The sequence below is a fragment of the Hylobates moloch genome, unplaced genomic scaffold, assembly GCF_009828535.3.
Source record: "Hylobates moloch isolate HMO894 unplaced genomic scaffold, HMol_V3 SCAFFOLD_5, whole genome shotgun sequence".
NCBI lineage: Eukaryota > Metazoa > Chordata > Mammalia > Primates > Hylobatidae > Hylobates > Hylobates moloch.
Window position 1 is genome coordinate 91888184 of NW_026652280.1, and position 70388 is coordinate 91958571.

General features: G+C 52.5%; 2 protein-coding genes across 2 annotated transcripts; both read left to right on the forward strand.

Moving 5' to 3' along the window:
• Positions 1-11138: 11138 nt before the first annotated feature.
• CTSD (cathepsin D) lies at positions 11139-22821 on the forward strand. The gene is made up of 9 exons (XM_032153849.2): positions 11139-11320; positions 13666-13825; positions 15494-15617; positions 16049-16167; positions 17568-17800; positions 20605-20727; positions 21439-21583; positions 21676-21774; positions 21912-22821. The coding sequence occupies exons 1-9, from the start codon at positions 11253-11255 to the stop codon at positions 22077-22079; spliced, it is 1239 nt and encodes a 412-aa protein (XP_032009740.1). The 5' UTR covers positions 11139-11252; the 3' UTR covers positions 22080-22821.
• Positions 22822-26122: 3301 nt separating this feature from the next.
• Positions 26123-47455, forward strand: IFITM10 (interferon induced transmembrane protein 10). Its single transcript, XM_058439711.1, has 4 exons — positions 26123-26410; positions 26523-26696; positions 27409-27861; positions 41018-47455. Exons 1-4 carry the CDS (start codon positions 26123-26125, stop codon positions 41165-41167), a joined length of 1065 nt encoding a protein of 354 aa, XP_058295694.1. The 3' UTR covers positions 41168-47455.
• Positions 47456-70388: the final 22933 nt, after the last annotated feature.

The window sequence follows — 70388 nt, forward strand, 5'->3', positions numbered from 1 at the left end:
GCTGCCTGGCTTTCAAACCCCTGTAGGGCAGGACCCTCCCCTTGGGGATGCCTTCCCTGAGCCCATCTATACTGGTCGAGGCCCTCCAAAGAAACAGAACCAGTGGGGTGCAACAGGTATATATGTGGAGAGAGAGGGATTTCTTGTTTAAAGTTGGCCTGTGTAATTATGGAGGCAGCAAGTCTGAAACCTCAGGGAAGGCTGGAGACCCAGGGAAGAGTCGATGCCGCAGTGTGAGTCTCAAGTCTGTCACTGGCAGAATTCCGTCCTCCTCAGGGATCTCAGTCTTTTTTCTCTTAAGGCCTTCAGCTGATTGGCTGAGGCCCACCATACCCTGGCACATCATTGGCTCTACTCAAAGTCTACAGATTTAAATGGGAATGGGAATCATCTCTGAAAAACACCTTCACAGAAACATCTAGACTGGTGTTTGCAAATATCTGGATACTGTGGCCCAGCCAAGTTGACACAGAAAATTTCACCACAGGAATTTGCATGGGTAGTCCATGTACATTCGCATCCCTTCCTGGGTGCCAGGCTTGTCTCCCCAGTTAGCCAGGGCAGGGAAGCTCCCTTCCTGGGCCTCCCTGCAGCCTGGCTGAGCCACACCTGCGCCAGATGCATCCCCTGGCTGGTGGGCCCCCATCACCCCTTTGACCTCACCTCATCACATCCTTTCCCACCTTCCTAGCCGTGGGGGCCTCTCGGTCCCTCCAGCTCATTCCATTCTCAGGCTGGCTCCTGTCCATCATTGAGGAAGGCCTTCGGTCATCGCTGTAGACATCCCAACCTCCTCACTGTCTCTGAGGCAGCCCGGCCCCAACTGTCCCCCTCAGAACACACCACAGTCTGGAACTACATCTCTTATTGGTTGAGCACTTGCTTTGGCTCCTATTTGCCCCATGAAGGCAGGTCTGCATCTGTCTTGTTTGCCCCCAGTGTGCAGCAGCCGCCGGCATCCCAGAGGTGCAGTGGATTTTGTTAAAATATGAAGGAAGAGTCCCCAACCAAGCTTGGGGGACAGTGAGCCACGTATTCAGTTATTCCAGGTGCGGAGCCCAGTGGGCTCTGTGGCCGCCTGCCATGGCGTGCCCATACCTGTGGGCTCCTGGGGTGTTCTGAGGCCTTCATGTGCCTGCCAGGCCCTCCCAGGGCAGCCATGATGGAGGAAGGCCATGGCTCAGGGCTCAATCCTTGGAGCTGAAGCCCCTAATCCAGAGGGTTTGTGGGTCACTGGGACCCTGGTCTCCTTTTCATCAATGCCCTGAGACTGCAGCCCTCAGAGACTGCTGAACCCTAAAGCTTTGGGGTTTTTTCCTATTACACATTTGTGATCCTGGAAGTTCAGGTGCCCGAACAGTGTATATGCAGAGGGTAGGGAGCAGGAGGTTAGCTTAAAATGTCATCCAGTTCACCCCCTACTGATGACTGGCATCTGACTCTCCTCCACAGCACCCAGGCCTGTCCAGCCCCGGGGGATGCCCAGAAACGCACACCCTGGCAGCCAGTGCAGAACTGGGCCCCACAGTAAGCTCAGGACTCGGGGGTGCTCATTCCTGGAGCCAGGTAGAGGCTGAGGCTCCTGGAAGAGGACACAGCAGAGGCCTCCAGCGACTGTGAGTCCTGCATGCCACTCCTCCTCCTTGTGCAGAGAGTCAGACTGAAGGTCAGGGGCAGCAGCCAGGGTGGATGAGCTGGATGACCCCATCCTGTGATCAGGGTGGAGGACTGGGGGGATCCTAAAGGCACAGTGCACCTTCAGCCAAGCTGGGTCCCTTCCCAGCAGGACACCCAGAGATGCCATGTCCTGGACCTGGAGGGAATCCAGACAGCTGTGCCTGGGCACCCCCTCCCCCTCCCCTACCTGTGCCCAGCACCCCTTCCCCTCCCCCACCTGTGCCTGGGCAACCCCTCCCCCTGCCCTAACTGTGCCAGCCATTCACAGCCCCCACCTTTCCCCCCACCAGCCCCAGTCCTGTCCAAAGTCAGCCGACAAAAAGCTAATTCCCTCCCTGGCCTCCTCAACTGCTCTTGCAGAACTAAAGCTGCCTGTGGCTGGAGCCCCAGGGTGCCACAGCCCGCTTTCTCTTGAGGGTCATGGTGGCCCCAGCTCTGAGAGTGCAGTGACTCAGCCCTAAGAGGAGGGAGGGGCAGGACTGGAGCAGGGGTGACTCAGCATCTCAGCTGCTCCCCCTCCTACCTCCTGGGGTTGGCGGGGGACTTGGGGAAGAAACCACTTCCCTGCTGCACACCCAGAGCCTGACCCCATCCAGGGAGTCTGACCTTCAGGCCGTCCCTTAAGCCGTAGGGCTGCAGAAGGACCCCTTGCCCCCTTCCTTCCCCCGCCAAGGAACAGAGGTTATACACATACACACGTGCGCGCGCACACACACACACACACACACACTGCCACCATGAGCAACATCTTGCATTTGCGCAGCACATTTGTTATAAGTGGTGATCACTGATGCAAGGATGCATTACTGTTAACTAACATTCATAGTTTACAGCAGGGTTCGCTCTTTGAGTTGTACATCCTATGGGTTTTAACAAATGCATAATGTCCTGTTCTACCATTACAGTATCATACATAGCAGTTTTGCTGCCCTAAAAATGTTCTGTGCTTCACCTATTCATCTGTCCTCCCCAACCCCTGGCAACCACTGATCCTTTCACTGTCTCCGTAGTTTTTCCTTTTCTGGAATGTCATAGAGATGGAATCAGGCAGTGTGTGGCCTTTACCGACTGGCTTCTTTCACTTAGGTTCCTCTATGGATTTTCATGGCTTGTAGCTTTTTTTTTTTTTTCTTTTTAACACTGGGTGTCTCTCTGTTGCCCAGGCTGCAGCGCAATGGTGCAATCTCAACTCATTGCAACTTCCATCTCCCAGGATGAAGCAATCCTCCCACCTCAGCCTCTCCAGTAGCTGAGACTTCAAGCTCCCTCCACCAGCCGGGCTGGTTTTTGTATTTTTTATAGAGATGGGGTTTCACCATGTTGCCCAGGCTGGTGTCAAATCCCTGGGCTCAAGCGATCTGCCCACCTCGACCTCCCAAAGTGCCGGGATTGCCTGCGTGAGCCCCATCCCCGGCCTGCTCATTTCCTTCTAGTGCTGAATAATATTCCGATGTCTGGATAGATCAGAGTTTGTCTGTCCACTCACCTCTAGAAGGACATCTTGGTTGCTTCCAGTTTTTAGTGACTTTGAATAAAACTGCTGTAAACATTCCTGTGCAGGTATTGGTGTGAACATAAGTTTTCAACTCATTTAGGTAAATATCGAGGCAGACAGTTGCTGGATGGTATGGTGAAAGTACATTAAGCCTTGTAACAAACTGCCAAACTGTCTCCCAAAGTGGCTGCACCATTTTGCATTTCCCCCAGCAATGCATGAGACTTCCTGTTGCTACACATCCACCCCAGCATTTGGCGTTGTCAGTGTTTTGGATTTTGGCCATTCTTATAGGTATGTGGTGGTGTCTCACTGTTGTTTTAACCTGCAATTCCCTAATGACGTATGATGTTGAGCATCTTTTCTTGTGCTTATTTGCCAGCTGCATTTTTTCTTTGGTGAGGCATCTGAGCAGAGATTTGCTCACTTTTTAAATTGGGTTATTTTCTTTTGTTAAGCTTTGAGAGTTCTTTGCCTATTTTGGATACAAGTCCTTTATCAAATATGTGTTTTGCAAATCTTTTCTCCCAGTGTGTGGCTTTTCTTTCCATTCTCTTTGGAGTTTTTCTGTGTGTGTTCTATTTAAATGATAAACGTTTGCTGATTCCAAGATCATGAAGATGGCCCTCTTTGCCTTTTTCTTCCCTAAAGGATTTACCATTTACATCACATACCTAACTGATCTAAAATTGAATGTTGTGTATGGTGTGAGGGAGGGATTGAGACCCTTCCATTCCATTGCCTGAAAAGATCAGCCTTTCCTCCACTGCATTGCCATGTCACCTTGACACTGTATACCTGAGACTCTTCCTTCCTGTCCACCCATCTATCTTTGTGTCAATATCATACTGTCTTGATGATTGAATATGATAGTCATTCTCTCTTAAACTTCACCACCACCACATCACTAAAACAGGTCTTGTCAAGGTCAAATTGTAAAATGTCGTGGTGAATGCTCATCTTCCACAAGCCCATCAGCAGAGCCACTTAACACAGCAGCCACTCCCTCCTTGAACCACTTTCTTCAGCCGGCTCTACGGGCCCCACCCTCTTGGCCTCTCCTGTCTCCAGATAGTTCCTCATCTCCTTTGCTGGTGCCTGCTCAATCCTCTAACGTCTTCTTCTTCTTCCTTTTTTTTTTTTTTTTCCTGAGATGGAGTCTTGCTCTGTTGCCCAGTGTGCAGTGGCACAATCTCAACTCACTGCAACCTCCATCTCCCAGGCTCAAGCAATTCCCCTGCCTCAGCATCCTGAGTAGGTGGGATTACAGGCATCTGCCACCACACCCAGCTAATTTTTGTATTTTTAGTAGAGACTGGGTTTCACCATGTTGGCCAGGCTGGGCATGAACTCCTGACCTCAAGTGATCTGCCCGCCTTGGCCTCCAAAAGTGCTGGGATTACAGGCATGAGCCACCACACCCAGCCTCAATCCTCCAACCTCTTAAAGTTGGGAGACCCCTGGGCTCAGTCCCTAGACCTCTTCTATTCTCTAGCTACACTCAGCCTGGTGCCATCCAATCTTACCATCACAACACATGGCGCTGATGACTATCTCATGTCTGTCTCAGCCCCGACCTCTCCCTGGACTCACAACTCAGATTACTGATGCCACGCAGCAGAATCATCTGGTTGCCCCACATGCTTTGTCTCAACCTGAAGCATCCAAAACTGAGCTCCTGGCCTTCCTCCCCAAGACTCTTACTCCTGCATCTGTTCCCATCTCAGCCAATAAAAGACCATCCTTCTAGGGTTTTGGGTAGGCCGTGGAATGTCAGTATTGGCCCCTCCATCACACACCATTGGTACAATCTGTAACCGCCCAAGGGGTTCACCTTGCCTGCTGCCCGGACAGAGACCATTCATCAAGACAGGGGAATTGCAACAGAGTAATTCACGCAGAGCCAGCTGTGCAGGAGACCGGAGTTTTATTATTACTCAAATTAGTCTCCCCAAGCATTCATGGAGCAGAGTTGTTGTTGTTTTTATTTATTTATTTATTTTTATTTTATTTTTTTTAATTATACTTTAAGTTTTAGGGTACATGTGCACAACGTGCAGGTTTGTTACATATGTTACATATGTATACATGTGCCATGTTGGTGTGCTGTGGAGCAGAGTTTTTAAGGACAACTTGGCGGTACGGGGAAGCCAGTGAGGCAGGAATGCTGATTGGTCAGGGATGAAATCACAGAGGGTAGAAGCTGTCTTCTTGTGGTGAGTCAGTTCCTGGGTGGGGGCCACAAGATCAGATGAGCCAGTTTATTGATCTGGGTGTTGCCAGCTGATCCATCAAGTGCAAGGTCTGCAAAATATCTTGAGCACTGACCTTAGGAGCAGTTGAGAGAGGGTCAGAATCTTGTAGCCTCCAGCTGCATGACTCCTAAACCATAATTTCTAATCGTTTGGTTAATGTTAGTCCTAAAAGGCCATCTAGTCCCCAGGCAAGAAGGAGATCTGCTTTGGGAAAGGGCTGTTAACATCTTTGTTAAACTATAAACTAAATTCCTCTCAAAGACAGTTCAGCCTACATCCAGGAATGAACAAGGATGGCTTGAGATTAGGAGCAAGATGGAGATGATTAAGTTAGAGCTCTTCCGCTATCTCAGCCATAATTTTGCAAAGGTGGTTTCGAATAACCCACCTGGAAATTCTCTGGCCCTACCTCAAAAGTGCATCCAGAGTCTCAGCCCTTCTCACTGCTCTCTCTGACCTCAGACTGCTTCCTCTCCTCCCCACCTCCAGGCCGGCTCCCTTTGCCTCATGGCCTCTGCTCTCCTGCTCTCGTGTCAGCGGCTCCTGATCAGGCCTTTGGTTTATCACCTCCTTCAAGTCTGATTAGAGGGCCTGGCAGGGTGGCTCATGCCTGTAATCCTAACACTTTGGGAGGCCAAGGTGGGCAGATCACCTGAGGTCAGGAGTTCAAGATCAGCCTGGCCAACAGGGCAAAACCCCATCTCTACTAAAAATACAAAAATTAGCCGGGCGTGGTGGTGGGAGCCTGTAATCCCAGCTACTCTGCATGCTGAGGCTGGAAAATCGATTGAACCTGGGAGGCGGAGGTTGCAGTGAGTGGAGATCACGCCACTGCACTCCAGCCTGGGCAAAGAATGAAATTTCATCTCAAAAAAAAAAGGTCTGATTAGAAGAGGCTTGTCTTCCCACAGGGCCCTCCCCTGCCCCTCCCCATGCCCTGCAGCAGCCTCCTCTTTGGTACGTCCCACTCCCCAAGCCCTGCGTGGGCAACCCCCCAGCTTCATTTTAATCTCTGCCCCTCCACACACCTCCCCACCTCCACCCCAGTCTATATATGAATGGCACGGGATGGGAATTTCTCTATTATTTTCTCGATTTCCTAGAGCAGCGCCTGCTCGTGGTAGGTGCCCGACACTCACATGTTGAGTGAATGAGCAGATGCTCAGGGCCCCCGAGGGACTGACCCATCCAGGCAGACCCTTCCCAGTTTGGGACTCAGCACTCCCCGTGGAGAGGCAGGGTTGGGCTGACAGCCTCCAGCCCTTGCTTGCCCCTGTTAGGTGTCAGCACACAGCGGGCACCCAGCAGGTCCGACTCCCTTCTCTGCCCCTTTCCTCTCAGGCACTTTGCCATCCTCTGATTCCATGACTCTCCAAACAGCTAGGAGGGAGCCGGAGAAGCCACGACCCCCGCCTGTGGCTGGCTTTCCAGAGAGAAGCTTGGGGCCCCTCCGTGGTGGGAAGCTCAATGGGCTGGGATGGCAGAGGCCGAGATGGAGCCTGGGCCTGGCCCCCACCTCCTGCCTCTTCTCTCCGGGTGGGCCAAGCACCCCACAGATGGAGCCCATGTCCCTGCACGCGGTCAGCGCAAGGGTGTGAAAGGTGAAAAAGGGCCCTGTTCCCTGCACTCTGCCAGAGGCGGGGCCTGGACACGCTCAGGCGCCCACTGGCCCAGGAGCCCTGAAGGCAGCCCTGTTGGGAAGAGGGTCTCCTGAATCGGCCTGGCAGGTGCAGGAGTCTGGGGAATCTGAGCCAGACGAGGAGGCCAGGGGTCGCTTCTGCACCCTCAGCTCCTAGCAGGGGCAGGCAAGGGCTCCAGAGACCATTAGCCCAACCTCGACTCTCCAGGGACAGAGGTGAGGCCCAGATTGGGAGGGTCTGCCCAGGTGAGCCAGAGGCAAGGGGATTAGAAGCCACTCCCTTGACCTTCACCCAATATACCTGCAGGGTCCCATCCTGCCTGGTGGGTCAGTCCCTCAGGGACCCTGAACACCCAGGCATTCATCCCACACATAATTACTGGGAACCTCCCACGCACCGGGCTCTGCTCCAGGAGCTGGGAAGCCAAGGGGCCCAGGCAGAATGCCCCCTCTGTAATAAACCGACTAACAGATGGTCTCTGCGGTGGGGTGAGGCCTCTTCACCTTTGGGGCCCCGAGACGGTCCTTGCTCAACAGTGCGCCATTGTTGAGCCATCCCCAGGGGATGGTCCAAGGCTCTTAGCCTGGCTAGCACCGGCCCACACACCCCACGGCTGGCCGCCATGTTGTGCCTCTGGCCCCACTGGCCATCCGCACTGCCCACTGGCTTGCAGCCTCGCCAGCTCACCGGGGCCTCTGGGCGGAGCGTTAGCCACACTCTGTGGGCATGCGTCCTCACAGGTGCGCATCTCAGTATCCTGGACACCAAATGCTTCATCCACCACTGGGCCTGGGGACTGAGCAGGGTGGCTCAGGGGACACTAGCTGGGACCATCTTTCACCCCTTGCTGGAGTCCAGTCCCCCTGGGGTCGGCTGACATCTCCAAGATCCCAGCCCACTGGAAAGCACGTGATAACCCCAGGTGCCAGGTCCAGGCTGGCCGTGGATCCCCAGCAGCTGGGTGGATTCTGAGGGCAAGGTGTGGACCCCCAGCAGCTGGGCGGATTCTGAGGGCAAGGTGTGGACCCCCAGCAGCTGGGTGGATTCTGAGGACAAGGGTGTCTGTCTGCTCAGGCTTCTGTGTTCAGGCTTAGAATCCCCTCAGATGAAGGGTTCTAAATGGGCGGGAAGGTGGGGCTGAGGAGGCAGCCACTCATTTGTGGCCATCAGGCAGACCAGCTTGGGGGAGGTTCCACAAGGGCCAAGGTCCTGATATATTTGGTTACAGAAAAGGTGGGAATTCCAATCCCGCCAGCCGAGAACCACAGAACCCCACTGCCTCTGTAAAGCGGGGTGAGGCCCGTCTATCTCGCAGGGAGCTGGGAGGAGAAAATGCACCCTGGGTGAGAGCCTGGGGAAGCATCCTTCATTTGGGTCCAGGCTCAGATGCCACCTTCTTGGAGGGGCCTTCCTGTGGAGGTCGCTGTTTAGCACATCCCCTGGCTCCATGTCCTGTGTGACTTGGACCTGTCTTAAATGATTTGTCCCAATATCCCTTTCCTACTTAGAGCAAGCGCACCTCCCACCTGGCTGCGTGCTCCAGAGCATCTGCGGAATGACCGGGCCCTCCCCTCCAACAGGCCTAATTCAGTCCCCCATGCCACGCAGGACCAGGGCACACGAGAATGGTGAAGTCCTAGGGCAAATGTCACCATGGCCTCTGCAGGCTCAGTGTCGGCAGACCCAGTTTCTGACCTGGTTCCACTGCTCAGCTTTGAGGTCGGGGCCTCCAGGGACAGTGCCACGTTGGAGACGGGCCTCCAGGGACTGTGCCACGTTAGAGATGGGGTTCCAGGGACCGTGCCACGTTGAAGACGGGGTTCCAGGGACGGTGCCACGTTAGAGATGGGGTTCCAGGGATGGTGCCACGTTGAAGACGGGGTTCCAGGGACGGTGCCACGTTAGAGATGGGGTTCCAGGGATGGTGCCACGTTGAAGACAGGGTTCCAGGGACGGTGCCACGTTAGAGATGGGGTTCCAGGGACCGTGCCATGTTGAAGACGGGGTTCCAGGGATGGTGCCATGTTAGAGATGGGGTTCCAGGGATGGTGCCACATTGGAGATGGGCAAGTCTGGGTCAAGGGAGGAGGGCCCAGGGTGGCCAGGGCAGGGCCCAGTGAGGTGCTGCTCTGAGGAGGTGGAGAGTGGGCGCTTGGGCAGGGAACACTTGAGAGTAAGGATGAGGTCCATCTGGGTACCCTGGGTATAGGGAGTGTTGATGAAAAAAAGCCAAACACTATAAAATATTTGAAGATATTTATTCTGAGCAAATGTGAGGACTATGACCTGTGAAACCGCCTCAGCAGGTCTTGAGAATATGTGAGCAAGGTGGGTGGGTAACAGCTTGGCTTTATACTTTTTTTTTTAATTTTCAGTTTTTTTCTGTAGAGACAGGGTCTCGCCATATTGCCCAGGCTGATCTCAAGCTCTTTGGCTCAAGCAATGCTCCCACCTTGGCCTCCGAGTATGCTGGGATTATAGGCAACAGTCACTATGCCCGGCCTGGTTTTACGGATTTTACAGAGACAGATGTTACAGGCCAAAAACATAAATCAACATATGTAAGACATACATCAGTTCAGCCTAGAAACAGGGTTGGCAGGGGCAGCTTCAAGGTCACAGAGGATTCAAAGATTTCCTGATTGGCAAGTGGTTGGAAGAGTTATGTTTTGCCTAAAGAGTTGAAGTGGGATTACTCAGGCCTGTAATCCCAGCACTTTGGAAGGCTGAGGCAGGCAGATCATCTGAGGTCAGGAGTTCGAGACCAGCCTGGCCAACATGGTGAAACACCATCTCTACTAAAAATACAAAACATATATACACATATATATGTGTATATATATATGTATACATATACACATATGTATATGTATATATATGTATACATATACACATATATGTATATGTATATATATGCGTGTATATATATACCTGTGTATATATACATTATATGTGTGTGTATATATACGTGTGTGTATATATATACGTATATATATACGTGTGTATATATATACGTGTGTATATATATAGATACGTGTGTGAATATATATAGATACGTGTCTATCTATCTATCTATCATCTATCTATCTATCTATCTATCTATCTATCTATCTATCTATATATATAAGCCAGGCGTGGTAGCACGCGCCTGTAACCCCAGCTACTCAGGAGGCTGAGGCAGGAGAATTGCTTGAACTCAGGAGACAGAGCTTGCAGTGAGCCGAGATCATGCCACTGCACTCCAGCCTGGGCCACACAGCGAGATTCTGTCTCAAAAAAAAAAAAAAAAAGAGTTGACGTGAGTGGATAAAAGGTGCCCGACCTCCTAAGGGAAGGAGCTTCTCTAGAAAACGCGAATTTCGCCCCCTCAAGAGACAGCTGTGCAAGGCCATATCGAAACATGTGAAAGGAATGTATTTTAGGGTGGAATACTTTGCCTGCCTTCGGGCCTGCTGTCTGCCACGTGAGGCTGTGCCAGTGTGAGGTTGGAATTCGGGATCTGGAGACTACAGAGCCATCGGTAAGGCCTGAGTCTCTAAGCACAGCGCCCAGAGGGAGAGGGCGGAGCAGGTCCGACCCCCTTTGCGGCAGGGCCTGAGCTGGTTTTCCAGGTTTCTCTGGAAGCCCTGTAGAGGAGCGGAGGGTCCATTAGGTGGGCTGAGGACTTTGAATTTAACCTTGGTTTGCAAGAGGCTTCCAGAGAGGATGTCTGGGAGCGTCTCGGAGGGGGACGAGGGGGCGCCGGGAGGAGCAGGTGCAGGAGCCCACGGCGCAGCGCCCCGCGCAGGCCTGGACGCGGGGACGGCCGCGGCGGCCGGGACAGGGGTCACCCCGCGGGGCCCTCCAGGGTGGGCCGCCCCACGACCCCGGGCCAGGCCGAAACGGGAATCCTCCAGACCCCAGAACTTGGGCCGGGCTGGCCCCGCTGGCGCGGGAGCCAGCGCGGGCGGCGGGAGCGGTGGGCGCGGCAGGCGCACCCCCCACCCCGGGCGCTGTGCGCGTGCGCCGAGGTCGCCCCGCCCAGGCCAGGCCCCGCTCCGCCCCGCCCCGCGCACGCCGGCCGCGCCCACGTGACCGGCCCGGGTGCAAACACGCGGGTCAGCTGATCCGGCCCAACTGCGCCGTCATCCCGGCTATAAGCGCGCGGCCTCGGCGACCCTCTCCGACCCCGCCTCCGCCGCCGCCATGCAGCCCTCCAGTCTTCTGCTGCTCGCCCTCTGCCTGCTGGCTGCACCCACCGCGGCGCTCGTCAGGTGAAGCCTCAGGGGCCGGGGCTCAGGGACGGGCAGGGGTCGCGGCGCCGAGGTCCCGGGGCCTGCGGTGACTTTCGCGCTCCCCTGCGGCCCCCACGAGCCCCTTGCGCCCCCCGCGCTGGAATGCACCTGTGCCGCCCTGCGCGGCCTCCTGCACGGACCACCCGCCTACGGGGCGCCGGGCTCCGGAGGTGCAGGGGACTCGGGGCAGAGGCCCCAGATGCCTCTCCCCCATGCCACCCTGGGTTGTACCTTGAGGACTGCAGACTGACCGCAGCCTCCCTGGAGACGGGGCGGGGCGGGGGGAGGTAGTGCTCATTCGGGGCAGGTGGAATTGGGGTCTGTACTGAGCGCCCCTGTTGCTGGAGACCTAGGTGCAGGCCCCAGAGCCCCCGAGTCTGGGCGAGTCCATTTCCTTAGGGACCCCTTTACCACCTGTGAACTGGGGGCTTTAAAAGTTTGCTCCGGCAGCTGTTATCACAGGCCCTGGGCTGGGAGGCCCCTCGAGACCCTAGGAGTTCCCATGTCCCTGAGAGAGCAGGAGGCATGGGGAGTGGGCCGGCTTACCCACCCCGGGCCTGGGGCTGTGCTGCAGTAAGGCCCACACGCTCCTCAGGCCGATCCCCTGTGCCAGGTGAGGCCACTGATTGGGCCTGGATGGGATGGGGCCCGGCCATGCCTGACCAGCTGGGCAGAGGAGGGCCATGCTGCAGTCTGCTTCCTTGACCCCCTCCCCAGCCCTTGCAAGGCAGCCTGCATTCCCAGGAGGGGTATGCTGACCCATCCTATTGGGCACCTGCCCCACCCTTGCTCTGGGCCTTTGTGGGAGACCTGGGATCTGCAATGGGTCCACTGCCCTTGGGCAGGTGGGTGAGGTCAGAAGGCTGCAGCGGCTGGAGCTGGCTGGGCCAGTAGGAGCAGTGGGCTGGGTAGGACTGAGCCTCACCAAAGGCTGTGGGGAACGGCCCGGGGGCGGGTAGCCCCAATTAAAGTCGTTGTTGGGGAGTAGCCACAAGCCTGAGCCTGCCTTGACCTTGCCAGCCTATCCACAGGCCTCCCCTCTCCAAGGAGGGTGGACACAGCAGAGGGGAAAGGATGCTGGGGCTTCTTGGAGGGAAGGGTAGCTGAATCCAAGCCCTCACCTGATTCCAGCTCTTGTGCGACTGATACTATTACACCTGCTTCCTGGGTCCCTGGAGGGCGTGTCCCTCCCCCAGGACAGAACCTGGGGCTCTTCCAACCCACCAGCTCTTAGGCAATAATTTCATCTTCCCGGACCACGCCCTTGGCAAGCCAGGAAAAGCCGGCTATGACCTTGAACTCTCAAGTCCCTGGGGCAGGGGAGAGGTTTTATCTAAGTGATTAAAAGCCCAGGGGAGCTTCCTTGGAACAGGGAGTCGGTTCACACCAAGGGGAAGGCCAGTGGCCCTGGGGGAGGGGCAGGGACCCCTCTCTCTGTTACTCGCTTCCTGGGTATAGAACTCAGGACCCCTGACCTCAGTCTGGAGCTCCCTCCTGCACCCTGGCCGGCGGTGTGCTGGGTGACAGGACTCTGGAGGGGTACCCTGAGTGCAGCTGTCCGGGGAGGCAGGGCGGTGGGTGGGGGAGCACAGAAGCCTCTAAGGCCCCAGGTGCAGTCCTGGACTTTGTGGAGCCGCATGGAGTGAGGAGAGGGGCGGATGCACAGGAACGGGTGTGGGATGAGGGCACCGGGCAGCCACAGGGTCCATGTGGAGGAGGACAGGTAGTCAAGGAGGGCTTCTGGAGGTGGTGTACAGGGCCCATCTGATGGCCAGAGGAGGCCACCCAGAAGGTCAGGCAGAGCTGCCAGTGCCAGCCTGGAGGTGGGGCCATCTTCATGTAGGTGTCTGGGGGTGGAGAGCAGGTATGGGGGCTGGGTACAGTGGGCTGCCTCAGAGCACTTTGGGCAGGAGTGACAGGTACCCGCCAGCACCCTGAGCAGACATGCTGGCCACCATCCTGGAAGAGACCAGCGCAGGTGCAGAGGGAGGATGGGAGACCCTTGGGGGCTTTGGAGCCTCTAGAATGGCTGAGGAGAGGAGGGGTGGGCACACTGGCCCCCAGTTTGGGTGTGTGGGGCTGAGGTGGGTGGCGGGTGACCACTTCTTAGGACTGTGGCCTGTGCAACCTGGAGGGGGCAATGGGTTGCCATTCACTAACTTGGGGGAGCTGGGCCAGCAGTTTCCAGGTGACGGGCAGGAATTTGGTTTTGGCTGTGGCGACTCTGAGATTCCCCAGGGGCCTCCAGGTGGATGTGCAGTGTTGGCGGCCTCGGCCGGCAGGCCGGAGGGCCTCCCTGATATGCCCCGACCCCTGGTTGACAGGATCCCGCTGCACAAGTTCACGTCCATCCGCCGGACCATGTCGGAGGTGGGGGGCTCTGTGGAGGACCTGATCGCCAAAGGCCCCAGCTCGAAGTACTCCCAGGCGCTGCCGGCCGTGACCGAGGGGCCGGTCCCCGAGGTGCTGAAAAACTACATGGACGTGAGTATGGATCTCAGCCCTGCTGCAAGCGGAGCCACTGTCAGGAGAGCTCCGTGGAGTGTGGGGAACACTCCGCCTCCTGTTCTCAGCAGCGCAGTTTGAGTGGCTCACCTGGCCACGGTGGCGCCCAGGCTCAGCCACACTCCTCTCTTCCCCATCCTGGAACCTCCTGCCACTGGCCCCCGTCGTTGCAGGGTCTTGGTCCTGCTCGGGCCTGGGAGGGTGATTGGGGGTGGCCTTGGGCCTTGGTGCTAGCTCACCTGTGGGGGCGGTCCTTGGGCCTGCCTGAGTGTGGCCGGCTGCCCTGGAGCCTTTTACCGCTGTCCTGCTGGGAGGCCTATGGTGACTCGTGGCCTCCCCAGCCCCTCCCCATCTTCTTCCTCTCGCAGCAGCCCCTCCTGTGCCCACTACTCCTTCAGGGGGAAGCAGCATCCAAGGTGGAGCACTCTGGAAGCCACCTAGCAAGCTGGGGCTTGGTCAGCCTCGTCCCAGCTCTGTGGGGTCAGTTCGAGGCCAGAGCCTGCTGTCCAGCCTCGGGGCTCTGGCCCACTGTGGGGGGGGCCTTGCCCTCTGTCCTGCTTGGCCCGAGTCCTGGCTGTGACAGGAAGCCCAAGACTCACAGGCATGTGACTGGGCCAGGGGGGAACTGGGGGGAACCAGGCGCTGTGTGCCTGGTCCCAACTGGTCAGTTCCTGATCGCCCTAGTGCGTGAGCAAGCAGATGCATGCGTGCACACACATGCACATGCACACATGGAGATTTGCTGAGTCTCCCCCTGCCAGTGGTCACTTCCGTGGGGCCATGAGTCAGCAGCTGCTGCTGCTCCGTGAAGCCAGGCAGTTGGAGAAACACTGGGCTGGGCTGGTGCCAGGAATCTGGTGGCTGACGGTGGCCCAGGCTCCAATCCTGGGGGAAGCGGGCACCCAGGCGACCCCAAACTCCAGGACCCTCTTACTCTCTGCCTCCTGAGAGGCTCAGTGGGCATGGGACCCCTTGTACTTGCCTGATCCCGGAGTCAGCACCCCCACCTGCCCCTGCTATCCCTGTGTACACACAGGGAAACTGAGGCCCTGGGCCATTAAGGCAGGGTTGCTGGGCAGGCAGTGACTCTAAGGCTTACCTTCTCCCCTTGACCAGCTGAACCCCTCTAAGCCCTCTAGGCTTGGAGTTCACCCTGGAGGGCAGGGCAGGCACTGAGACACCCAGAATCAGACCCTGACATGGCCCCAACCTGGGGAGGAAGTCACTTCCTTTTTCAGGCCCTGGACCGCGGGCCACCAGGGGAGCCTTCCAGGCTGGGCTTTCCTGCACCCGGGGCTCAGGCCGAGGGCCACGTCTGTCCCCACCCTGGCTTGACCTCTGGCCTTGTTTTTTGTGGGGAAGTCCTCAGTCTCACCACGTATTAAGCAGGGGTAGGTGTCAGAACCTAGGGGTCTGGATACCCCAAGCACCTGTGGGCATTAGGACCGAGGGCTGGGGACCTGGCCCATCTTCCTTGTAGGCTGAGCAAGTGGGAGTGGGTGGCTGTTGGCAGCTGTGGGCCCCATGATGCCCCTCCCTCCAGCATGGGCCTTCAGGGCTTGGCTCTGGGGACAGCCGGGCCTTCTGAGGCCCAGTGGGGAGATGGGGCCCCCTCTCCCATCTCTGAGGGACCCTGTCCCCTGCCAGGCCCAGTACTACGGGGAGATTGGCATTGGGACGCCCCCCCAGTGCTTCACGGTCGTCTTCGACACGGGCTCCTCCAACCTGTGGGTCCCCTCCGTCCACTGCAAACTGCTGGACATCGCTTGCTGTGAGTCACACACCCCGGCCCCGTCGCCCAGGTCCTGCCCTTTGGGGATGTCGCCGCAGGGCTGACTCAGGAATCACTTGGGCAACGCACTTCTCCTGCCTCTTGGCCCCATGAGCCAGGCCAGCCCTCCACCCTGCTCCAGCCACTGGCTTTCTGGGTGAACCACCAGCTGTGGTCTTGCTCTCAGCAGCGCTGGGGCTGGGGTGGCTGCAGAGGGAGCCAGCTGTGGCTGGGAGGGAGGCCCGGGGTCACAGCCCACAGTCCTGGGGCTCTGGCATGATGGTGGGCCTCAGATCCCCTCCAAATCCCACCCTGGGGAGGCAGCTTGGGGGATGGTGTGGGCTCCATGGTAGATTGCAGGGGGATGGGAGGGCCATGGCCATGGCGTGGGCTGCGGGATGACCGGCGGGCCCCCTTGTCGCCCGGGGCAGGGATCCACCACAAGTACAACAGCGACAAGTCCAGCACCTACGTGAAGAATGGCACCTCGTTTGACATCCACTATGGCTCGGGCAGCCTCTCCGGGTACCTGAGCCAGGACACCGTGTCGGTGAGTCCCTCTGGGGCCTTTCCCAGGACTCAAGGGTGCCAGGGTGTGGGGTTCACCCACCGTGGGTGTGTGGTTGAAAGGGGGGGCTCGGTGATCCCAGCCCAACCCCAGCCCTCAGGTGGCCGGGGCAGTCAGCAGGGTGAGGAGGGGCCTGGGAATGGGCCTGGTCGTGTGCAGGCTGGAGGGACAGCCTCAAACCCAGGGGGTACAGGGGCAGGGGTCCCCGGAGTCAGGCCACAATGAGTGGGAGGGAGGACAGGGCAGATTGATTGGGCTCTTTTTGGCACATTGGGTTTGAGGTGCCAGCAGGTGTTGAGGGCTGGACCTGGGGCTGCACAGGGTCCCTGCAGCAGGCCGAGGGCCTGGGGAGGCTTGGGGTTGGGAGGATGTGCCAGGAACCTGCTGTGGGGGCTGCTGGCGGAGAGTCACCTGCAGGAGCCTGGGAGGGCGAGGGAGGGGAAGTAGCAGTGGCTGTTGGGGGCCCCGCCTGCACTCCACCATCCTCAGGGCCCTGTGCAGAGCAACTCCCTGCCCAAGGAGAGAGTGAGCTGGCCCTTGTCACCCTGCCTGGGCCTCAGTGAGTTCTCACCTCAGAGCTGTCTGCTGGGGGTGGGCCAGGCCGCAAGTGGTTCAGGAGTTATAGGACAGTGACACAGCCCCCAGCTCTGGAGCGGGCCAGGAGGGCAGCAGGGCCGCCCTGCAGGCCCAGGGACCCAGGAAGAGGCCCCTTCCTCCAGCTGGAGCTGCTCCTAACAGTCCCTGCTGGGCTGGAGTCCAGGTCTGCACACGGGGCTCCTCAGAGCCCTCCTGTCTGGGCCCTGCTCAGCCTCAACAGGAAATTGCCCCGTCTGCCCTCTTCCACCCCCTCTGCCCCGTGTCAGCCTCAAGCTGTCGTTCTGTTCCCACATCCTGCTCTGGCCGTGTTCTCTCTCTGCAGCCTCATCCAGGGCTGGGGGAGGGGACAGGCAGAGAAGGGGAAGGGGGCAGCATGGCTGTGAGTTTGGGATGGGGTCGGCAGGTTCCCCGTCTCTGGGGCTCTGGCCCAGGCTGTCTCTTGTTCCCAGCACTGAGGGCAGGAGCAGGACCTGCCTGTCATTGGTGGTGGGAACAAGAGGTCAGAGCAGGGAGAGGAGCAAGGGGTCTGCCCGTCTGTGCTCCTGCCTGGTTCCCATCTCGTTAAACCAAGCCCTGATGACTCCTATGAAGAGGGCCCCACTATACCCCGTGTCCCCATCCCCAGCAGTGTTCAGCTCAGGGTTTCCCGCCCTTTCTTCTGGGCCCTCTGGGCCCCGTCGTGTGTGAGATGGGCATCCATTGAGCTGGGTTTTGTAGCCTCATGCTCAGGGAGGGGTGTAGGGCTCAGCCTGTCTGCTGCCCACTGACCCTGCCCTGGCCTGCAGGTGCCCTGCCAGTCAGCATCGTCAGCCTCTGCCCTGGGCAGTGTCAAAGTGGAGAGGCAGGTCTTCGGGGAGGCCACCAAGCAGCCAGGCATCACCTTCATCGCAGCCAAGTTCGACGGCATCCTGGGCATGGCCTATCCCCGCATCTCCGTCAACAACGTGCTGCCGGTCTTCGACAACCTGATGCAGCAGAAGCTGGTGGACCAGAACATCTTCTCCTTCTACCTGAACAGGTGGGCGCGTGGATTCCCTCTCGCTCAGCGTTGCTGGGAGGCAGGGCGGGGCTGGACTGGGAGCCTTCTAGGCACCCGCACTCAGTGCTGCCCCCTTCCTGTTGCTGTGGCCAGAGCTCCTCACCTCTGACCTCAGGGCATCCGGGGGGGCAGGGGTTGGCCGCAGAGGAGTAAGCGGCATCACGGAGAAAGCTGTTTGGCCGGGGTCTCCCAGTGGGAGAGGCTCGGGCCAGGCTGTGGGTCCTGGGACGTTGGCAGCTGGGCCTCCCTATGAGAATGGATGCAGGTCAGGGGTCATGGCAGTTCCTCTTGGTTCAGTCGGCCCATTGGTCCCCGGACCTGGTGATGGGCACATGTGGTCCTGGTCCCAGGGTTGCTGATGGTGGAGAGGGGACGTGGTGCCCAGGGGACTGGGGATCCCCGGGGAGGTGACCTTGGGTGGGTATGGGTCCCCAGCACCACGCGGCAAGCAGCTCTGTGGGCGTCCCCAGCAGGTGCTGGCTGCCCTCGAGGAGGAACATGGGGGCCCTTCCTTCTGGGAAAAGGGTTCTCCCCCACGGCCCCCACCTGCAGCCGCTGCTCCAGCATGGGTGACTCATGGTCAGGTGACCTTGGGAAGGGGACCTCAGCCTCAGTTAGTTTCCTCTTCTCGGGCAGACCTGAGTGGAGGGTTCCACGTAAGAGGGGTGGCTGGGGGTTGGGGGCTTTTGTTTTGGGGGTAGGCAGCGTGTCAGCCAGCGGCCTCCTGCCGTGAGCTGCGCCTGGTCACTGCCCCACACTTTCCAGGGCCGACAGGGGCAGATTTACCTCACGTACGTGGCTCACTTGGCACTTGGAGTCTCTGGGCCTGACCCCTGACCTTGGGGCACTTCTGGCAGAATTCCAGCTGTAGGGCTGGCCGGGCCTCTTTGCTCTGCCCCTTGCCTGGGCAGTGAATACTCCTTAGCAACACCCAGGGCTAAGCTGCTCACTAGAGGCCAGGACACAGGTGAACTGGCTGGACCATTTCCCTGGTAGCCTTGGGGCACAGGGGAGGCAGTGAGGTGAAAAGGGGGTACCCTGAGGGCAAGAGGGCATGCAGGCATGAGTGCCCAGATCAGGGAGGGGGACACAGGCATGAATGCCCATGTGGGGGAGGGGCACACAGGTGTGAGTGTTCATGTGGGGGAGGGGGCACACAGCATGAGTGCCCATGTGGGGGATGGGTACACAGACTGAGTGCCCAGGGTGGGGGGAGGAGCACATGGTGTGAGTACCCAGGTGGGGGGAGGGGTACACCGTGTGAGTGCCCAGGTGGGGGGAGGGGTACACAGTGTGAGTGACAGGTAGGGGAGGGGCACACAGTGTGAGTGCCCAGGTGGAGGGAGGGGCACACAGTATGAGTGCCCAGGTCGGGGGAGAGGTACACAGTGTGAGTACCCAGGTGGGGGGAGGGGCACACAGTGTGAGTGACAGGTGGGGGAGGGGTACACAGTGTGAGTACCCATGTGGGGGGAGGGGCACACAGTGCCTAGGTGGGGGAGGGGTGTACAGTGTGAGTACCCAGGTGGGGGAGGGGCACACAGTGTGAATGACAGGTGGGGGAGGGGCACACGGTGAGTGCCCAGGTGGGGGGAGGGGCACACTGAGTGCCCAGGTTGGGGGGGGCACACAGTGTGAGTGCCCGGTGGGGGGAGGAGCACATAGTGTGAATACCCATGTGGGTGAGGGGCACACAGTATGAGTACCCAGGTCGGGGGAGGGATACACAGGCATGAGTGCCAGGTGGAGGGAGGGGCACACAGACTGAGTGCCCAGGTGGGGGAGGCGCACACAGTTGTGAGTGCCCAGATGTAGTCTCAAGGCAGTAGCTTGGGCAAGAAGTGAAGCCAGGCAGGAGGGAGGGTCTGAGGGCTTCTGAAAGCATGTTTGGTGAGGAGAGGAGGGATGGGAGGCGCTGATCAGGTTTCTACACTTGGGATTGCAGAGGTGTTGACAGGAGACGATGGCGGAGGAGGCTGGAGGAGGGCGGAGGCCCCGAGCGGTGCTGGGAGGACTGGGTCAGGCCTGGTGCTGCCTCGAGTGATGGGCAGCAGAATGGTGGCCAGCTTAGCTGCAGATGCCCTGGTGGGAGAGCAGAACCGCCCCAGACACGGAGAGCTTCTCTAACGGGACCAGCAGGATTTGCTGCGTTGAAAGCTTGTACTTGAGCAATGTTTAGAAACGAACCTGGGCGACATGGGCTGCAGGTCCTAGGAAGTGCAGTGCGTTCCTGCCCAGAAGCACCTTTGCTGGCCATCAGTGGTCTGAATGAGGGGGAGATGAGCGGACGTGGCTCGAGGATGCAGGTGGAGGGTATTCCCAGGAGCAGCCAGTGCAGAGGCCCTGCGGCCAGAACCAGCCATCCCAACTTCCCAGATTGTGCCATCACCTCCTCCTGGAAGCCTTCCTTGGTTTTTCTTCCAGACAGACAGACAGACAGGGTCCTCCCCACTGGGCTCCTGGTGTTCACTTCCTTGTCTGCCTCCAGCCTTGACCCTGATGTCTGGCTGAACCTTGGCTCCTGAGCAGACCAGGAGAACCTGAGGGTTGAGGAAAACCTCTTCTGGGCCAGGCTGGGCCCACGCAGAGCAGCCCCACCCCGGGAAGAAGGGAGTCCCTCCCTCCTCCTGCCTTCTGGGCCTTTCCATCCCTACAGGTTCAGAAAGGCTCCTCCTTCAGGAAGCTCTCCCTGATTGCCACATTCACCCCCTTACTCCTGACCTGGCACTCTTGTGCTTGCGGGGTGGAGTGGCAGCTGACTCCTCCCTTCCTTTTCCTCCTAGGGACCCAGATGCGCAGCCTGGGGGTGAGCTGATGCTGGGTGGCACAGACTCCAAGTATTACAAGGGTTCTCTGTCCTACCTGAATGTCACCCGCAAGGCCTACTGGCAGGTCCACCTGGACCAGTGAGTAGTGGCTGCAGTCGGCTCCCCGGGGTTCTGTGGGTGGGGGTGGCGTGTGGGGACCCTGGAGGACCGCGGTTCTGCAGGCGGGGGTTGCATGTGGGGAGTAGTGGAGCTGGGCAAGAAAGAGATGGGGTCGGACCAGTCCTCCATGCCCCTCCATGCCCCCCATCGCCTCCATCCCCTCTATCCCCTCCATCCCTCCATCCCTCCATTTCCTCCATGCCTCTGTGACTCTCCATGACCCACCATCTCTTCTGTCTGTCTATCTGTCCATCCTTCCATCCCCTCATCCCTCTGTGACTCTCCATGACCCTCCATGATCCTTCATCCCCTCCATCCCTTCCATCCCTTCCATCTCTCCATGCCCCTCCATCCCCTCCATCCCTCTATGCCCCTCCATCCCCTCCATCTATGCCCCTCCATCCCCTCCATCCCTCCATCCCCTCCATCCCTCTTTGCCCCTCCATCCCTCTATGCTCCTCCATCCCCTCCATCCCTCTCACCACCACCTGAGGGTCTCCCACCCCCTCTACCACTCTGGGTCTCCTCTCCCACCCTTCGCCCTGGAGGGCTTACAGCTCCCTGTGCATCCAGGAGCCCTGAGAGGAGGAGAATGCAGCCCAGCCAGGGGAGGGGCTCCCAGGGAGGGGCACTGGGCCCCCAGGGCACACTCCAGTCCGGGCAGGGGCCTCACGCCCTGACTCCCCGCAGAGTGGAGGTGGCCAGTGGGCTGACCCTGTGCAAGGAGGGCTGTGAGGCCATTGTGGACACAGGCACTTCCCTCATGGTGGGCCCCGTGGATGAGGTGCGCGAGCTGCAGAAGGCCATCGGGGCCGTGCCGCTGATCCAGGGCGAGGTGAGCGCCGGGGGCTGGGGCTGGGGCTGGGGCTGGCAGGGGGAGCCCCAAGGCCACCTCTACCACCCTGACACTGCTGTGACCCCTCTTAGTACATGATCCCCTGTGAGAAGGTGTCCACCCTGCCCGCGATTACACTGAAGCTGGGAGGCAAAGGCTACAAGCTGTCCCCAGAGGACTACACGCTCAAGGTGAGCAGGCAATGGGGTGCCACACGCCCCAGGTGAGCGGGCGGTGAGGGGGCGCACGCTCCAGGTGAGCGGGCAACAGGTGGGGGGGGCGGGCGGGTGGTGCCAGGCCTGGGTGCTGACCACCAGGGCCATCCCAGGTGTCGCAGGCCGGGAAGACCCTCTGCCTGAGCGGCTTCATGGGCATGGACATCCCACCACCCAGCGGGCCACTCTGGATCCTGGGTGACGTCTTCATCGGCCGCTACTACACCGTGTTTGACCGCGACAACAACAGGGTGGGCTTCGCCGAGGCTGCCCGCCTCTAGTTCCCAAGCCGTCCGTGCGCCAGTACAGAAACAGAGGAGAGTCCCGGAGTAGGAGGCCTCTGGCCCCGCGGCCCCCTCACACTGACACACACCTGCACACTCCCCGCCCACTGTCCTGGGCGCCCTGGAAGCCAGCGGCCCAAGCCCGACTTGCTGTTTTGTTCTGTGGTTTTCCCCTCCCTGGGTTCAGAAATGCTGCCTGCCTGTCCGTTTGTCCATCTGTTTGGTGGGGATAGAGCTGATCTGAAGCACAGATCTGTTTCACGCATTGGAAGACCCCGCCCAAGCTTGGCAGCTGAGCTTGTGTATCCTGGGGCTCCCTTCATCTCCAGGGAGTCCCCTCCCCAGCCCTACTAGCACCCACTGGGCTGAGCCCCTACCCCACACCAGGCCGTCCTCCCGGGCCCTCCCTTGGAAACCTGCCCTGCCTGAGGGGCCCTCTGCCCAGCTTGGGCCCAGCTGAGCTCTGCCACCCTTCCCCGTCCAGTGTCCTGGCCCATTGAGGATGAGGCCACTAGAGGCCTGAGGATGAGCTGGAAGGAGTGAGAGGGGACAAAACCCACCTTGTGGAGCCTGCAGGGTGGTCCTGGGACTGAGCCTGTCCCAGGGGCATTTATTGGCCTGGAGGTGGGGTTGGGATTGGGGGCTGGCGCCAGCCTTCCTCTGCAGCTGACCTCTGCTGTCCTCCCCTTGGGCGGCTGAGAGCCCCAGCTGACGTGGAAATACAGTTGTTGGCTCCCTCTGTGCTGGTGTGCTCTGTGCTTGCTCAGGGGTGGCTCCAACCTGGGATGGGGACGGGGGGTGGGTAGTGCGAAGCCGGCGCGGCAGCTGACTCAGGGCAGCACCGGGACAAGCATTTGGGGTGCCCTGGGCCTATGGCCCCCTGCCCTGCCCTGCCCAGCCCATGGGCTCCAGCCTGGTCGGCCAGCGGGGACCAACTTGTTCCCAGGTCTGGAGCAGTGGCTGGCAGGATGTGGCCTTGGCTGGGGCTTCAGGGTGTCTAGTGTGAGTGCCAGCCTTGAGGAGTGATTTCAGGGAGGTGGCCCAGCCGGCCACAGCACTTGAACAGGATATTTCTGCTCTCGGGGGCCATCAGAGCAGGACTACCAGTCACCCTCCTCAGCCCTCTTGTCCTGGGAAATAAATGGCCCCAGGTGGCGTAGGTGGCTGGCCTAGCTGGGCCTTCTTGCCTCCCAGGCCCTAGAAGTGGCTTTGTGTGCAGTGAGCCGAGCTGGCACCAAGCAAGCCTGCCCGGGGTCACAGTTGCCACAGTCACAGATGCCCAGGCTGATAACGCGGTTCGCTTCTTCTGCTGGGAGGGGAGGGGTTGGAAGCATGTGCCCGGATGCAGTGGTAGCAGCCCCTGGGGTTTTAATGGGTAAGTAGGAGTTTGTGGGCATGTGGTGGTGGGAGCAGAGTTCCTTTTGGGATCAGTAGCTCTGGAGTCACTTAGAGCCCCCTCGAGCCCCACCCCAACGGGTTAGAAGATGAGGCAGATGTGACACTTGCCATTATCTTGATGCCTCCGCCTGAGGGTGGTGGCTGCCTTGGCCTTCCTCCCGAGGGGCTCCAGGGCTTGCACTCCAGAGCCATGCCACAGCAGACACCTGGAGCAAGAACATTTACCCAGGGTGGCACGGAGGCTTGGAAACACATGCCTAGCATTTGGCATGCCTGAAATCTGAGCAGAGCCGGGCAGAGCTCTGCGGGGCCTGGCAGGGCTTCTGGGGAGGCAAATGTCCTGTCATCAGATGCTTTGTGCACTGAGGCCCGGGAGGGCAGAGGTGCAAGGAGGCAGCCGTGCCCTGTTGTCCCTGCCCCGTCCCACTCTGCCCGTCTCCCTCCCTCTGCAGCTTGTCAGCTCCGTCCAGCTCCCATCTTCACGGCTGCTGCCCTGGGGTTGCTCTGAGGGCTCCCTCCAGCCCGGCAGGATTCTCAGGGCCGTGGAGTCTGACCCCAGGTTCCTCCGTGGTTTTCTAGCTGGTGACTGGACCCTGAGCCTGGATTTTCCCCTGTCTAGACTGGGTTGTAACCAGAAACCCCTAGCAGAGGGGATGCTGGAGCCCAGGCCCTTGGGGAGCCCAGCACAGTCACATGAATGCTGGCTGTGCCGAGTTTGGCTGGGCCCTGGCTCTGCCCTGCGGCCCCTGGCTCCCTCTCAGTGATGTTTGCTGGCCTCAGAGGCAGCCCCAAGGTGGCCTGAGGCCGGGAGCAGGCCCTGGCTCCCCTGTCACCTACCCAGGACCCTGGGCAGGCCCTGGCCCCTCGGGCCCAGGCAACCCTCTCCTGCTATGGAGGCCTCCTCACTGCCTGAGGCCTTCAGGGCAAACTGGGGCAGCACTGGGCAGAGGCTGTGTGGCAGGTCAGGGTCTCCCAGAAGGTGGTGGCTGGCCGGGTAGGCCCAGCTCAGATGCTGGGGAGACATGGGGGCATGGCACACAGGCCACACGCAGCCTGGGATCAGGCCCCGTCTGAGGACACCGGGTCCAGTTTTCCCTGGGCCAGGCCCTTGGAAAGGAGGAGGGAGTTGGGGAGGGAGAACGGAACTCTGGTTCTCTGACAGGCCCCGTCCACCCACAGCCTGTGGGCTCCAGTGAGAGCGTGGCCAGGGTGCCCAAGGAGATGAGGAGGAGGCTCCTCATGCTTGATGACCCCTCCTGCTCATTAGGGTTTATCAACATCATTTAAGATCAGCCTTTTGCTGTGGGTTCCTGGCGTGCGGTGGATAACGCTGTGCCAGGGGCCAGCCCAGGCATGAGGGGCGGGGACTAGGCTGGAGAGGGGAGGGGCTTGCAGAGGGCTGGGCTTTTCCAGGGATCAGGGTTCAGAACACAGGTTTGGGGAGAGAAAGGGTTCAGTCAGGCACAGGCGGTTAGACAGGACCCCAAGCAGGACCAGCCTTCCAGACAGGAAAGGGTTGTGGAGACACAGGAGGCCAATTGAGAGTGGCAGAGGAGAAAGGAGTTTCATGGGAGGATGGGGCTTGGAGAGAGATGAGGGAGGGAAAACGGGGGCCGCCATGCATCCTCAGCTTCCGGGGGACTTTGGAGAGGGTCGGGGCTCAGTGGGAGCTGGAGGTTGGTGAAGAGGACCCAGCTCAGGGAACCTTCGTGGTGAATGGGGGGACTTGGAGGGAGGGAGGGAAGGCTGGAGTTTTCTCCATGGGGAAGGACTCATGGGGACTGTTACGGGGATGGAAGACCAGTTGGGGTCAAGCATACCGTGAGAGTGAGGATGTGGTGGGGTAGTGGAGGCGGCTGAGGCTGAGAGGACAGGCATCGGTTAGGAAAAATGATTCACAGGGAACAAAGTATCCTCAGGGGACCAGGCTCAGAAGGGCTAGTAGGGATCACAGAGAGGCTGTGGGCAGGTGAGTGAACCAGCCTCCAGGGAGATATGTGTCCTTAGCAGCCAGGACCTCAGCACGGGACCAGAGCTCAGAATGGGACACTTTGCCCTGCGAGCAGAGGGAGCATGCCCTGGGGTCTGTGCAGGAGAGGCCACATTCTCCCAGACTCTCGGAGTGAACTGGAGTGGGGCCCCGGCTGGGTGATGTCAGACTCCAGGAAAAGGGGCAGGAGCTCCGATGGGCAGGAGTGGGCTCAGCCAGGAAGGAACAGAGTAGGGGGTGCTGAAACTTACCAGACGGCTTGGACTTGGTGGGCTAAGGAGGGAAGGGACTGGAGGGTGGTCTTGGGGACCTTGGGGACTTGGTTAGGGACAGGATGGGGCAGAGACAGGCAGTCAGGTAGGGGGCCTGCTGGGGCTCGGGGGACTGGAGCTTCGTCAGGAGGGGACTGAGCTGCTGGAACTGAGAGTCAACAGGCCAGAAGGGCAGGACCCAGGGGCGGGGGTCCCTGGAGGCAGCAGGGCCCAGCGCTGGGGTGGAGCGCCATGGGGAGAGTGGAAAGAGGAAGAGGGTCTCTCTTGGGGAGGCAGATGGGGAGGGTTCCGGGAGCGGCCAGTCTTCCACGGGGCTGGGGGCTCCGCGAGAGGGATGGGGCCGGATGGGGCGGGGAGGAAGGCTCAGTGGGTCCGGGGAGATGGAGGTGGAGCAGGCACCCTGGTCGGAGGCTGTAGGGGTCCCACCCCTGTGGGACCTTGCAACTCCCCAGGGTCGCGGTTTCCGGCCAGGCCCGTGGCCCCCACCCTCCCAGCAGGAGGAGGCGGGAGGCGGGGATGTGGCTATGCCCGCCGCCGCCGCCGCCGCCGCCGTGAGTCAGGCTCTGGGCTGCAGCCGCGCGGCCGGTCTAGCGCTGCGGAGGGAGCGGAGGCGGCGGGGGAGGCAGCGGCGCCGCCGCCGAGCCCCGCGCGCTCCCCACACCCTCAAGGTTGGGCCGCTGGGACGCGGATCAGTGGACAGACAGCGGCCCGCGGGACGGCGGAAGGAGGCGCGCACCGAGGCTCAGGGGGTCCGGCCGCGCGCCGAGGAGTCGCTTGTAGGTGAGGAGGCGCCGTCCGGGCGGCTGCGGCAGACCCGGGTCGGGCTGGGGGCCGCAGAGCCTCGGCCGCAGACCCCCCGGCGCGCGCCGCACGGGAGCTGGGCACGCGGGGTGGCGCAGAGCGCGAGCGACTTGGTGCCTCGTTGGAGAAGTGTTCGTTTCGCAGCCTGTCATTGTGCGTCTGTGTATGGCCCGGGGGTGCGTGGCTCCGGGCAAGTGTGCGCGCTTGGGGTGCCCAGGTTGGAGGTGGGGGGCGGTGCGCACGAGTTGGAGACCCCGCACCTGTGCCGGTTTTCGGTGCTCGTGGCTGAGCCTGCGTCGCCTTGTGTGGGGAGTTGTTTACTCGTCAATGGCTCTGAGCGCGCCCGCGGGTGCGCCCGGGGTCTGGAGAGCCCGCGGTGGAGCCCGTCCGTGGCAGTGCCCGTGGCGGTATCGGGTGTCCGCGGGCGCCGTGGGCAGGTGCTTTGGCCGCTCTGCTAGCTCTGCCGGTTGGCGGCTGAGGCAGCGTCGCTGTGGGTCCGGCGACCCATGTGTGCGGGGTTGTTTGGGGTGCTGGGGCGCTCTGTGTTTTGTAACAGTGTCAGTCTCAGCGTTGGTGTGCTTCGGGGCGGGGGGTGCTGTTGTGCGTGTCAGTGGGTGAGTGTTTGTGCGCAGATGGCAAAGTGATGAAAGCCCCAGGTCCCTGCCAAGGCTGCTGCGAAGGGCTTTGGCATCGTCCGTGGCCGCCGAGGCCTGGGGCGGGTGGGGGAGGCAGGTGGCAGGCTGGCAGCTGGCGGCCCCCGCAGGGATCTCCGTCTCCACTGGGGCTGTTCTCGGGGCTGCCGGGCATGAGGGTGGGTGCTGGCCGGTGGGCCGGGCCCAGCTCGCTCTCACTTTCTCCTCTCCAGGCCCAGGGCCCCGGCCAGTGCCCAGCCCCGCTGGGAGCCCCGGCCAGCACCACGGACGGCGCCCAGGAAGCCCGAGTCCCCCTGGACGGGGCCTTCTGGATCCCGAGGCCCCCCGCAGGTTCGCCCAAGGGCTGCTTCGCTTGCGTGTCCAAGCCCCCTGCCCTGCAGGCTCCAGCGGCCCCTGCCCCTGAGCCCTCGGCCTCTCCCCCGATGGCGCCCACACTGTTCCCCATGGAGTCCAAGAGCAGCAAGACTGACAGCGTGCGGGCTGCCGGCGCGCCCCCCGCCTGCAAGCACCTAGCCGAGAAGAAGACGATGACCAACCCCACGACCGTCATCGAGGTCTACCCGGACACCACCGAGGTGAACGACTATTATCTGTGGTCCATCTTCAACTTCGTCTACCTCAACTTCTGCTGCCTGGGCTTCATCGCCTTGGCCTATTCCCTCAAAGTGAGCCCGGGCGGTGGCAGGGGACAAGGGCGGGCTGGAGAGGTGGTGCCGGCCGGACAGTCCCTGGCTGGCGGCGTTCGGCCCCTCTCCCTCTCAGGGGAGCACACGGGTAGAGCAGGTGCAGCTGAGGGGCCAAAGGATCAAAGGACAGTGAGGGGTCCTGATCGTGGGTCCCAGATAGGTCGGGGTACTGGCTAGGTCTGGGCGGGCAAGGGTCTACCCTTCCCTCTCCCTAGCCATCAGGGCCTGGCTTTCTGCTCGGCCAGCTCAGCGGAACCTGTAGGAGGGGCTGGGAGCGGGGGTTGGGGGGCGTTGCTCGGACTCAGGGGACATGAGACGTAGACCTGGGCAGCAGCCACTTCTCCGTGTACAGGGATGGGGCCAGCATGGGGCTGAAGAGGGCTTGGAATCCTACCCCTATGGAAAGGAAGAGGGGCCACCTTCTTATCCTCCTCACCCGGAGCCCAAGGGCAGGTGCTTACACAGCTCTGCCAAGCCCTGCACAGAGACCAGTCCTGGGTGGCCAGGGCAGCCCAGGGAAGAGGGGTGTAAACAGGTCCTGCACCTCCCCAGCCCCCACCCTGAGAGGGCATGACTTCCAGAATCACCTCAGTGCAGCGAGAAGAGCTGACTGGTAGCAGAGCAGGTGCTGGGCAGACATGACCCTGTCCCCCTGAGGACAAGGTGGAGCAGTAGGGACGGAGATGGTGGGAGGGAGGCTGTGATGGGCTCACAGTGAGGGGGGCAGCCCCGTATAAATGTATCTGGTGCTGGAGCCCTTCCTGGGGAAGGGAGCGTGAGAGTGAGAGCAGGCCCCAGTGCCCTCCTCCCCACCCCCACACACCGGAAGGAAGGGCTTGGCTCACGTTTAGCCCGATCATCACATTTCCCCAGCTCAGACTTGAGTGGCCAAGGCCAGATGTACTCCACCAATGCAGCTGCCCTGCCGGGTGGGGGAGAAGACAGGGGATGCAGGGAGAGAAGAGACTGGGCAGAGGCTGGCTGGGAGGAAGAACGCCTGGCCAGCTTCGCCTCTGCTCCATCCTTGAGCTCGAGCCCCACCCCGCCCGGCATCGCAACTGCGGTCAGCTTTCCCGTCCTGCTCCTGACTCATCATCATTGCCAACCCTTGTGTTGCCCACTGGCACGGGCACCTTCAACCTCGGGCCTGCGGACCCATCCCTGGGCTCTGACACAGGGGCCTGTGTGTGAGCCAGCAACGTGCCAGTGTGTGTACTCACATGTAATTGCATAAGTGGGTGTGTACTGTGAGTGTAACTGTATGTGTGCATGTGAATGCATTGTGTGCATGAGTGTGTACATATATTTTTGTGTGTGCGTGTGTGTGCATGTGTATGAGTGTGTAGGCATGAGTGTATTTGCGTGTGTGTACACGTGCATGCATATGTGTGCATGTGTATGTAATCACGTGGGTGCACATGGTGTGTGTAAATGTGTGTGCACAAGTGTGTGAGGGCGTGTGTGCATGTGTGGTGTATGTATCTGTGTGCATGTGTGTAATTGCATGTGTGTGCAGGGTGTGTAAATGTGTGTGCACAATGTGCGAGGGTATGTGCATGTGTGCTGTATGTACCTGAGTGTGTGCACGTGTGTAATCACACGTGTGTGTGCATGGCACATGTAAATGTGTGTGCACAAGTGTGTGAGGGTGTGTGTGCCTGTGTGTTGTCTGTATGTACCTGAGTGTGCACGTGTGTGTAATCACACGAGTGTGCATGGCACGTGTAAATGTGTGTGCACAAGTGTTTGAGGGTGTTTGTGCCTGTGTGCTGTCTGTATGTACCTGAGTGTGCACGTGTGTGTAATCACATGTGAGTGTGCATGGCACATGTAAATATGTGTGCTCAAGTGTGTGTGAGGGGTGTGCCTGTGTGCTGTCTATACGTACCTGAGTGTGCACGTGTGTGTAATCACACGTGTGTACATGGCACGTGTAAATGTGTGTGCACAAATGTGTGAGGATATGTGCCTGTGTGCTGTCTGTATGTACCTGAGTGTGCGTGTGTGTACTCACACGTGAGTGTGCATGGCACGTATAAATGTGTGTCCACAAGTGTGTGAGGGTGTGTGCATGTGTGCTGTATGTACCTGATGTGTGTATGTGTGTGTAATCGCACGAGTGTGCATGGCACGTGTAAATGTGTGTACACAAGTGTGAGGGTGTGTGCCTGTGTGCTGTATGTACCTGAGTGTGCATGTGTGTAATCACACGTGTGTGGTTCATGTAAATGTGTGTGCACAAGTGTGTGCATGTGTGACGTGTGTATGTACCTGAGTGTGCATGTGTGTGTAATCATATGTGAGTGTGCATGGTATGTGTAAATGTGTGTGCACAAGTGTATGAGAGCATGTGTGCATGTGTGGTGAGTATATGTTTCTGCGTGCGTGTGTGCTCACACGTGCGCACGCGCATGTGTGTAGAAGCAACAAAGGAAAGAGGCCCCTGCAATTGGGGGTCATGCCTCCGACCAGCTCCAGCTGTGGCTCCCCGGACCAATCCTGAGCAGAGAGCTCCAGTGTTGGGGGGCTGTAGCTGCAGCTGGTGGAGCTCTGCCTCCCCTCTCTCTGTGCCCTGCCAACAGCCTGCGGACATGGGTCTGGCTGCCTGGGCTCCTGTCCGGAAGCTGTCCCTCCTCCCGCTTGGCTCAGGCTGTGGCTGGCCGGCTGGCATGGGGCAGGCCCATCTGGCTCGGGTTGTAGGTAGGTCAGGGATTTCTGGATGGTGCCGGGTTTCTGGAGGGGTTGGGGGTGGTGTGAGGTTGGCCCTTCTGAGGGTCAGGGACGGCTCATTACACCTCCTCCCAGGCCTGCTCCTCCTGTGTCCTTCCTGCGGTGGGCGGGGGCAGCCAGGGCAGAGTGGCTTTGGGGCATACCTGGGAGTGGGTGCAAGGTGAGCTGTCTCCATCCTGGGCAGAAGGGAGGACGGAACTGGCTGGCTGTGGACCCTACGCCTGGGAATGCATCCATCTGGTCACCCAGCTGCAGGTCTCCTGACCTGCACCCTACACCAAGGGTACGGGGCGGACCTGGGTTCAGAAGGTCTTGGCTAAAATCCGCGCTCTTGGGACAGACAAGCCATCTTGCCTCGCTGAGCCCCTGTTCCCTCATCTGTTCACAAAACAAATAGAAACAAAACAACATTCAAGCCAGCACACGTGAGCAGGGCGGAGACCCGCATGCAGTGGTATGAACTAGACAGTGTGTCCTTGCCTGCCCCCACGTGTCCATCCACCCGTCCAGCCATCCGTCCACCCCCCACCCACATGGGCCAATTCAGCTCAACGCAGGCTGGATCTGCAGCGCAGAGATTGAAGCCTTATTTTGCACAGCCTGGTGTCCAGGGAAGGCAGAGATACAAAAAGTCAATTCTCCATTCATGCCGCCTCCACACGCTGCCTCCTGATGACCACTGGCTCCCGCGGTCAGCTGGATGATGGCCAAACGTCTCATCTCAGCATCCAAGCCGCGTTTTTAACCCTTCTGGCCTCAGCAGTTCCCCGCCCCGGTCACTCGGCAAATGTGATGTGAGCGATGTGCATGTCCTGGTTTGCAGGTGCACATCCTCAACCTGGAGAGCTTTTGTGAGATCTGGGTCTCTCTTATGCAAAGCCTACAGAGGCAGTCCTGCCCCAGCCACATCTGCTCACCCCAGCCAATCTGTGCCCAAGGCAGAGCTGGCCAACAGATGGGTCAAGACATGTTGGTCTAATGGGTGGGTGGACAGAGGACACATGATGAGATGGAAGAAGCACCACAGTGTTTCAGAAAAGGAATACTTCATTCCCAGTTTGGGGTGAGGCTGGAGGATCTCTAGGAGGAGGCAGCAATTTCACTGGGCCTTGAAGCTTGGTGAGGGGAAAGGTGTTTCAGGCGGGGAAAATGGCATAAACTAAGACACATAGGTGGGGCAGTCTAGGGGGTCGGCAAGGCCCCTGTCCTCAATGGGAAATGGAAGACTTTCCTGGAAGAGTGCCTGAGGCAGTGCGGTGAGGGGTTTGAAAACCTCATGAGGGGCTGGGCTCTCATCTGTAGGAGACGTGGAAGAGAAGGATATGATCAGTGCCATGAAATCTGCAACCAGTGTAGGGGAAGGGGACAAGACAAGCCTCGAGGCAGAAGGTTCAAGTCCCAGTGTGGTGGTCCAGGTGGGAGAGCTTGTGAGCTGGGGATGGGGATGGGAGAGGAGGAACTGGTTTTGGATGTACACACTAGCCCACTCACTCCTTTCTGAATATCAGCATCACACATTTATCTTTCCCATCCTCCCTCCGTCTATCATTCATCCATCTTCCATCCATCCATCCTCCATCCATCTGTCCATCTATCCATCCTCCATTCAGCCATCCTCCATTCAGCCATCCTCCATCTGTCCTTCATCTATCCATCCGTCCGTCCATCCATCCATCCTCCATCCATCTATCCATCTACCCTCCATCCATCTGTCTATCCATCCTCCATTCATCCACCCATCCTCCATCTGTCCATCCTCCATCCATCCATCTTCCATCTGTCCATTCTTCATCTGTTGATCCATCCATCCTCCATCTGTCCATCCATCCATATCCATCCATCCATCCATCCATCTATTCATCCTCCATCCATCTATCCATCCATCCTCCATCCATCCTCCATCCATCCATCCATCCACCCTCCATCCATCCTCCATCCATCCATCCATCCATCCACCCTCCATCCATCCATCCATGTTTCATCCATCCATCCATCTGTCCATCCATCCATCGTCCCTCTGTCCATCCTCCATCCATCTATCCATCCATCCTCCATCCATCCATCCTCCATCTGTCCATCCATCCAACCATCATCTGTCCATCCTCTCTCTGTCCATCCATCCAAACTTATATTCAATTCATCCTCCCACATTCCCTTCAACCCCTCCAAATAGCCACCCAAACTTCCATCCACCTGTGTTCACATATGATCATTCAGGCTCCCCTCCCTGCCCTGCTCTCCCATCCTGTCCCCACCAACCTTATGCATCAACCCACTAAACTATTCATCTAGTCTCACTTTCTCAGTAATTGCCCACTTTCCTTCCCAGCCCTACCTGTCAATAGACCCAAACATCCCTCCATCCTGTGACCTCATATGGCAACACATCTATTCACCCTTCAAGACATCCACCCGCCCTTCCTCCTGCTGCTCCCCTAACTGAGTCACACTCACCCATTCACTGAGTGCCTCCTTCATACTCAGCGTGCCTCAGCTCACCCCATCTGTCAGCACAATCCAGCCACTGTCACTTTCTCTATTCCCTCCCTCCTCATCCACCCTGTCTCTAACTGCTCATGCATCAATTTCTCACGTTCTTTTCCCTCTCATTTTTTTCTTTTCCTTTCTTTTGCCCCACTTTTCGGCCATGCATTCTCCCCTTCTATCCCCTTCATTCTTTCTACCATCCGCCTACCTGCTTTACCAATATAGCTAATCATTCAGCCATAAAATTTCCATTCTCTCTTTGTTTCCTCTCAGGCATGTGTCCACCCACCCCACCATTCATCTCATTGCCCATCTGGCCTTCCAGGCACAACCATCCCGCCTTTCCTTCCTTGGCTTTATTCATGTATCCTGTTCACGTGCCTCCAAGTTGAGTGGCGTGAGCCTGTCCAGCCTGCTCTAACGAATTATCATAGATTAGTTGGTTTATAAACACTGGGTATTTACTTCTCACTGTTCTGGAGGCTGGAAGTCTGAGATCAGGGTGCCAGCATGGTCAGGTTCTGATCAGGACCCTCTTCTGGGTTGCAGGCTGTCGACTTCTGTGTCCTCATTTGCCAGTAGGGCTAAGGGCCTCTCTGGGGCCCCTTTTATAAGAGTGCCAATCCCACGCATGACCTAATCCTCTCAAGAGCCCCACTTCCTACCATCACTTTAGGGGTTAGCATTTCAATACAGGAATTTGGTGGACAGAAACATTCAGACCCTAACATTGCCCTTTCATCCATTTATATGTCATCCATTCCTGTGTTTCCTCTCCCCTGTTCCTCCAGTGACCTGTTCCATCCATCTCTATAGCCAGAGCCAGTTCCTCTCTGTACCCACATCTACCCACCCCCACTCTTTTTCCTTCACACATTCACCCATCTGTCATCCACCAATATTCAGTCATAGAAGAACTGCCTGGCCACCTAGCCCTCAATTCATCATCAGAATGTCCTTCCATTTTCCTTCCTTCCTTCCTTGCTTCGATGGACTCACCCAACTCCCAGCCGTCAGCCTGTTCTCTCTCCCGCTCTCCACCTCCCTCTTCTCTACCCATCCAGCACCATCCATCACCCCTGCACCCACATGGCTGCCCCATCTTCCATGCTCCACCTCTGCTTGTGCTTTTCAGCCCATTCCGCCATCCAGCACCCTTGTGCCCCCTTTGCCTTCCCTGCTTCTTGACCCACTCTTCTCAGGCCCCTTTCCTAATTGCTTTTGACTGCCTAACCTTCTGACACTGCAGGGCTCCAGGGCTCAGCCCTCCATCCTCTCCTTCCTTCATGTTCACTCCCTTGGTGCCCCATCCAGTCCCATGGTTTTGGTATTAGGCCATTCTTGCACAGCTGTAAAGAAATACCTGAGAGAGAGTAATTTATAAGAAAAGAGGTTTAATTGGCTCATGGTTCGGTAGGCTGTACAGGCAGCATGGTGCTGGTATCTGCTTCTGGGGAAGCCTCAGGAGGCTTCCAGTCATGGTGGAGGGCAAAGTGGGAGCAGGCACCTCACATGGCAAGAGTGGGAGCAAGGGAGAGATAAGGGGGAGGCGCCTCACACTTTTAAGCAACCAGCTCTCAGGAATTCACTCACTGTGGTGAGGACAGCATCAAGCCATGAGATCTACATGCATGACCCAAACACCCCCCGCCAGGCCCTCTCCAACACTGGGGATCACGGCAACATAGATTCGGCGGGGACATGTGTTCATACTATATCAGTTTTAAATGCCATCTTTTTGCTGATGCTTCTCAAATTTATATCTCTGCCCTAGACCTCATCTTTGAACTCCAGACTCACACAAATTGCTATGCCAAGTGTCTGCTATATATCTAAAGGGCATCCCTAACTTGACATGTCAGAAATCGAACTGCTAAGCGAGTCTTCCTTTTGCAGCCTTCTACAACTCCCTGTTCAGTTGATCAAGCCCCAAAAACCTTGAGATCATGTCAAGTTCCATGCTGTTTATCACACTCTACACCTGATCCCAGCAAACACCATCAGCTCCGCCTTCCATGCATGTCCAGGAGCTGGTCAGGTCTCACTACCTTCACCACTGCTGCCCTGGTCCAAGCCACCCTCACCCTCCCCTGGACCATTCAATCCACCTCTCTCTGCCTGTTCAGCTATCTGTTCTTTATTATTTTGAGATGGAGTCTTGCTCTATTGCCCAGGCTGGAGTGCAGTGGCACAATGTTGGCTCACTGCAACCTTCACCTCCTGAGTTCAAGCGATTCTCCTGCCTCAGCCTCCCGAGTAGCTGGGATTACAGATGCACACTACCATGCCTGGCTAATTTTTGTATTTTTAGTAGAGACGGGGTTTCACCTTGTTGGTCAGGCTGATCTCGAACTCCTGACCTCATGATCTGCCTGCCTTGGCCTCCCAAAGTGCTGGGATTACAGGCGTGAGCCACCATGCCCGGCCTCCGCCATCTTCTTAGCACAATGGCCAGCACTACCTCGTTCACATATGTCATATCACATTCATCTTTCCGGCTCTAAATGACTAAAAAGCACCCACAGAGCCTGCACCGTGCTCCTGGCTGGTCTCCTTGGACCATACTTCCTCCCCTTCTCTCTCTGTGATCTGCTGCCCCTACTCTGCACCTAGTCCTCAGAAGCACTGGGCCCTGCACAGAGAGCTCTATATTCCCAGGACATGCCTCCCTGCAGATGAACACATGGCCGAGTCTGTCACGTTCTTCTGACCTTTCCTCAAATATCTCCCACCCCACAAGGTCTTCCTTGGCCACCGAGCTAGACTTGCACCTCCTACAGCACTCTCTGTTCCCCTGAGCCTCTTCAGGTTTCTTTTTAGCACATTGAGCACATTACATGTTTTACTTATTTACTGCGTTTATTTTCTGTATCTTCTCCCTACAATGTAAGCTGTGCAAGGACAGAGACTGTTTTATTCCTTGTGATATACGCAGGACCTAGAACAGCAACTACTCAGAGCAGGCACTAAGCAAATATTGATTGATGATTGATTGATTAATGAATCTGTCTACCCATCTACCATCCAGTGGTCTACACTGTATCAACAACCCTCCTTCCTTTCTATTATCCACCAGTCTTACCCATCCAAAGCACATCATAAATTCATTTATCTACCTGTTCCACCCATTCAGCATATGGATCTGTCCCAGCCATCTAGCATCCATTACTATATCCAGCCATGGACCTGCTCCAGCCATCCAGCGTGCATTCGGAAACCCATCTGTGCACCTGCCCTTCCAGTCTGGCATCCGTTCCTATATTCCTGTAACCACCTGTCCATTCATTCAAATCACGTGAAGTTCCATTCTTTATTTTTTCTTTTCCTTTTTTTTTTTTTTTTTTTTTTGACACGGAGTCTCACTCTGTAGCCCAGGCTGGAGTGCAGTGGCACAATCTCAGCTCACTGCAACCTCTGCCTTCCGAGTTCAAGCAATTCTCCTGCCTCAGCCTCCCGAGTAGCTGGGATTACAGGCGCCTGCCACTGCTAATTTTTTTTGTATTTTTAGTAGAGATGGGGTTTCACCATCTTGGCCAGGCTGGTCTTGAACTCCCGACCTCATGATCCACCGCCTCGGCCTCCCAAAGTGCTGGGATTACAGGTGTGAGCCACTGCGCCCGGACTCCATTCTTTTTATCACACTGCAAGCCTGATCCCAGCAAACACTGTCAGCTCCACCTTCAACACATGTCCAGAAGTTGGCCGGGTCTCATCACCTTCTCTGCCGCTGCCCTGGTCCAAGCCATCATGAACACGTGAACACACATTTTCGTGTATTCACCTATTTGCCTGTCTTGCCCACTGAACATGCTCTCACGTAATCCACACATCACCTCCCATCCAGCAGCCATTCACTTACCCACTTACCCAGATGCCCCACCCATGTGGCATACATTTGCATGTCCATCTGTCCACTTGGACATACATTCATATGTTCGTCTGTGCACTTATTACCCCACCCAGCATATACAGACGGTCCCCATCTTATGATGGTTTGATGTATGCTTTTTCAGCTTCACAATGGCAGGAAAGCCATAGGCACTCAGTATGCTCCTCAGCTTACCGGGCTTGTGAAAAACACATCACACGAAAATGCGTATGAAACTTTTAACTTATGACACTTTAAACTTATGATGGGTTTATTGGACTGTAGCCCCATTGTACATCAAGAAGCATTGTATTCATAAATTCAGCTATCTGCCTGTCCCACTCATCCAACGTACATTCTTATATCCATCCAGCCCTCCTCCCCACCCAGCGCAAGTTTCTACATCCATTTCTCTGTCCCATACACACAGTCTCCATCCGTATAACCCCTCAGCTCTATCCACCCACCTTCCCGATCACGGGATCACTCCCCTGCCCTCCTCTTCCCTATCTTCTTTAGCTATGGCCGCCATTTTCCATGCACCCAATACTCCTGCTGCCTCAGCCTCCTGCCCTCCACTCCATCCGCTTTTGACACCCAGTGTTTCATCCTCCCTCTGCCACGTTATTCCTCATTCCAAGTATCCAACAAAGAAATCATGACCAAAAGTTTGTTTTAGGAATTCAGAGTTGTCTTGGTATAAGAAAATCAATAAATATAATCTACCATATTAATGAATTAGAGAAGGAAACAATACATTTATCTTGTGGAAATTCTAATGCAATCATAGACCTCTAATGATAAGATGAGCATTATCCTTCCTGGTACCTTGAGGTCAAGAATGAGACTCAGCAGCTTGTCCTCATCGCTGCTGTCTGGGATCGCTCTGGAATCTTCTTTGCCTCCATGAGAGGAGCTTACTTTGGCCCAGGCACTCTGGTGGAGTTTCACATCCATCAATTCATTAAGCCTTTCCCACAACCCTGGGAGGCAGCGCTGTTGTCATCTTCATGTTACAGATGAGGAAATGAGCAGAAGAGTGAGTTGTTAGCTGGCCTAAGGCTGCACAGTCTATGACCTGCAGAATCAGGATTGAAATCCAGTCAGTGTTTCTGCATCTATGCTTTAACCTCTATGCTGTGCTGTCTAGGAATAGACTGCAAGGAGGAAATAGAACTACTAGTATTTGCTGTAGATATGATTTATTATTAAGAACATGTGGTCAATTAGTACAATATGATAGTTTAGCTGGATACAAAATCAGTTAGACATACAATTTTAAAATATACTTTTACATTATAATAAAAAGCAAAATAAATAGACTAAGACTAAGTCTAACAAAAGATGTCATAGCTCTTTCTGGAGAAAGTTGTACAACTTTATTTTAGCAAAGGCATCAAATAAGACCTCAATAAGTGGGTGACACATTCAGTCCTTATAAAGGAATACAAATTTCAATGCAGATGTAGTTTCCTCCAAAACTACTAGCATAAGAACCCGATGAGAGCATAGACTTTCTTCCTGCCTCCTTCCTTACCCTGATTCCTCAATACTTGCTTCTTCCCATCTTCAATCTCTCCATTTTGATAGCATGTTCTGTACAATTTATCTTCCAAGTCACCTACTTGCCCACTCGCCCTTGTTCCCTCCCTTCCCTTCCCTCTCCAACTTTTTTTCCAGCTCCACTCCATTGACTCCACTCCATCTATTCAACTCACTCCCCTCCATCCACTCTATCCATTCCATTCACTCCACTCCATCCATTCCATTGACTCCACTCCATCCATTCCATCCACTCCACTCCATCCACTCCATCCATTCCACTCACTCCACTCCATCCACTCCATCAATTCCATGGACTCCACTCCATCCATTCCATTCACTCCACTCCATCCAAGCCATCCTACTCCATCCATTCCACTCCATCCACTTCACTCCATCCATCCATTTCATCCACTCCACTCCATCCATTCCATCCACTCCACTCCATCCATTCCATCCATTTCACTCCATCCATTCCATCCACTCCACTCCATCCATTCCATCTGCTCCACTCCATCCATTCCATCCGCTCCACTCCATCCACTTCACTGCATTCACTCCATCACTCCACTCCACTCCATCCATTCCATTCACTCCACTCCATCCGTTCCATCCATCCACTTCACTCCATCCACTCCATCCACTTCACTGCATTCACTCCATTGATTCCATCCACTCCACTCCATCCACTCCACTCTATTTCACTCCACTGCATTCACTCCATGTACTCCATCCATCCACTCCATCCATCACTCCATCCACTCCATCCATCCACTCTACTTCACTCCATCCACTCCATCACTCCACTCCACTCCATTCATTCCATTCACTCCACTCCCTCCATTCCATCCACTCCACTCCATCCATTCCATCCACTCCACTCCATCCATTCCATCCACTCCACTCCATCCATTCCATCCACTCCACTCCATCTCCATCCGTTCCATCCATCCACTTCACTCCATCCACTCCATCCACTTCACTGCATTCACTCCATTGATTCCATCCACTCCACTCCATCCACTCCACTCTATTTCACTCCACTGCATTCACTCCATGTACTCCATCCATCCACTCCATCCATCACTCCATCCACTCCATCCATCCACTCTACATCACTCCATCCACTCCACTTCACTCCATCCACTCCATCACTCCACTCCACTCCATTCATTCCATCCACTCCACTCCCTCCATTCCATCCACTCCACTCCATCCATTCCATCCACTCCACTCCATCCATTCCATCCACTCCACTCCATCCATTCCATCCACTCCACTCCATCCATTCCATCCACTTCACTCCGTCCATTCCATCCACTTCACTCCACTCCACTCCATCCATTCCATCCACTCCACTCTATTTCACTTCACTGCATTTTGCCCCACTTCATTCCATTGCATTCCACTCCACTGAATTGCATTCTCTCTTTCCCTTCCCCACTCCCTCTATCTTCTTTTTTCTCTCCTCTCCCTTTGTTCTTTCCACTATTCTGCCTTCTCCATCCATCCACCCAGAGGCTAATCCATTTATGCTTCCATTCTTCCACTCAATTATGCACCCATCGCCCTGACCACCTATCCATCCCCTGTCTGTCCACTCTTCCGACCTGGGTCTCCTGTCCACCTGCCTAACCTGCGCACTGAGGGATCCAGGCATTAGTCAGCCCCAGTATCTACTGTCCACCTTCCTTCTTTCAGCCCAGCTCCAATCTACTAAGGCAAAGACTTTTTGCCCCTTCCTCTCTTCCTCTCTTCCCATTCTCCTTCTCTTCCTCATCCTAGAACTTGGTTTCTTCTTACAGCAAACATGCACATATTTGTGGAGGTGATAGAAGGAAAGAGTGCTGAGGAGGGGAGGGCCCTATAACTCATTCTGAATGAATGTTGCTTCTTGGAAATGAGTCCAGCTCAGTCCACTGCCTCCCCAAGGCTTCCTGAGTGCCAGCCCACTCCCTTTACCTTAATATCCCTCCCCAAAGGCCCTGGAGACTGCTGTCTCTCCTGCCAATGCACAACGCTCGTCCTCAGGGCATCCCAGTTAATTTTAAATGAGGCAGAACCAATCAAATTAGGAAACAGTTGTGTCGCCCCATCCTCCAATCATATTCTCTCTGAGGCCAACTTCTTTTATTTTAATCATTTAAAACTTGCAAAACAGAAAAAACAAAGAATTTCTTTATATCCTTCACCCAGTTGCCCCAATTTTTTAACATTTTACCATATTTGCTTTTCTCTCTCTATATAAATACATCTTACCTACTGTATAAACCAGTTGAGGGTTGAGAGGTTTCAGACATGATGCCCCCGTGCCCCTAAGTTCATCAGTGTACAGTGCCCCAGGGCAGGAACATGTTCCTATAGAACCATCGTTCATTCGTCAGCTCTCGGAAACAAGGCACTGATATTGTGCTGAGCACTGTGGCACCGGCCCTGCTGGGCTCCTGGATGCTCCGAGGCCCTACTCCCTGGCTGACTGCCCATTTCCTGTCCTCCTCCCGGCTTCAGGTGCGAGACAAGAAGCTTCTCAATGACCTGAATGGAGCCGTGGAGGATGCAAAGACGGCCCGGCTGTTCAACATCACCAGTTCTGCCCTGGCAGCCTCCTGCATCATCCTCGTCTTCATCTTCCTGCGGTACCCCCTTACCGACTACTAAGGCCCACCAGGCACGGCCGCTGGCGGAGACAAGCACTGAGACATGTTTATTCTCATGGTCCCTGAAACGCAGGATCCCATGAGGTTGCGGCAGGGCAGGGCTTCTTGTCCTGGGGCCCCCTTGAGCTGTGAACTGGGCAGCAAGGCCATCAGAAGCTGAGTACAGCAAGGGGGCAGTGAGCTTGGCCCTCAGCCCACCCCCTCCGCCTCCTGGCCTCCGCCCTTCCTGTGTCTAGGGCCTGGGGGCTTCTCCCCTTGCTGCTGCACCCTGGCTTCCAGTGTCTGTGTCCCTGCCCTCACGTGCCCCTTCCCAGGCTCCTGGGGCCCCTTGGACCTGACACCTAGCAGGAAGGGCTTATGCAAAATTGTCCCAGGATGAGAGGACTCACTCTATGCTCCCCGACCCTGCCTCCTCCATGCTGTGACCCCGCTCAGAGCCCTTGTGTCTGTGAACTTTCAATGAAATACCCAAGCAGCTCTAGCCCAGCCTTCTACTTTGTGTCCCTGGCAGGGCCTGGAGAAGTCTGGAGGCTTTGCAAGCCTCCTTCAGGAGCTGCCTGGTGGTCAGGGCCCCTGGTGCTGTGTCCCAGCAGACTGCAGGAGACTATCTGCTCCATCACAGCTGTGCCAGATGGTGAAAGGGAGGGTGGGCATTTGGTGGAGGTACCCCAAACTCGAGTCGCTTAGAGGGTCAGGCAGCCTCCTGGGGGGATGCAAGGGGGTAGGGCACAGCCTCGGCTGCCTGCATTGGCCAAATCAGAGCAAAGGAAACCACAAATTCACTCAGAAGGAAGCAGCAGGCAGAGAAGATAGACCCCTGGCTAACCCCTGTCCCTCCTGGAGGGCTCTGGTACCCAGGCAGGCCCCTTTACCTCTCTCGTGCCCATCTCCTGAGCTGTAAAATAGGAAAATGGCCTTTCACTTCTACAATCACTGTGAAAATGAACTGAAGATGCCATTCAAAGGCCGAGGCCAGCGCCCTGACGGCCCACGGCATGTGCAGTCCGCAACGTGGGAGGCAGGATGCAGGGATGGGCTCTGCCCCTTGGAACTCAGGCATAGTCATGGGGGTGCCAGTCAGCCCTGAAGACAAGTCTGATGAGGGCGTGCTAGGAAAAGCGCAGGGCGTCGGCGAGGCACACGAAGGAGGCAGGGAGGTGAAGATGGAGAAGAAGCCGAGGCAGTGGCCGTGGGTGTGGAGCCTTGCGCCGTGGGGGCCCAACTGGTCTGGGAAACCTCAGGAAATCCCACAGCACAGGTGCACAGTGGGAAGGACTCGCTATCCCGTGGGAAGGCAGGCAAACTTTCCCAGGGAAGGGGCATGGCCGTGTGCCTCATGTTTTGGGAAGCTTGTGCCCCCTGGGGTAGCGAGGCCAGCTTGGAGGGAAGCCCAGTGGACAGAGGTGGATGCAAGTGGAGGGAGCTGAGCCTGGGCTGGGGCTGGCGGCAGAGGGCTGGACAGCAGGGCACCTGTGTGGCAGCTGTGCAGGCAGTGGGGTTGACTGGTTTAGGAGGTAAGGTGGGGGAGAAGCCCGGAGGACTCCTGTCCCTTGACTTGGACAGCCCAGTGGAGAGGGCTGTGTACCAACAGCAGGAAACCAGGGAGAAGAAGATGTTGGTACTCTGAGATGCCAAGCAGAGAAGAGGAGAGCCCTCTGGGCTGGAGACGTGGGGTGCCTCGGAAGGGAGGACTTTGAGCAGCGGCAGATGGGACAGACGCAGGGGACAGGGCACAGCCGTGGCAGGAGTGCAGCGAGCAAGATTCTGCTGACAGTCCTGACCCAGAAACCTGCAGAGGAAGGGAGGGTGGCCAGTACCTGCCCATGGGCCTGGGGTGCAGCCCAAGCGGAGGTGGAGGGGGTGCTCAGGGAAGAGGGCAGGGGAGTGTGTGACCTCAAAATGGGAGGGCTTGGGGGTCAGAGTTGGGAGAGGGGACAGGGTGGGGACCATGTGGGACTCTTGAGCACCGACCCTTGACCCCAGGCAGTGGTGGGATGGGAGGGCAGGAGGCAGTGGGCTGTGAGGCTGATGCGGGGCTGCACGGAGCTGTCATTGAGCCTCTTGGAGGATGGTGGGAGAAGTGCCAGGGGCGGCTGAACGCCTTGCCGAGCCTGTGGGCAGCCTGCCTGGTTGTGGGCACTTCGGATGCTTGCACCATTAGACCCAGAGGCTTCCTGGACGAGCCTGGGCCGGAAGATGATGGCAGAGGCTGCTGGGCCTTGGAAGAGAGAGGGTCCTGGTTTCTAGTTCCTGGGGCACCTAGGGGACACCTGGGTCCTGTGCCATGAGGTCAGCTAAGGCCGACCCCAGTGTCCAGGTGTCTCCCATGTTATGCCTGGGAGGGAAGAAAGTAGAGGGGCAAATGCTTTCTTTGCCTATTTTCCTTAAACCTTTGGTGCCAGTGCTGGTGGCTGCCTGGGACAGGGGCCAGGAGGAAACACACCTGCATTAGGGAAGCCCTCAGCCAGCTTTTCCCTGGGATGTGCCTGTGCCTGGCTGGAGCTTTCTGAGTTCATGTTGGGGAAATGGAACGGTCACCTTCCAGCCAGTAAAGGCATCCCTAGCTCTTGGGATGTTTGTATCCAACTCCGGGCAATGTGGGGCTACAAAGGCCCCTGGCTTCCACACCCTGGGGACCGGGGGAGGGCTGGTGCTCCCGTGGTGGGTGTCCACGGTGAGGTCAGGCCCCCACAGCAGGTGCATTCTCACCCTCAGCAGGCAGGCAAGCAGGCATCAGCTCCGGCACTGGTCTCTGGCTTCGAAGTCTGTGTCTTTGCCTGTCTGTACTCATGCCTGACCTGCTGGCGCTCCCTGTCCACTGCACTCCTCCCGCCTCATTTTTATGTGATTTTGCACAGTGCCTGGCAAACATTTGACATTCAATAAACATTGTATGAATGAAAGAATCAATCCCCCTCTCATTCTCTCTCTGTCCTTCTCCCTGTGTGTCTCCATACATTTGTGTATCTTTTGGAAGTCAGGTGACTTTCCCTGCCCTCCCCTCTCCCCATGCTGCCCTGGTCACTGCCCTTGGGACCCCAGCCCAACAGCCCAGTTTAAAAGGATTGGGACTGGGTTCAGTGGCTCATGCTTATAATCTGAGTGCTTTGGGAGACTGAAGCAGGAGTATTGCTTGTGCCCAGGAGCTCAAGGCTGCAGTGAGCCATGATTGCACCACTCCACTCCAGCCTGGGTGACAGAGCAAGACCCTGTCTCAAATAAATAAATAAATAAATAAATAAAGGATCAAGACTGAGGGGAGTGTAAAGGCTGAGCCTCACTGTGCATCTGTGTGTGTGTGTGCGAGACTGTGTGCATATATGTTGCATGTCCGTGTGACTGTGCATGTGTGTGACAGTGTGCACACGTGTTCATGTGTGTGTGCAGTGTGTGTGCCTGTGTGCTTTTGTCTGTGTATGTGGTACATGTGTATGTGACTGTGTGCATGTATGTGTTGTGTGTGACTGCATGTGTGACTATATGCATGCATGTATTATGTGTACATGTTTGCATGTATGTGACTGTGCATGTTTGCATGTGTGTGACTTCATGTGATGAACACGCTGTGTGCATGTGTGTGACTGTGCATGTGTGTGTTGTGTGTACAAGTGTGTGCATGTGTGACTGTGTGCCTGTGTGTAAATGTGCTTTGTGTGATTGTGTGTGACTGTGCATGCATGTGTATGTGTTGTGTGTACCTGTGTATGCATGCGTGTGGATGTGTTATGTGTGCATGTTTGTGACTGTGTGCATGTGTGTGACTACGTGTGTGAGTTGTGTGTACATGTGTGTGCATGTGTGTGGCTGTGCATGTGTGTATATGTGCTGCATGTGGCTGTGTTCATGTGTGTGTGACTGTGCATGTGTGTATTGTGTATATGTGCATATGTGTGACTATGTGCACGTGTGTGTGTTGTGTGTGCATGTGTGCATGTATGTGACTGTGCATGTGTGTATTGTGTATATGTGCTGTGTGTGGCTGTGTGCATGTGTGTGTGACTGTGTGCATGTGTGTATTGTGTATGTGTGCTGTGTGTGGCTCAGTGCATGTGTAAGATGTGTGTGCATTGGGAAGGAGGTGCTATAGGGTCATCCCCCAGTCTCCTTTCCCATGACCACAGTGGACCAGAGCTCTCCAGGCTCCCCTGCCCTTGCCAAGCCACTGCCCATTCCAGCAGGTGGTGGAGCTTGATGCCGCTTCTCTAGACATTGGAAATCCGCATAACATTCTTTCCTAATTGCATGTACTCAGCTGTCCCATGGGGGCTTTAGAGACCAGGAATATATGCTCCCTGGGGTCCTCCTGCTCCCATAGCATGCAGCTGACTAGCTCAGATGGATGGGGGCACAAGGGGCCAGGGAAGTCTCTGACCCCCCCAAACCACAGGGCCCACTGAGGCAAGCTCCATCGCACTGGACCTCAGGATGAGAGGAACTGCCCTTGACAGGGACTGGGCAGAGAGGGGAACTGTTCTGAGACAGAAAAGGGACAGGAATCTCCTCCCCACCCCTATTTCACATCCACCTGCTGAGCTGGAGGCTTTGCAGGGGTGGTCAGGGGCGGCTTGCAGCCAGGACAGGAGATGTGCTCCTGGGAGTCTGGCCAGAGAAGCTATGATGGTGGAAGAGGCAGAAGTAGTCACTGGAAACAGCATCTGAAAATGGCCCACAGCTGATAAGCTCCATGAACCCACTAATTTGAGACCAGTGAAGCCCACAGGATAGAACAGTAAATCCCCGGCTGAGTACATCACAGCGAAACTGCACAGCACCAGAGACACAGAGGAAAATGCCTTCAAAGCAGCCAGAGAAAATCGATTATTTTCAAAGCAGTAACGATGACTTTAAGCCAAAAATAATGGGCTGTTCATGACCTATGGAAAAGAAAGGATTTCTTTAAACAAAAGCTTCTTAAATGTGAAATATGACGCACAGAATAGTGCCCAAAGTCAGTTAAAAGTAAATGTACAGCTTGATGAATCTTCACAAAGCAATCACCCATCAATTTAGCCATAAAATATCAAGAAAGAGCACTTTGTCCAGACCTCTGGACAGGGGGTCCTTCTGACCGCCCCTTCCTTCCCAGCTGGGACCCACCACCCTGACTGATCAACACCCAGCAATCAATTCCAAGTCCTTGTGTACATTTTTACAACCTAAGAGTGCATCCCTTAGCGCCGTCATCTGTTAAACAGGCTCCTGACTTTTGGAAATTTTTATGAATGGAACTGGGCCATGCACTCTTTTGTGCTTGGTGTTTTGCGCTGAGTCACCCCCCAGGGATTCACTGGGGTGCTTATGAATTTTCATTGCAGCCTGACATCCATTGCATCATGTACCACAGTGTACATATCCATTTTACCACCGACGCACGCTTGGGCCGTTTCCGTCTTGGCATTTAGGGGCACCACTGCTGCGAGCATCCTTTTGCGTGCTGCTTGGGGCCCCCAGAGCCCATGTCTTAGTGGTGGGATTGCCGAATTATGAGGTTTGCCGGTCCTCCACCTCAGCAGGCGACGCCCGCCCTCCAAGGTGGCTGTGCCTCCCCCAGCAGTGTGTGTTCCCACCGTTTCATCTCCTCCCCAGTGCACCTGCTGTCAGTCTTTTTTTTTTTATTTTTTTTAATTTTTGCCACTTAGGGGAACACGCGGTAGTATCTGGCAGTGGTTTTGGTTTGTGCTTCCCAGATGGGTGAGGAAGTCGAGTGTCTTTTCTGTGCACGGACTGGCCATTTGGTTTTCCTGTTTGTGAAATGACTATTTCAGTGTCTTGACCATTTCTTTCCTACTGGGCTGTCAGTTTCTCCGTGATTCTAGGGGTTCTCTCAGGACAGCGTGTCCACGTCCTCTGATGGTTCTACGCAGTGCAGATAATTTCTTCTGCTCAGAGGCTTTCCTCTTCGCTCTCCTAGTGGCATCTTTTTATAGACAGAAGTTTCCAATTTTAACATAGTCACAATTACCAACATCTTCCATTTGGTTACTGCTTTTCTCTGCAAGACACAAATAGAGTGATCACAATGAAAAACGACGCATTTGACAAATCTGAGTACAGGTTGGGCAACTTCTGGGTTGCTGGGAAGGTTCCGTTTTCTGATGCTGGTGGTGGTTGCATGACTATTTGCTTTATGAAAGTCATTAAGTTGTATATTTATGCTTGATGTAGTTTTCTGTATAATATTTATGTCTTTTATATATTGCAGTATTATGCATAAATGCCACCAATGGGAAATAACTCAAATGTCTACTGACATATTTTCATATGCATATGAAAATAAAATAAGTAACTATGCACATATTTGGGTTCAAGTAATATCTGCGAGAGAAATTATCCTTACATTTATTCATAAATAATTCCAATGCATAGAATAGAATATCTCCAGAAGAAAACTGGCTCTGGGAAGGGCAAGTGAGCAGTGGTGATTAGTAATTTTTATTGTGGACTAAGCTGCACAGAGAGGAGAATGTGGGGGCATCCCTGTGGGGAAGGCACTCGAGGAGGAGGGCAGGAGACTGGGCATGGAGAGGAGGGGCTGCAAGGAGGGGGCCAGAGCCATGCATGATGAGAAGGGCATATGCAGGGAGATGGGCAGTGGCAATGGGAGGGAGGTGGTTACACCCAGAGGGTCAGTAAAAGAAGTAAAGATATTAAAGCTAATGGAAGTCCACTTTCTCACTGTGGGCAAAGAGAGTGACAAATATTGAAAGGGATGAAACTAGAACGCAGCCTGCGGTGTTGGATTGGAGTTGGAGGAATCCATTTATTCTCCAGCTCCTTCCTCTAAGAGGCTCTGGAAGCAGCAACCCCCCAGTGGCAGACCCTGGCCCCTAAATACCACTCACCACCCACAGGACCTGGGGCTCCCTGGGGAAGCAGTTGATTCCAGGTTGAGACAGGTCAGGGACAGGATGAGCCAGGGCGAGGACATGCAGAAAACATGCAGAAGTCGCTTCCCACTGGCCACGCCATGGGACAACTTGAGCATCAAAGCCAATAATGTTAGTCAAGATTACAGTTTATTGCATAAAATAGGAACCCGAGTTTAATACACTGATGTTAATACATCAATAAACTGGTAGTTGAACAACCACAGGGATCTTTAGTTCCAAAGAGACTTCCTGAAGAGTCATCACAATCACAAAGAAACTTTATGACTTTATGCCTTCAGAGGTAAGTTTACAGGTGGGGAAGCCCAGCAGGCATCACCTTGATCAAATGATCAAAGTGAAGTCATCAACAACCAGATAAATTGAAACTGTTCACCACTTGATGGGATGCACTGAGAAGAACAAAGTCATTTCTGTGATATTTCCACTTGTTAAGGACTGAATGTTTGTGTCACCTCCACTGTGATGGTATTGATGACAGGGCCTTTGGGAGCTGATCAGGGTTAGATGAGGTACTGAGGATGGGACCTCATGATGGGGTTCGTGTCCTTATGAGAAGAGACACCAGAGGGCGTGTTCCCTCTCTCCTCCAGGCCTGTGAAGACACAGTGAGAAGGCGGCCATTTGCAGGCCAGGAAGAGAGCCCTCACTAGGACCCAAATCTGCCAGCACCTTGATCTTGGTCTTGTACTTCCAGCTTCCAGAACTGAGAAAGAATAATTTTTTTTTGTTTCAGGCACCCAGTTGTATTAGCTGTGGCAACCTGAGCTGACTAATATCCTGCCAAAAATGCACAGTCAAACACCAGACAGACCTAAACTGAGGGATCATGAGAATAGATCTGGCCTGTAATCAGAAGTGTCGAGGTCATGAATGTCAAGGAAAGATTGAGGAACCGTTCCAGACAAATGTAATTAGGCACACTCTCACTCTGTGGTTTGCCTTTTCACTCTCTTAATGTTATATTCTGATAACTAAGTTATTTTTAATTAAATTCCATTTATAATTTTTATCTTGTATGACTGATGTTTTTCATGTCCTGTTAATTTTTAATTTCTTTTTTCTTTCTTTATTTTTTTTTTAACTCACTTCAGGGTCATGAAGCTTTTCTCTTAATAGCTTTATTGTTCTGCCTTTCGGATCTAGGTCTGTGCTCCGCCTTGGATGAATTTTTGTGTATGATGTGAGGTGGGAGGTTGGGGGTGCCGAGGACACTGTAGGTCCTCCACCCAGGTCCACCACCCAGGTCCACTTGGGTGATACCACTGTTCCTCTGTGCCCCACCCCCAGCCTCAGTGTGCATCTGTCTCCAAGAGTCCACGGCTGAGACGGTACTTGGGAAGACCCTGTATCTGGACGTTATATCCCTTTCATAGCCTTTAGTCACTGCTGTTTCTGGCTGGAGTTCCAAAGCCAAGCTCCCCTGTCTGCATCAAGATAAACTTATGATCCATGATCAAGACTTGCCATTGATTAGGCAGAAGCTGGGCCTGCACAGAAACCCCCACTCTCCTGAAATCTTTCTTTCCTTCCCACATTTTCCTAGGAGCATGTCCCCAGTAAATTATAGACATGTGGATCTTCTCACTTCAGGTTCTGCTGCCAGAGAACCTGAACCAACTCAGGGCAATGTTGGTATTTTTATTCTTCCCATATAGACGTCCCAGTGCTGCCATGTCACTCATGGAGAAGACCATCTTTCCCCCACTAAGTTGCAGGGGCCCTCAGTGGTTGGTTGGGTGACCATAGAGATGTGGTGCATATGTTTCTGGACTTCAGTCTGTCCCACTGGTCTATTTATCTGACTTTACAGCAACATCGGACTGTCTTCATTCCTGTGGGAATACTATCTGTATTAAGTCTTCATAACTGGTAATGTTTTTCAAGGAATTTTTCCATTTCATCAAAGCTGCCAAATGTATTGACATAAAGTTGTTCATGGCATATTTTTATTCCATTTTGGATGTCTGTACCCACATTGTCATTTCTGGTCATCATAATTCATACTCTTGACAACTTTTGATTCTCTTTATTCTTGGTCAGTCTTGTAGATAATTATCAATATACTTATTTAAAAAAGAAAAGTTTGCCTGTGGATCTTTCTATTGTGTGTCTGCTTTTCATTTCATTAATTTTTGTTCCTAACTTTATTATTCCCTTTCTTGTAATTTCTTTGGGTTTAAATTGCTCTTTTTCCCTCCAGCCTCTTTGGTCAATAATTTTTTTTAACTTTTCTTCTTTCATAATATAATGAATTAATTTAAACCCATAAATATCCTACAAGTTTTGATATTATATATGTTTTATTATCATTTGTTTCAATATAGTTTCTGAGTTCTATCCTGATTTCTTTTTTGAATCCTTGATTACATAGACACTTGTTGGTTAATTTGCAGACATTCAGATTTTTTTTTTTTTTTGAGACGGAGCCTCGCTCTGTCGTCTAGGCTGGAGTGTAGTGGCACGATCTCGACTCACTGCAAGCTCCGCCTCTTGGGTTCATGCCATTCTGCTGCCTCAGCCTCCCGAGCGGCTGGGACTACAGGCGCCTGTCACCTCGCCCAGCTAATTGTTTTGTTATTTTAGTAGAGATGAGGTTTCACCGTGTTAGCCAGGCTGGTCTCGATCTCCTGACCTCGTGATCCGCCCACCTCGGCCTCCCAAAGTGCTGGGATTACAGGCGTGAGCCACCGTGCCCAGCAGACATTCAGATGTTTATAGTTATTATTATTATTTTTTTCTTTGAGACAGAGTTTCGCTCTGCACTCGCCCAGGCTGGAGTACAATGGCGCGATCTCAGCTCACTGCAACTTCTGCTTTCCAGGTTCAAGCGATGCTCCTGCCTCAGCGTCCCCAGTAGGTAGGACTACAGGCACCCACCACTACGCCCGGCTAATTTTTTGCATTTTTAATAGAGACCATGTTGGCCAGGCTGGTCTCAAACTCCTGGCCTCAGGTCATCTGCCCACCTTGGCCTCCCAAAGTGCTGGGATTAAAGGCATGAGCCACCACGCCCGGCCTGTAGTTATCTTTCTGTTCTCAGTATCCAGCTTTATTTTTACTATTGTCAGGGAACACACCCTAGATCATTTCAATCCTTTAACAATGCATGAGGCTTCTTTTTGAAGCAGATTTTGGTCTGTTCCTGTAACTGTGTCTATGTGCACTTGAAAAGATGTTTATTTTCCAGTTATTGGCTATAAATTTTAATTATTTCCAGTGGTTAATTATGTTGTTGAAAACTTCTCCCACCTTGCTGATTTCATTTTCAGTCTAATTGTCCTATCAGTTGCTGGGAGAGGTGGATTAAAGCCTCCAACTCTGATTGTAGATTTGTCTATGTCTCCTTGCCACTGTCAAGCTTTGCTTTTGCATATTTTAAGCAATGTTATCGGATGAATGGAAGTTTAGAATTGTCATGTCTTCTTGATTGATCTTTTTAAAATTATCAAGTGATTCGTTTTATTGGTAGCAATATTTCCTTTATTAAGTTTGTTTTCTGATGTTTATTTAACTACCTCTGCTTTCTTTTGGGTAATGTTTGTAAGCTATATCATATTTCCATTCCAATCTGTCTATATCCTTTAATTATATCTTTTGTAAACAACCATTTATTTATTTATTTATTTATTTATTTAGACGGAATCTTGCTCTGTCGCCCAGGCTGGAGTGCAGTGGTGCGATCTCGGCTCACTGCAACCTCCGCCTCTCAGGTTCAAGCGATTCTCCTGCCTCAGCCTTCCGAGTAGCTGGGATCACAGGCGTGTGCCACCATGCCCAGCTAGTTTTTGTATTTCTAGTAGAGATGGGGTTTAGCCATGTTGGCCAGGCTGTATTTATTTATTTTTGAGACTGGGTCTTGCTCTGTCACCCAGGCTGGAGTGCAGTGGCACAATCATGGCTCACTGTAGCCTCGACTTCCAGAGCTTCAGCGATCCTCCCACCTCAGCCTCCTGAGTAGCTGGGAACACAGGCACATGCCTCCAAGCCTGGCTAATTTTTTTATTTTTGGTACAGATGGGGTCTTGCAGTGTCGCCTAGGCTGGTCTTGAACTTCCAAGCTCAAGCAGTCCATCCGTCTCAGCTTCCCAAAGTGTTGGGATTACAGGCGTGAGCCACTGTGCCCTGCTATAGACAACATTTTTTTAAAAGCTGGATTGACCAATTTGACTTTTAACTGCAGTGACTATCCACTTATTGTAACATTGAATATAATTATGATATAGTTAGATTTAAATGTACCTTTGTTTTGCAATGTTTTCCTCGACTTACTTGTTTTTCCTCATTTCTTTTCTGCCTTTTGTTAGATGAATCAAATTTTTGTTTGTTTGTTTGTTTGTTTGTTTGTTTGTTTGGGACTCTTGCCCAGTCTGCACTGCAGTGGCGGGATCTCAGCTCACTGAAACCTCCACCTCCCGGGTTCAAGCAATTCTCCTGCCTCAGCCTCCCGAGTAGCTGGGACTACAGGCGTCTGCCACCACACCTGGCTAATTTTTTGTACTTTTAGCAGAGATGGGGTTTCACCAGGCTGGTCAGGCTGGTCTCAAACTCCTGACCTCATGATCCATCTGCCTTGGCCTCCCAAAGTTTGGGATTACAGGCGTGAGCCACCGCGCCCAGCCAAATCAAATGTTTTTATTTCATTTTATCTCCATTAGATTTTTAGCTATACACTTTTGTATTAATCTCTTAGGAGTTATAATATGACAACAGGAATTACTGGCTTGTTACAGTCTAAAGAAAGTTGTATTTTTACCACTTCCCAAAAACAGTACAGGCATTTTACAGAAATTTAACCGCGTCTACTTCCTCCTCCCCTTTGTGCTATTGCCATTTTATATTTTACTTCTATATATGTTGTAAACATCTGTAATCTCATTGTTTTAAATACCCAGTCTTTCTGGCTCTCTCTCTCTTTCTCTTTTTCCGTGTAGTGACTTGCATACTTACTCAGCCTTTCCAGGACACTGTATTCTGCTTTGAAGTTCCGCATTCTATCTGGGACAATTTTTTTTCAGCACAAAAATCTCCCTTAAGTGTTTCCTGCAACAGCCTGGCTGGTCTGAAATGGTCTTTGCTTTTATTTTTGAAGGATATTTTTGTTGACTATAGAATTCTAGGTTGGCCATCTTTTTCTTTTAAAAAAACAACAACACGCTGTCATCCTGTTCTCTTATGGTTTCCATTGTTTCTAATGAGAAATCAACTAACTTATAAAATCAGTCAGTTATATTGACTGATTGTCCCTTGAAAGGTTGTCTTTGATTTGTATATTTTCTATTCATCTTTCTTTGAATTTACTAATTCAGTCTTCTGCTATGTTCAGCATATTATTGAATATACCCAACACGTTTTTAGAAGAATCATAGTTGATTGCAGAAAATCTTGATTAGGACTCTTGGCTTGTGTGAAGGAAAGCAAAAGAATATGTTAAGAACCCTTCTCTGAAGATTCATAATACATATTAGCTAGGTAAAGCAAAACTCACAAAAGACATGTTGCTTAGAAACCTGTGGAGTGTTGCTTAATCCAACATTTTCTATACATTGTATATTTTAAGCAAAATTTAATTATATCTTGATTATTGCCAAACACTTTAAGAAATATTACCTTAGAATGTAACTTGTGGAAATATCTCAGGACCTACTCTCAGAAAGTATATGTGGGCATCGCACAGCTATATTCTGTTTTTTCATCCAATGGATTTTCAAATTTTAGAAATAATTAGTTTAACAATGCTTATACCATTGTTTTTTAGATTTCAATTTTCTGATGAGATTCTTCATCTTCTCAGGTATTTTGTTCATCTTTTCCTCTGTCTTCAAAACATATGTATAATAGTTCTTTTAATGCATGTCTGCTAACTCCAACATATACATTAGAAGTGGTTGCCTCTTACCGTCTGGCTTTCTTTTCTTTCTTCGTTTTTTACAACAGGTAGCCATCCTGCTAAATTTATTTTCTTGATATTGGATGCATTTATCTTCTTTTCATGTCTCTATTTATTTTTGCATTTCATACATTATGCATAAAAGAACTTCAGAGGCTAAACATTATGTATTAATTTATTAAAGACAAATTGTTGTTTTCTTATGAAGAGGATTTTCTCCTTCTGTTAGGTGGATCGCATGGGAGGGCTTGACGGTTTCAACCCAGTTTGTTTGAGGAATTCGTTTGACTGCGTTTGCTCAGGATTGGATTTGAGATTTTCTGAGTCAGTCGCTTCTAGTGTGTTACCGATTTGGGGCAGAACGCTCCTGTGCCCTTAAATGTTTCCCCTAAGCCGTGAAAGAGGACGCAGATTCCGTCTTCCCGGCAGAGGTTTTGCTCTTTGCTCTTCGCTCTGGCTGGAGATCTGGGTGGGAATCCCGGGGGCCTCGCGCACTGGGGGCAAGCCACTGTCTCCAGAGGGACTCACGAATCATGGGGCCACAAGAGAGGAGTTCACTCAGCCTCTTTTTTTTTTTTTTGAGACAGAGTCTTGCTCTGTCGCCCAGAGCTGGGATTACAGGTCTGAGCCAGCGCACCTGGCCGGTGATATCTTTTAAATCTGGTTAAACCAGGTGCACTGGCTCAGACCTGTAATCCCACCACTTTGGGAGGCCAAGGTGGGTGGATCACCTGATGTCAGGAGTTTGAGACCAACCTGGCCAACATGGTGAAACCCCATCTTGGCTCACTGCAAGCTCCGCCTCCTGGGTTCACGCCATTCTCCTGCCTCAGCCTCCCTAGTAGCTGGGACTACAGGCGCCCGCCACCACGCCCAGCTAATTTTTTGTATTTTTAGTAGAGACAGGGTTTCACCATGTTAGCCAGGATGGTCTCGATCTCCTGACCTCGTGATCCGCCCGCCTCAGACTCCCAAAGTGCTGGGATTACAGGCGTGAGCCACCTCGCCTGGCCCACTCAGCCTCTTAACAGTTCCCAACCCGACATCCCCGTGCTGCGGGCCACCCTAAACCTGGACAAGTGTCCAGCGGCCACAACCAGCTCTGCCCTGTGCCTCCCACCACTCCCCACCAGCCCCACAAGACTCAGCAACGTCACCACTGGCTTCTCTTTCCCTAGCAGAATCCCAACACCCAGGCCAACCCCAACCCTCGGCCCTCTCCCAAGATGGGCCCCCAGGAGAAAATTGGCCATTTAGAGCAACTATCTAGAAAAGGTTATTCTTTGGAAGTTGAGCTGCTCTAGTCTTCTTTGCTTTTATGGCTCTTGAATGTCCTATGTGTATTTGTCATCTGCATTTTTTCCAGTGGTCGTAGCGTTGTTTCCTAAAGTGATACGCAACATCTCAATGAAGCAGGGGTCTTCAGCGGTTGTCCTTTTCTTTATTACCAGTTCTTGATTTAACCAGATTTAAAGGATATCACCAGCCAGATGTGGTGGCTCACAACTGTAATCCCAGCACTTTGGGAAGCCAAGGTGGGTGGATCACCTGAGGTCAGGAGTTGGAGACCAGTCTGGCCAACATGGTGAAACCCCATCTCTATTAAAAATACAAAATTAGCCAGGGGTGGTGGTGTGCACCCGTTATCCCAGCTACTCGGGAGTCTGAGGCACGAGTATCGCTTGAACCCGGAGGTGGAGGTTGCAGTAAGCTGAGATGGCGCCACTGCACTCCAGCCTGGGTGACAAGAGTGAGACTCCATCTCAGAAAAATAATAACAATAAAATAAAAGATATCACCCTTGATGGTCTTCTAGGGTCTTTATTATGTTGTTTTTCACATTTAAATGGATAATCTCCCTGCACATGGAGACAGGCAGAGGTAAGTTCCACCTCTCTGCTGTTTTGAAAACCCATCCTCTCTTCATTGTTCTGCTGTGCCACCTTAGCTGGACATCAAGTGTTCCTGGATGCAGGGTCTAGTTCTCGGTTCTCTCTTTGCTCTTCTGTCTGTTCTTGCACCAATGCCAGATCATCTTACTTACCGTAGCTTTAGAATAAGCCCACGTGTCCACTCCACCCCTCATATTGTCATTCTCCAAGAATTTCTTGATTATTTTACTTTAGATTTTCACTTAATTTTAGAGCCAGTTTATCCAAAATTTTTTGAAAGCCTATCAGAATTTTGATTAAATCTATAGATATATTTTGGTTGGTGCAAAAGTAATTGCGGTTTTTGCCATTAAAAGTATGCCATATAGCATGCTTGGAGATTTGGAAAACCCTTACATATTATAAACATATGTAAACAAAAACTCTCACACATTATAAAAATGTAAATTCTCCCCAAATATTAGCCTGGTGCAAAGGTAACTGTGGTTTTTGCCATTAATGAATTTACATTTTTATAATATGTAAGTTTTTCTTTACATATTTTTATAATAGGCAAGGGTTTTCCAAATCTCCAAGCATGCTATAACCTTCCATTTATGTAAGCCTTCTTTAATTTCTCCAAAAAAAACCACTTTATAGTTCTCTGTGTAGAGTCTTACACAGAGTTTGTTAAATTTATTTCTAGATATTTGATTTTTATGCTACTGTAAATGTCACACCATTTGAAGCATTTTCTTTTCTAAGTTTTTATTACTGATGTGAAGAAATATAATTGACTGTTAAAGAGTAATCATATAGCCAGGATCCTTACTGAATGCATTTCTTATGTTAATAATGTTTTGTAGCTTTATCTGGATTTTTTATATATACAATCATAGCACCTTATCATATGAATAATTAGAGTTTTATTTCTTCCTTTCTAATTCACATACATTTTATGTGTTTTTCTTGACTAACTGCATTTTCTAGGACCTCAATTTCAATGTAAAACAGGTGGTGATAGCAGGCTTTTCTTTTATCATCCTTATCTCAAAGATAAATCTTTGAAGTTTGTAGGACTTGTGTGATATTTGTTCTGGGGATTTGCAGACATCCTCTACTAACTTAAGGAACTTCCCTATCATTTATAATATGCTAATATTGACATTTTTGCTATAATGCCATAAATAGGAAAGACTTTTTATTCTGCAAAAGAAAGCATGGACTAAAAACTAACAGAGCTGATGGAAAAATAGATTTGGGCAGCAGTTTTATTCCAAAGCTGTGTCATTTTGGGACTGGAGTAAATGACAAGCATTAGCAAAGTTCAGTCCCCGTCATCATGCCCACCCGGCACCTATCAACTGCCCCTTATCAGCCTTCAATACTGGCTCAGGATTCTCATTTCAACAAAGAGGCCCTGAAAGGCACTCACTTCAGATTTTCCCAAATTTAAACGTGTGCTTCAGATTGTAGGCATTTTCATGATTTTTTTCCACCATGGGTGAAATGCATTTTTTTTTTTTGGAGACAGAGTCTCGCTCTGTCACCCAGGCTAGAGTGCAATGGCAGGATCTCTGCAACCTCCACCTCCCGGATTCAAGCGATTCTCATGCCTCAACCTCCTGCATAGCTGGGATTACAAGCGCCCGCTAACACGCCCGGTTAATTTTTGTATTTTTAGTAGAGACAGGGTTTCGCCATGTTGGCCAGGCTGGTCTTGAATTTCTGACTTCAGGTGATCCGCCCACCTCAGCCTACCAAAGTGCTGGGACTACAGGTGTGAGCCACATTGCCCGGCACTTCTCAGCCTTACCATGTGTGCCCCCAGCTTCTTCAGATGGCTCATCGGGGCAGGTGCAGCAGCAGTCCCTGCGGACACCAAGCCAGCCATGGCCCGCGTTGAGAGAAGCGTCTGTCTTAATTGTGAAAATGCTTACCTCAGTCCTTTTACATCATTAATATGCTGGGGGGAAAAGTGTCTAAAGGAGAATAATTCTAGTGTCATACTGATACTCCTTTATTTGCCAATTGCTTTTGAGCTAGTTTGCATTTTACACAATGCATTCTGGCAGAAATGACCCCATTTATTAAATTCCTATGAAATATTATGGAACAATGTTTCTACATCATTTATGTGATTTTCTTTATTGTATTCAAGGAAGTTAATGCAGCAAATGACATTCTTGGACATTTTGTCTAATGTTAAAACAGGCTTGCGTGCCTGGACTGGGCCTAAAATGTTCATTGTGTATTCATGTTTTGAAACGCTGCTATTTTTGTCGCGCCTCTTTGTTCCAGAAGCAAGTGTGCGCTGGACTCCCAGGCTTCCTTGTGCCCACTGCCCCCCTGGGGCTCGGGTGCCAAGATTTGGCTGCTTGGCCTCGAGTTGCTTAACAGGGTTTTTGCCTCTGCATTTTATATTTGGTGCAGCAGCTGGTGAGGCCATGTGACCCTGGAGCTTTCTTCGTAGGAAGGTTTAATTTAGTTTGAATTCTTTTAATAGTTATTGCTTTATTTGCTATCATATTTATGTCCTTCTGTCTCCAATATCTTGCACTGAATGCTTAATTCATTAGTTTTTTTTGTTGTTGTTTTTTTGTTTTTGAGGCAGAGTCTTAACTCTGTTGTCCAGGCTGGAGTGCAGTGGCCACAATCTCAGCTCACTGCAACCTCCACCTCCCAGGCTCAAGAGATTCTTGTGCTTCAACCTCCTGAGTAGCTGGGAAAAAATACTTTTTTGTTTGTTTGTTTTACTCAACGCAACAGTTTTTAGTCAGAGAATATTATATTCCACAGTCTGAATTACGCACCATATTCCAACGAACCTCAGTTGTTTTGACTGGTGCACAAACAGCAAACAAGAGGGCCATAGAGGCAACACTTTCTACAGCTCTTTTATCTAGTATATCTCTGTGTAAAAATGCCATGATTGATGAGCTTCGATTTTTCCCTTCAGATGTTTTTATGTTTTCTAATTTTATTTTTAAGTGCAGTTTGAGTGCAAGATAACTGTGGCAAGTTGGTGACAAATTGGCTGGTTGACAAATTGGTGAAGAAAATGCAGAATAAAAGAAGGGGTAGGCCAGGTGCAGTGGCTCACGCCTGTAATCCCAGTCCTTTGGGAGGCTGAGGTGGGTGGAACACCTGACATCAGGAGTTCAAGACCAGCCTGACCAACAAGTGAAACCCTATCTCTATTAAAAATACAAAATCAGCCAGGTGTGGTGGTGAGCGCCTGCAATCCCAGCTACTCAGGAGGCTGAGGCAGGAGAATCGCTTGAATCCTGGAGGTGGAGGTTGCAGTGAGCCAAGATGGCGCCACTGCACTCCAGACTGGGCACCAAGAGTGAAACTCCATCTCAAAAAAACAAAAAATAAACAAACAAAAAAAACAAGAAGGGTAAAATGAAACTTTGTTAAAACACTTTAATTAGGGTCCGGGCGTGGTGGCTCATACCTGTAATCCCAGCACTTTGGGAGGCTGAGGCGGGTGGATCACAAGGTCAGGAGATGGAGACCATCCTGGCTAACATGGTGAAACCCCGTCTCCACTAAAAATACAAAAAAAAGATTAGCCGGGCGTGGTGGCAGACGCCTGTAGTCCCAGCTACTTGGGAGGCTGAGGCAGCAGAATGATGTGAATCCGGGAGGTGGAGCTTGCAGTGAACTGAGATCCTGCCACTGCACCCCAGCCTGGGTGACAGAGTGAGACTCTATCTCAAAAAAAAAAAAAAAAATTTTTTTTAATTAATGTATTTTTTTAATTTTAATTTTTTTTGGAGGCAGGGTCTCACTCTGTCATCCAGGCTGGAGTTCAGTTAATCCTTTGTGACTGTGTCACAGGTCCTTGGAAAAATTATGTCCTTTTCCGTGTTAGTGCTGGGTTCCTTAGAGGACTCGTAGGCCGTGTATTCATTGTGATGTTCCGCTCTCTTGCATACGAATTGACTTTGCCGTGGGAAAAGTGGCTGTCCCAGGCCCCGGCAGCCGCACTCTGCATCTAGCACCGCATTTAACGCCAAAGCCATGGGCTGCTTCCAGAGACTGGGGTGCTATGCGGGCTTGCTCCTGGGAGACCCCACACTCCTCTGAGGAAAGACGTTGGCGTAGGGATCCCCGGAGGCCTCGTCCAATGTTTCTTTGATAGCATGGCGGTCTCCCATGCTGCTTCCCCTCGCCCTTCATTCAGGGTCACACTTGCAGCAGGGTCCTGGCTCCCCCGGCCCTTATGGCTCCTCCCCATTTCTTCCACGTAGACATTTCCCTGCTGAAATCCCCTGCATTCGATCCCGTCTTTGGGCCTCCTCCTTAGACGGCCCCTGACGAACGCAAGTAGTGCTGAGAGTGGTCTGAGAAGGCGGGTGCTGGGATGAGCACTTGGGACGGGCCCACGAACTGCTCAGGAGACACAAGCGCCACCCCTCTGGTTGTTGGGTGGGGCATGGACAGTCCTTAACACGAGGTGGAGACTCCATTGTTAAAATCTTTCCTGGTGATGATTTGCAGGGAAGATCTAGGTGGAGGAGAGGCCTGTGGCAGTACGATGACATAGGCATTTGCAAAGCACAAGGGGACAATGCCAACAAGGTCAGCAGGGTTGGGTGGCACCGCTGAGCTGCACGGCGGCCCAGCCCAAGGATAAGAAACATGGACGGCTGCCAACGAAGAGTCCAGGACTAAGCATGGAGCCAGGGGGCTTGGTGCCAGCTCACAAAGAAGCCCCTGCTCCCTCCGTGGAAGGCAGACTGAGGACCTCATTGTGACGGTCCCAGAGTCACAGAGTGGTTGGACTGCTCAGCCAAGGAAGACCTGGGACGTGAAGTCAGGCCCTGAAAACAGAGACAGAAACATGCGGATGTGTCCCCAAGGATGTGGACTCTGCAGCCCACCTGGACTCTCAGAACTTAGTGAGCAGTCGACCCTTCCCAGGCAGAGCTAACACTGCTGTCACGTTTGAGCAAGCTGCTGAAACCTTTCTCACACAGGGCAACAGGTGCCCCTTGAAAGCTGCCCCTCATCTTTTCACCTGACTTCCAGGTAACTGAGGTTAAATGCCAGCCTAACCTGGTCAGCGACAGATGGGACCTGGTGAGGTGAGAAAGACACGACACACCTGAAGACTCTCAAGGGACCAGGAGGGGCCGGGGACACGCTTGGGATGGGACTTATTTCCCCTATTAAACAATAGGCCGGGCACGGTGGCTCAAGTCTGTCATCCCAGCACTTCGGGAGGCCGAGGCGGGCTGATCATTTGAGGTCAGGAGCTCGAGACCAGCCTGGCCAACATGGTGAAACCATGTACTAAATCTGTACTAAAAATACAAAAAAATTAGCCAGGCGTGGTGGCAGGCACCTATAATCCCTGCTACTAGGAAGGCTGAGGCAGGAGAATTGCTTGAACCCAAACAAGGTGGAGGTTGCAGTGAGCTGAGATCGTGCCACTGCACTCCAGCCTGGGTGACAGAGCGAGACTCCATCTCAAAATAATAATAATAATAATAATATAATAATAATGATAAGGTAACATTCACAGCTCTATGAGTTTTTAACAACCATATAGTCGTGTCACCTCCACTCAAATCCCCGGTGCCATTTTGTGGTCAAACGTTCTTTCCCCACTCCCAGACCCTGGCAACCAGTGATCTTTTTCTTGTTTCTGGAATATTCTGTAATATTGCTTTTTCCAGAATGCCATATGTTCTGGGATCATACAACATGGAACTTTCCAAGTCTGGCTTCTATCACATAGGCGGATGCCTTGAGATTCGTTCATGTTGTGTGCCTCTATGGTTTGCCCCTTGCTTTGCGAGGTAGGACTCCCAATTACGGATGTGCCACAGTTTATCCACTTTTATCCCACTTTTATCCACAGTTTATCCCAAGTTGAGGGGCAGTTTGGGCTTTCTCTGGCTTTTGGCAATTACAAACAAACATTCCTATGCAGGTTTTTGTGTGAACATAGATTTTTATTTCACTTGGATAAATGTCTTTGGGTAAGATTGCTGAGTCATATGTTTAATCTTATAAGAAACTGCCATGCCAATTTCCCCAGGGGCCACACCAGTTTCACTCCCACCAGTGGTGTACAGAGTTCCATTTCTGCCACCCCTGCCAGCACTCGATATAGCCCATTTTTTAAAACCGTTGCTATTCTAAGGAGTTGAATATAGTGTTATTTCATGGCAGTTTTAATTTACATTTTCCTAATTACTAATTATGTGGAGCATATTTTCGTGCACTTATTTGCCATATATATATATATGAAGTGTCTGTTTAAATCTTTTGCCCTCTTTTTTTTTTTTTTTTTTCAGACGGAGTCTTGCTCTGTTGCCCATGCTAGAGTGCAATGGCGTGATCTCGGCTCACTGCAAACTCCGCCTCTCGGGTTCAAGTGATTCTCCTGCCTCAGCCTCCTGAGTAGCTGGGATTACAGGCATGCACCACCACACCCGGCTAATTTTTTTTTTTTTTTTTTCGGGGTTTCACCACGTTGGTCAGGCTGGTCTTGAACTCCTGACCTCAAGTGATCCACCCACCTCAGCCTCCCAAAATGCTGGGACTGCAGGCGTGAGCCACTGCACCCGGCCCCTTTTGCCCATTTTTAATGTAAATCAGTGCAACCTCTATGGAAAACAGTGTGGAGATTCCTTAAAGAGCTAAAAGTAGACCTACCATTCGATCCAGCAATCCCACTCCTGGGTCTACCCAAAGGAAAAGAAGTCATCCTATGAAAAAGACTCTTGCATGGGTATGTTTATTCCAGCACAGTTCACAATTGCAAAGATCTGGAACCAACCTGAATGCCCGTCGACTAACAAGTGGCTAAAGAAAATGCAGCACAGATACACCAGGGAATACTGCTCAGCCATAAAAAAGGAGCAAAATAATGCCTTTTGCATCAACTTAGATGGAGCTAGAGGCCATTATTCTAAGTGAAGTAACACAGGAGTGGAAAATAAAAAACTGTATGTTCTCACTTTTAAGTGAGAGTTAAGCTATGAGTACACAAATGCATACAGAGTGATGTAATGGACTTCAGAGACTCAGAAGAGGGGCGGGGAGAGGGGGCTGGAGATTTTTAAAACAACACTTTTAGGTACGATGTACACTACTCAGGTGACACGTGCACTAAAATCTCAGAATTCACCACCATAGAATTCATCTATGTAACAAAAAAATCACTTGAACCCCAAAAGCTATTGAAATAAAAATTAATAAAATAAATAAAAAATAAATAATAAATATTTTGCCTGTTTTTCATACCTAGTTGTTTTCTTCTTATTGGTTTTTTTTTTTTTGAGACAGGGTCTTGCTCTGTCGCCCAGGCTGGAGTGCGGTGGTGCGATCTTGGCTCACTGCAACCTCCACCTCCCAGGTTCAAGTGATTCACCCACCTTAGCCTCTCAAGTAGCTGGGACTACAGGCATGCACCACTGCACCCAGCTGATATTTTTGATTTTTAGTACAGACAAGGGCTCACCATATTTTCCAGGCTGGTCTTGAACTCTTGAGCTCAAGCAATCCTCTCTCCACAGCCTCCCAAATGCTGGAATTATAGGCATGAGCTACGATGTCCAGCCTGAAAAACTTCTTTTCTAACATGGACATTTAATGCTATAAATTTGTGAAAACACAAATTTAGATGTAGCTTTCATTTTCTTTTAGTTTGAAATAATTTCTGATTTCTCTTTTAATTATTCTTTGGCCTGTGGATTACTTAGCAGTATGCTATTTAGTTTCCAAATATGTGGGATTGAATTCCATAGGGTCAGATAATATACTCTGTGGGACTTGGACCTCCTAAAATTTGTTGAGACTTTTTTTCTGGCCCAGAATATGGTCTATGTTGGTAAATGTTCCCTGTGCACTTGAAGAGAGTGTGTATTCTGCTGTTATTGCGTGGAGTGACCTCTAAATGCTGACTACATCCTGCTGCTTTAGAGCGTTGTTCAAATCTTCTGTGTTCTTTTTTTTTTTTTGAGACGGAGGCTCGCCCTGTTGCCCAGGCTGGAGTACAGTGGCGCGATCTCGGCTCACTGCAAGCTCTGCCCCCCGGGTTCACACCATTCTCCTGCCTCAGCCTCCTGAGTAGCTGGGACTACAGGCGCCTGCCACCACGCCCAGCTAATTTTTTGTATTTTTAGTAGAGACGGGGTTTCACCGTGTTAGCCAGGATGGTCTCGATCTCCTGACCTCGTGATCTGCCTGCCTCGGCCTCCCAGAGTGCTGGGATTACAGGAGTGAACCACTGCACATGGCCTTGTGTTCTTATTTAGTTTCCATCTGCATGCACTAGCAATCATGGAGGGAAGATTCTTAGTAGAAAGTTATTTATTCTCCACTGCTGAGACAAGACCCTTCTCAATATTCTACCCACGTGCCCCACGAATTGTGGAACTTTCCAGCCTTTCTGCTGGGGTCAGTCACTGTCCCCAGCCCTGTGTGCGCACCTAGCACAGTTCCCTTTGGTCCTCTCTGCTGGTTCTTTCCCTGGCTCCGGGTAGTTCTCTCCCAGGCATGTGCCGTTCGGTGCCCTGCTGAGGACTCAGGAGGGACCCTCCGCATGTCTCCCAGCTCCCTGTGCAGCTCTCCACTCTCCGATGCTCTGCCCTGTGACCTCGGGCTGCCTTGGTCTTCACAAATGCTCAACTCAAGGAATACACTGAGCTTCCCTAGGGTCTCCTCTCCGTGCACCATGACCTGGAAACACTCTCAGGGCTGAAACCTGGGGCCACTGAAGGGCTCATGTCCCAGGGCTCACCTCGCAGTCCTTGCTTGTCTGTTGTCTACCTCTGGAGAATAATGTTTTTGTCTTGGTTTTGTTGTCGTTGTTTTACATTTGCAAGTGTAAATTTATTCTCTGTTGTTCTACCTTGACCCAAAGCAGAAGTATCCTAATTCTTTTTTTATATATTAATCTTTTTATTTTGAGATTATTGTAGGTTTGCATGCAGTTGTAAGAAATAATAGAATATCATGAACCCTTTATCCAGTTCCCTCAATGGTAACACCTCGCAAAACTATAGAACAATATCACAATCAGAATATTGGCATCGATATTTTCAAAACACAGACCACATCCATCACTACAGGAACCCTGGGTGGTAAACCCTAGGAGACACTAATTGGTTTTTCATTTCTGTAAGTTTTCATTTCAAGGATGTTATATAACTGAAATAAAACAGCATGTAACCTTTTGAATTGGCTTTTTATTTTTCATTCAGCATGATTCTCTGGAGATTAGCAGGCTGTTGTACGTATCAATAGTTCATTCCTTTTTGTTGCTAAACATATTCCATAAGCTGAATGAGCCCCAACTTATTTAACTGTTCGCCCATTGAAGGACGCCTGGATTTTCAGTGTGGGGCTATTACAAATAGCCCAAAGCAATTGTGTGAAAGCTTTTAGGTGAAAGCTGCAATGACTGGAATACTGCAGTAAAGTCTGTTTCCCCGGAGAAGTAGTGGGCAGATCCACCTTGATATGACGGGGGTGTGGGAAGGCTCTCTTCATCCCTTTCCCTGACCAAACCCAGCTGCTAAACTCGTCATTGCAAGCTGGTTGCTCGATTGTTTTTGACATCACTCTAGGGAATAAATTGCTTCACAGACTAATCCAACCAAATTCTGACTCCTTTGAAAGGAAAGGCCAGTGCTTGAGATTTCTTACTAACCCAGAAAGTCTCTTCCCAGCTCTCTCTTTCTCCATTTCTCTCCAGAAAACTAGCCATCTTAGAGTTAGGCTATGTCCCTAATGAATCTATCAGTCTTCTCCCAGTTGCCCTTCACCACAACCTCCACTGACTCTGAGAGCACCCTTAGGTTTGAACTTCATACACTGTTGCAAATGAAGTCAGTTCCTTTTGGGAGAGACTAGGAGATCCTCTGTTCTACATCCTGCCACTCTGCCTGGACAAAATCTCTCAGCCACAGCTCTGGAACTGACGGCAGGGATCTTGGCTCACTGGTGTCATGCCTACTTTAGAAGCTGGACGCTTGAGTGATGGGCAGCAGCTCCAGGTGTCCTCAGCTTGCCTCTCTCAGCATGAACCCCTCCCATAAGCTGGAGAAAAGGTGACCAGAGACCCAGGATTCTCAGCACGATGAACCCAGGGCAGCCTTTGCTGCATGAGTGAGACCTGAGGCTGAGTAGAAGAAGGGACCCTCACCTCTCAGACACACTCACTCAGAATTCAGCCTGAGAAACAGGTAGCTGGGGGCAGGATGCTGGCACACTGACCCTCACAGGAAGAGATCCCCACCAACTGGAAGTGAAACTACCTTTTGACAGCGAAAGAGGTCTAGCATGGCTGACTCCATCTTGCTTCTGGCTTCACAGGCTGGTTGTCCTTGCCCATTCCTGGGCACAGGCCAAGCTAACTGATGCAAGATTTTTTCTCAGCCTCTTTGCTGGACTCACAGCAGAGGCTCCTCGTCTACTTGGCCCAGCATGCTCAGCCCCTTGCGGGAGGGAGTGCATGAGCGAGCAAGTGTGGGATCTGGCCAGCCACTCTGAGTGCTGACACAGGAGCAAGCTCCACGTGGGGCCCACAGCCAGACCAGGTATGTCACCTCGAGGAGAACATGGCAGTGGGCAGACAAGGGTGCCCGCAACCCCGAAGCCCCAGAGGGGGTGTTAGTGCTCTAATCAGCTCTTTTAGTTCCACCATCCACATCCCAATGGATGGCAATGTGTTAGCAGCTCGGTCGGCCCCTGGTCCCATCGCGTGCGGCAGCTGCCCTCTGCTGGCGAGAGCACAGAGCCAGTGTGACAGCCTTTCTAGGTACCTGCACTCAGTGGGTCCTGAGCTCTTGTCCAGCATCCAAGAAGAATGAGGTCATGCTGGTGATTGAAGGATGGTGAAAGTGGAGACTTTTACTTAGCAATGAAAACAGCTCTCAGCAGAGAGGGGAACTGGAAATGGGACAGGAAGGGCAGGTCGTCTTCCCCAAAGTCAGGAGGTCTCTTCCTTGAAGTCAAGCCTCCTCTCTCTCTCTACCAAATCAGTCTGGAGTCTTTATAGGCCCAGGATGGGGGCGGGCCAGGCCATAGGTAGTACTGGAAAGGGCAACATTTGATTGGTTAAAAGGCATTATTCAAAATGAACCAATCCGGAGAGAGCAGGCAAACAAGAATAGAAGTTTTCACTCTGGGCTGCAGGTTTCAGGATGTTTTGGCTTGAAGGTGAGGTTTCACTGGGGGACCCACCCCCATCTGCCTAGGATTTGTCTGCCTCCTGCCTCTATTCTATCCATGGGAGGAATTTAGTTTATAGTTTAACTTGGAAGCAAGGATGATAACGATCCCTTCACAAAACGAATCCCCTCCTCTTTTGGGAGCTGAAACTGCCTTTATAGGACTAATGAAAGACCACAAGGTTAGAATTACGGGAAGGCATGAGTTCTGCTAAAATGTAGGCATAGTGTCTATAATCCCCGTCTGCTCAAGAGTCCTTTGTCCAGAGATCACAAGATTTGTGGCTTCCCCAGTTGCTCCCACAGATAATATCACTGTGGTAGAATGTAAGATTGGTCTTTTGAGATGGTTTTCCAACTGACCCCACTCAGACTCGTGACTCATGACTTGTTTAACCGTTCACCCGTTGAAGGATGTCTGGGTTGCTTTCAGTTTGGGGTTATTATCCACCCAGAGGCGGATTCAGTGCACAAGGACCATTTTCCACACCCCTGTGATTGCCCCCCCAACCAATGAGCAGCACCCATTCCCCAGCCCCCCACTCACCAAACTGTCCTGGAAAAACCCTAACCTTCAAGCCTTCAGGGAGACGGGTTTGAGTGATCATTCCAGTTCTTCCACCTGGCAGGCCTTGTGTTAATTAAACCTTTCATTTACTGCAATGCCATGTTCTCAGCAAATTGGTTTTGTCTGTGCAGCGGGCAGGAAGAACCTGTCGGGCAATTACAGAAGCTGGAGGAGAGATAGTCTTGCATTCCTGGCTGTACAGCCTGGAGTGGAGCTTCTGTCTCACTGGGCTGGGAGAGGGCACACGCATTGGCTCAGATACCACAGACTTACACAGTTCTCACTAAGCTTTAGTCAATTTTCTTGAATAAATGTTTCTCTATTTGAAATGGCTACAGGGCCATTTGCAGATGCTTTAAATGGATGTTGGGGGTGGGGGGTTGTTTGTTTTTGTTTTTAAAATCTTCACCACTTTCACATGGAAGTGGATCTCTGGAGTTCCCCTCATTGTCACACTGCAGTGGGACTGCCCTGTGACTTTATTATTTCATAACATTTGAACATAAGATAGTCACAAGCTTTCAAAGGACTAAATGTTCAATGAAGAAAATGGTACAGAAAAAAAAACTGTCCCTTCTAAATAAGGACTCACTTTGTCCTCCACCAGCAACCACAAGCACTGCCAAGTGTGTCTCTCTCCTTATGATATGACCTTTCATCTTAAAAGGACACCAAATTTCACTCACATTATTATTTCTTACACAGTGTGTTTTTATATTCAAGGTCACTAAGACTTTCTCCTGTTTTATTCCAAATGTTTTATTGTTTTATATTCAACATTTAGGTCTATGATGGGCATAGAGTTAATTTTATATAAAGTATGAGGTTGAGGTTGAGGTTTTGTTTTCGTTTTGTCTACGGCGGTTCAATTGTTCCAATGCCATTTTTTTGGAAACGGTTCTCCTTTCACGCCCTGGTATGAATGCATTCCCCAAAATTCATGGGCTGTAACTTAACCCCTGTTATGGTGTTACTAAGAGGTGAGGTCTCTTGGGAAGTGATCAAGCCAGGGCTCTGCTCTTAGGAATAGATTAGTGCCTCATTAAAGGGCTGGAGGGGATGAGCTTTGGCCCTTTTTGCCCTTTCGGTTTTCCACCAAAAGGACACAGCAAAGAGCCCCCACCAGATGCAGAATACTGGCACCTTGATCTGGGGACGTCCAGCCTCCAAAACTGTGGGAAATGAACTTCTATTGTTTGTAAAATACCCAGTCACAGGTATTTTGTGATTGCAGCAGACACTTCTCCATTTAGTTGTCTTTGCCCCTTTGTCATAAATTAGCGCCGTCTTATTTGTGCGAGTGACATCTCAACTCAGTGCTTTTCCCTTGATCTGTGTCTCTACCCCTCTGCCCATACCACACTGTCTACATTGCTGTCACTTTATAGAATGTCTCAAAGTCAGCTAATGTCATTCTTCCAACTATATTTCTTTTTTCAAAATTGTTTTGACTATTCTCTCTTCTTTTTAAAATTTTTTTTATTATACTTTATATTCTAGGGTACATGTGCACAATGTGCAGGTTTGTTACATATGTATACATGTGCCATGTTGGTGTGCTGCACCCGTTAACTCGTCATTTAGATTAAGTATATCTCCTGATGCCATCCCTCCCCCCTTCCCCCACCCTACGACAGGCCCCAGTGTGTGATGTTCCCCTTCCTGTGTCCAAGTGTTCTCATTGTTCAATTGCCACCTATGAGTGAAAACATGCGGTGTTTGGTTTTCTGTCCTTGCGATAGTTTGCTGAGAATGATGGTTTCCAGCTTCATCCATGTCCCTACAAAGGACATGAACTCATCCTTTTTTATAGCTGCATAGTATTCCATGGTGTATATGTGCCACATTTTCTTAATCCAGTCTGTCATTGATGGACATTTGGGTTTGTTCCAAGTCTTTGCTATTGTGAATAGTGCCACAATAAACATACGTGTGCATGTGTCTTTATAGCAGCATGATTTATATTCCTTTGGGTATATACCCAGTAATGGGATGGCTGGGTCAAATGGTATTTCTAGTTCTAGATCCTTGAGGCTATTCTATTTTCTTTTGTGTTTCCTCATAAATTTCATAAGCAGCTTGTGAATATCTACCAAAAAATCCTGCTAAGATTGTTGTTGGAATCCCATTAAATCTGCACATCAGTTTTGGGGAAGTTTAGGTCTTTATTATTTTGTGTGTTCAAATCCATGAATGCACGATCTCTCTCCACTTATTTAGGTACTTTTTGATTCCTTTCATCAGTGTTTTGTATTTATAACATGCACATTCTGTACATATTTTGTTAGATTTATAACCGTCTATTTTTGGACCTATTTTAGAAAACAGACTATGTTTTAGGGCAGTTTTAGGTTCACAGCAAAATTGAGTTGAACGTATAGAAAATTACCATATTTCACCTGCTGCCACACCTACACAACGTCCCCTGCTGCTAGCATCCTACACCAGGGTGGTCCATTTGTCGTCATCGAAGAGCCAACATTGACACATGGTGAGCACCCAAAGTCCAGAGCTAACCTTCACCTCCACTATTCATGTTGTACGTTCTACGACACAAATGATAAATGTGGAATGCCATTTATTCACCATCATAATATCACATAGAACAGTTTTGGGCCAGGCGTGCTCAATCCTGTAATCCCAGCACTTTGGGAGGCCAAGGCGGGTGGATCACCTGAGGCCAACATGGTGAAACCCTATCTCTATTAAAAATTAGCTGGGTGTGGTGGTGGGCACCTGTAATCCCAACTACTCAGGAGGCTGAGGCAGGAGAATCATTTGAAGCCAGGAGGCAGAGTTTGCGGTGTG

Bases quoted from the DNA above. Each gene is read 5' to 3' on its own strand.
- IFITM10 (XM_058439711.1), top strand. From the start codon at position 26,123: ATGGAGGTGGAGCAGGCACCCTGGTCGGAGGCTGTAGGGGTCCCACCC. The intron at 26,411-26,522 runs GTTGGGCCGCTG...AGTCGCTTGTAG, and splicing joins GCGCTCCCCACACCCTCAAG to GTGAGGAGGCGCCGTCCGGG. The intron at 26,697-27,408 runs GTGCGTCTGTGT...TCTCCTCTCCAG, and splicing joins TCGTTTCGCAGCCTGTCATT to GCCCAGGGCCCCGGCCAGTG.
- CTSD (XM_032153849.2), top strand. From the start codon at position 11,253: ATGCAGCCCTCCAGTCTTCTGCTGCTCGCCCTCTGCCTGCTGGCTGCA. The intron at 17,801-20,604 runs GTGGGCGCGTGG...TTTTCCTCCTAG, and splicing joins TTCTCCTTCTACCTGAACAG to GGACCCAGATGCGCAGCCTG. The intron at 21,584-21,675 runs GTGAGCGCCGGG...GACCCCTCTTAG, and splicing joins TGCCGCTGATCCAGGGCGAG to TACATGATCCCCTGTGAGAA.